We start from the raw sequence: 72,089 nt of genomic DNA on the forward strand, positions 1-72,089 counted from the left end.
CTTGTCCATTGCATTAATCTGGAGGCGAAATTGAGTTGGAGTGGCCATGGAAATACTAAGGCTTTTATAAACACAGGTGGTCCCACCTAGCATGTCAGATTTAGCTTGTGAAATAATATAGTTTTTCATTGTACTATAAAATAAGCTCATAATGGTAACACAATGCATCACTATACATGGAGCCATGTCACATCAGCAGCTAAGCATTATACGGGTGCTTTATGCCTTCTGTAGCTGTAGTGCACTTATGCACCCTAGTCAGTATTATACAATATCTTTTCATACCCTATACTGGCTAAACTGTGTGTTCAGTGCATAGATGCATCTTCATATCAGTATCAGTTACTTATCATGACTAATTCTGGTACATTGTACCACAACACCTGGTATTTGGTACTTAATTAAAAAGCTAGGATAAATATTACCTACATTTCAGCATTACTGGTATGCTTTGTCTGTGGTCTGTGCTGTGCATAGTCTACTACCTGAATGTACCTTCTGCATTGTGATGTTGCTCTAAAGTAAATCTTTTATGCTTATTGACTCTACTAGAGGACCAGGCGAGTCGGGAACGATGTAAATCAGGGACGATGCGAGTTGCATAACCCACCCAGTTATGCAATAGGCCTACATTACCTTTTGTACCTGTTGTCAGAGTACTCGCTGTACCCGTTGTTAGAGTACCCAGTGTACAGGTGCACCGGCCTACTTGGGGACCACCAAGTCAAATGGTCAGAGTTATGGCTGTCCTGTCTGTAGTCTCACACATTAGTTAGTACATGTGTAACTCTGATTATTTGTTAAATTTGTACAGTACTTAATCTTTTCATCATCCTTTGCCAGTTATGAAAGTTGGAGGTGTTCATTAGTTTCAGTAGTTCAGCAGCCTATGCAACAGATTCTATATAATAACACAACCTAGATTCTGAGTTGTGATCAAGGGGCCAGCTAGAGTTGTGCATTGAGTCTAATAAGGAAGTGAGTTCAAGTGACAGTTCATATGAATGGCCTGTAGTTTGGCTGTGTTACCCCTGCTGGTGTCAGAAAGATTTTTTTTACCAATGCAAGTGGATGGGTTTTTGACAAACTTTAGACTTGATTTTCTTACCTTAATAAACATTGTCATAAATACCATATGCTTCCAGTCGCTATAGTTTAAAGTCTTCTTTCAATCATCAAGATATGCGTTTTGGTAAATTATGGCCCCATTTATTTTAAAACTGACGATAAAGTAGGGTATACTCTAGGAGGGGCGGGATGATTTGATTGACAAGCTACACAACCAATAGCATTCATATCCCGCCCCCCCCCCCCCCCCCCCCCTCTTTGATTGACAAGCTACCCAACCAATAGCATTCATTTAGGGGTTGATTTCCGGTTCCCATTGCCGGATGCTTTTTTGTATATATTAAAGATGGCGGATTTCAATTTTTGCAGGTTTGATTTTGCACGTCAAATAGCTGAACAATCTGCTTCATTTATGGTCTGTAGAAACCAGAGGTGTGGCTTTGTTCACTTCTTTTATACAGTCTATGGTTGTGATTCATTTGTACACATAACATGCATCACATAACGTGAAACTCTTCTGTCCTCTACATGTCCTCCTTGAAACACACTCTATATATTTTCTGTCAGTTAATTGGTAGGCTTACCTGTAGTACTGTAGATGAGTCATCCTCCTCTCTGCAGTTAGTAAGCACATCATGCCTTCACAGAAAAAGACACAAGACATCTCATCAGTGATTGCAAGTAAAGTGAACTGAAGGACAACCAGAATAGGAGTGTGACACACTCCAACTCAACCCCCCCCCCCCCCACCCCCCAATACTCCTCATTCCTTATCACTTCTTGTTGCCTACTTTTTGATAGATGCTGGCTGCAGGTCAGACATATGTTTGTTAATTGTTCACATCACATGCTATTTTTATATATATTACTGCTTGTTTACTAAGAACGTTATTTTTGATACTGTTGTTTGGACAGATGCAGGTTTGCCTACCTGGTATCCTATAGTTGGGCCTACCTACTTATTAGCACTTAAACATGTTTTTCTTTGACTTATTATCTCCAATGACCTTTCAGATGACAAGGACATTTAGAGACAGCGGCGGTCGGCGGAAGCTGTGTGCCCATAAGTGAACATGCTGTGTCTTTTTAGCATGTGCTCAGTACCTGTGAACATCTCTCTCTTTAGATCCTTTTGTACACCTCTGTACTGCCCACCTTTGGTGTCGCTAGAGACAAGGCAGCATCAGACGACTCACAGCGGCTTTTAATGACAGCATGAGGCTGCTGCTGAGAGCTCCAAGAAGCTCCAATGCAAGCCAGATGTTTATTAGTGTCGAGGTACCTGCACCTGCTCTGCTGTGCAACGTAACTTTATGTACAGGTTTATGTGTAGGGCAGGGGTCTTCAGCGTTTTCAGGCCAAGGACCCCCCTAGCCGAGAGAGAGATGAAGCAGGGACCCCCTCTATATTGTATAAAATTGTGTTTCAGATCAAACTTTTTAGCCGCATGCTGAAAGCAGCGCGGCTCTATAAACAGCACTAGTCCTAGTCGACACCCGAGTGACATTTAGTGACACCTAAGTGTCATTGGCTGTCCTGGCTGTCCTTCACACTTCCCCCCTTTTAAGCGCCCCTTTTAAGCCAATGGGGAGACGAAAATGTAATGGACACGTTAGTCAACGAATTAGACGAGACGAAAATGTTAGGGCGGGACGAATGGAGAAGAGATCCAATCAGAATTACTCTTTTTGTGGGACTAGTTGGGAAGGGATCCAATCAGAACGATCCTCATTGTTAGTTAGGTTGATCCACCCGGAAGCAGACCATATTAGGGGCCAGCATGGACGAACACAAATCACAACAAGCCAACACACGGAGTTACACGTCAGGCCGGAGGGTTAGCCTAAATGCTAGCGTGCTTCATTAGACCTAGTTTGGCTATTACGTTATTATTTGGCCATGTTCACACTGACTTCAATCTTAGCTATTGTTGGGATGGGGAGGCATGCGATAATCCGACAGACCTTTTCTCCGACTATGTGGCATCCGCGTGCGGTTAGGGTTAGGGTACGGGTTTGGTTCGGGTTTAGTATTGAAACGTCGGAGCGCTGTACTGCACCCGTTGGGAAGACCCGTGTGGTGTCACAAAATGTTGCCACCACTTATATAAAAAACATTAGAGCCTTAATCTGCGACGCTATGTTGCCAGGTTTGGCGAGAGAAACAAGCAATCCAAAAAACAAGTAATCAGGTCTATGAAAAGATTGGGGCAAAAAAAGCCTGCCGCATGCGGCTTTATTATGACTTTGGTCATTCTTGTTTTTTTTACTTGGTCTGCACTTTTTTTCCCTCTAGACCTGTACCTCTTTGCCAAAAATAGCCGATCTACAAGCTCACAACGCCTCGCAGCGCGAGGCGTTGTGAGCTTGTGAGTAAAACAAAAAATCCCATCACACTAATATTTGGAGGCCCCCCTGTAGTAACTCTGAGGACCCCCTAGGGGTCCCGGACCCCCTGTTGAAGACCCCTGGTGTAGGGTATCTGAGTCAGTAAATGACATCATCGCTGTCATAACGGACCCTACACGCGGTTCTGTCAGGTTCTCCTCTAGACTGTGGAACCATTGCCGCACAGCACATGTTTGTAACTGAACAATGTGGGCTATTTGCATTTTTGTTTTTTATTTTCCTTTCTGTTACTTTATTGTGTTGTGTTGTTAAATTTAAATATGGATATCCCTGGGTCTGAAATAAAGATTGAATTGAACTATTCTGATTTTGTTGAATTTGTCAATTGTTTTCTATGCAACCCATCCCCAACTATGTGTCATTAAGTTTAAAAGAAGACTGAACCAAGCCAAGAGGTAGCTAAGTTAAGGAGTGTGCTGCCATCTGCTGTTGATATTTCTAAGCATTATAGGCCTGTTCAAGAAGATGAATGAGGTTAGTGGAGGTTTTCCAGTCCATTATGTATTTGAATGAAAAGCTAAGCTATATTGCTTTTAGGCCTATATTATACTGTATATTACAGATGTGGCTCTCTTTGGCTGAAGTCAGAAGTGTGATTAAATAGACTGAGAGGGCACGGTGGCGCAGTCGGTAGCGCTGTCGCCTCACAGCTAGAAGGTCTTGGGTTCAATTCCCGCCGGGGACGCTGTGGGCGTGTCTCCTCCTCCGCGTCATCAGCGCCCATACCCTAGGTGGGGTTGGCGAAAGGGCCCACTCTGTGTGGAGTTTGCATGTTCTCCCCTTGTCTCTCAGGGTAGTTGATACCCTCACAAAAACATGTAGTAATCCTGGTCACTAAACTCCTCCCCCATGACAGCCGGGGCGCCTGATGGAGGGGAAGGGAACTGGTTGGAATAACGTGTTCCTTCCACGCGCTACGTCCAACCAGGGAAACTCCCTCCTGTCAGGTGACAAGAAGGTCAGTTGGCTCTCATGCATTGAAGGAGGCATGAGCTCGGCCCTGGCCTCCCTAGGCTGGTAGGGGAGTGTAGTGCCCAGGATCACTTAGAAAATTGGCACCGGGTGAAAAATAAGGGTTACAAAATCGTGGGATAAAAAAAAAAAAAAAAAAAAATAGACTGAGTGGCATATTACAATGCCATTTCAGGCATTATACATAAATGAATGAATGAATGAATGAATGAATGAATGAATGAATTAATAAATAAATAAATACATAAATAAATTCATTCATTCATATAATTACATTAATAAATAAACAAACAGAAGGCAAAACTGCCTTCTAATTATTAATATGATTTGGCAACAAAGGCCTGTTTGAAATTGACTTGAAATGTTCTGTATCTTTTCTGTATCTTTTTTTATTCTGTGAATGTATTGATTATACAACATAACATTAAAGAAACAGTAAGCTCTTTAGTAAAAGAAAAATACATTTTCAGGAGGGCTTCAAAATGTCAGCCATTCAGGAGAGAGTACCCATTTATCAGCTTCAGTTTTACCGTTCCAATTTTGTCATTTATTTGTGTCATCACTTCTAATATCACTTCATCTTGTATTCTGTGTGATTTCTCTCTCCTGATTGGATAAAATTAGTATCCTGACCTGAAAATGGGTGTTCTGTTTAATAAAGAGCTGGAGACGAGACATGGGACTCCTGTTACTGAACAAACAGTCTATAGCAGACGTTCTCAACCTTTTCAGACGCCCCCAAAATAATCATATTTTAACTGGGGAACCCTCAAAATAATCATATTTGAACTTCAACTGTGGACCCCCCACACTGACAAGCACTTGGAATTGTAGGAGTTGAGGCATTAGGCTACATTTAGTTTGACTTGGTTCCACAGATAAATAGGCCTACACAACGCCTCACGTTGCGAGGCTTATTTTCACAATTCGTGCCTCAATTTGTCCAATGTTTGACAAGTTTGTATACTGTAGTATAGTTTTTTTTATTCTTTTTTTTATTTTAATTTTAATTGTCTCTTAACTGTTATCTGTTCCTCAATTTGCCATGTATTGTTGTACTTTAATATATTTTGATGTGAAATATTTTGTTATGGAATTTATTATATTGGGTAAATATACCCAACGTTAGTGTGACAATTTTCAACGTTAGTGTTCTAGGGTTTCACAACAAAATATCTACCTTTAAATAACAACACAAATATTGTATGCTTGAACAACAAATGTTTTTATTAAAATCAGATGGGGGTCCGCGGTCAAATACGTGTTAATTTGGGGGTAGGTTTTGGTTTGATAACCACTAATCTACAAGCTCACAAGGACGCAGTTGTGACGTGAGCCAACTCTATGGTTGTGTTGTGAGCTTGTAGATCGGCTATTTTAGATGCGTCTGTGCCATAGAGGTATGTCTGTACACTTACATATATCGCCCCTCCCATAGTCCTCCTCTACGTCTACGAAGTGTGCCAACGTGACAACGTGATGACGCACAGACGTACGGACAACAAACAGTTGTGTTGTAGTGTTGCCATGTCAGCTTATTATAAGCGACTTTGGGCTTCTTTTTCTGTAAAGTTAAAGTTGCTTGTAATATAGACCAATTAAATATTTGTTTACCAACATTGACATTGGACGCACAGGTGATTGTTTCATGCAATCAATTCCCAACATATAGTTTCGGGGTGCGCTGGTTTCAGTAGTTCCGGGCCGGCCTGCGGTTATTTGGGGCTTGTTTCTAAAGTGTACTTGCTTTTTTTAGGCTTGCTTCCAATTTTTTAATGTATTATTTAAACCAGTGGTTCTCAAATATTTTCATGAAAATGTTTTGTGCCCAGGGGAGCATATTTGTGTTAGAATGTTTAAAAAAATATTCAAAATATTCCACAAGTTATTGTAAGAGTTTTTGAAAATAGCAGATCTAGCTTGTAGACCGGCTATTTTCAAATAGCTTTAAGTTTAAAGTGCTCATGTCGTCATGTGGCCTAAGTCAGGGGTCTTCAACCTTTTCAGGCCAAGGACCCCCTAGCTTAGAGAGAGATGAAGCAGGGACCCCCTCTATATTGTGTATAAAAATTGTGTTTCAGATTTAACTTTTTTTGTTTACTTGGTCTGCTCTTTTTTTTTCCCTCTACACCAAACACCTCTTTGCCAAAAAATAGCCGATCTACAAGCTCACAACGCCTCGCAGCGCTAGGCGTTGTGAGCTTGTATCTGCTATTTTTTGGCTAAAGTTCTCCTAATGAACCCTAGCATTCTCCTCATGCTAGGGTTCAAGTGGTAAAGGCAAAACAAAAAAATCACATCACACAAAGATTTAGCGGACCCCCTGTAGTAACTCTGAGGACCCCCTAGGGGTCCCGGTCTCCCGGACCCCCTGTTGAAGACCCCTGGCCTAAGTTGCTTCTTTTGGCCTCGTTTTCCTAGGCCCCATTGCTTATTTCTCTCACAAAACACGGCAACACTGTTGTGTTGGACTTGGGGGCTAACAGCTACAGTAGCATAAGGTAACGTTAGACCAACACACAAAAAAACACACACTACTTCTCCTCCTCCTCCTCCTCAGGACTCTAATGATAGCAACGACACGCACGAACCGGAAGATTTAATCTTTATTTGGTCTTATTTTATTAAGCAAAACAATAGTTTGTAGTTATTTGAAGTGTTGTTGAGACAAACCCAGTGAAACATGCTCATATAGTGCTCGGGAGTATGACGCCTGTTTTTTTCCCCTGCTAGCCGAGGAGGCTCGAGCGATGCGAGCCGACAACAGCCGTTTCCTTTCCACAGGAGGATGGACGTTGAGGAAAGCGTTGCTATTTGAGCTTACATAAGTCATATTATTATTATTAATAATAGCCAGGCATGCAACATCATCATCGCCTGGCCCCGGGTGTTCTTATTATTATTATTATTATTACAGAGAACAACTTTAGCTAGCTAGCTCGAGCTCGTTCAAGTTCACGCCAATGAAACGGTCTAATAGTCTTGAGCTAGCTGACTTTCTGCTGCTAGCGTAATGGAGGCACCCTGAGAGAGGGTTTGTTGTTATTCATTTGAAAAACCGACTCGGCCTGCTTGTCCAAACACACTGACAGTACTAATGTGTTAATGATGATGAGGACATTTGCATCACAGTTGTAGATTTTGCACACGTTTGTGACATGAAATTATATTGACGCTAGCTAGCTCCTGCCACCATCTGACTGTGTCGGAGTTATAGCAAAGTTATATAATTTGGCAAACAAAAGGATTATAGAAATTGTTGCAGCTGCATATCCACGAGTATCATCAGACGCTCGGAAATGTTTTGAATTTCGCATAATTGTTGGCGGGGGGATTTCCCTTTTAATTACGTTGCGTTTGTGGAGGATGTGATGGTATCAGGTAGAGTTCACATCTTGTGTATAGAATAAGGGGTTAGGGGTAGCCCATCGTCAAAACAAACTAAAGCAATTGTGATTATATGATATAGACTAATACATTTCCAAAGCAATTATAGATGATATTGAATTAATATTAGCAATAAAGGATCAGGGCAGTTGCACAACACAAAGCAATCAGCAGACCATCAGTAGATACCAGACAGGCTTAAACCCAAGTTTAGCATTCAGGCTTAAGCCAAATAGCCAGCCTGACTGATACTTGTTGAGGACTTGAGATGAAAACATGAATATCGAGGAGCAGTCTTTAGATTTGTGCAATGTCAAGACAAAGAGCAATGTGGATGATGATGAACACAACACCACCAACAACACAGAGGGGGTCACATTCCGGATCACAGAACTGATGGACAGGGATGTGGGTAAACTAAACATTGTTACCTCTGAGGTCCCTGACACACACCGACTCACTGATAGTCTGCCAGATGCAGAGAAAGACGAGCACCAGTCACATGATGCACTGGGAATTGACGAGGTCAATGGGAATAAAAATACCAGTGTCCAGAATGCCCCTGCTGTGGCGAATCCAATCCAGGCTTCTGTTGAACAGAACAAGGGGAATGCCATTGTGGAAGTTATCAAGGAAGATAAGGACACTGGACCTGCAAAGTTTGTTCTGGGAGAAGGAGACGATGGTGGGGACATGGACATAGGTGTGGACCTAAGTCTGGATGAGAGTGGTGTTTTGGAGGCTGAACCAGCAAGCCTCGGACCCTCTCAGTCAGATAATGCATCAGTCTCTCAAAGTACCAAGTCGGAGCACACAACCCAGGGTGTCTTAACGAATAGTAAGGCAAAGACTCCTTCAGAACAGACCCAGGAGGAGAGTGTAACAACAGTTTCTCTCCAAGACCAGGCCGTGCTGTCCCCCACTGCAGAAGAAGATGACGAAAAACACAAACAAGGTGGCAAGAGGGTGACGTTCCCCTCTGATGAGGATATTGTCTCTGGAGCAGTGGAACCTAAGGACCCCTGGAGACATGGTAATAATGTGTGTGTCCGTGTGTCTAGTTCTGGTCCATTGCGTTAAAAGGAGTTCTCCTTCTAACACTATGGACCAGAGCTACTGTCCATCTACTGTCCTGATTTGTTTCATCTGTGCCTGTCTGAATATGCAGATTTGGAAAATATACATATTTCAATCTGAAGGCCCATTAACACATATGTATTTAGCCCAAGTCCCGTTCATTCCCCAAACATGAAAACAGTTATTCATTAAACTATGACCTGTGTTCAACGTGGCATGTATAGCCATTGGCAACATTCAGCTTGTGGAATGTCAACTCTTGACACTTGAGAGGTGTGTTGATGAACCAGTGTTCCAGTGGAATGTTGTACTGTATCATGTCTCTCCTTAATGCCCCTCAGGCTTCAATGGCTTTGTTCAGATTGCAGACGAATCCGATTTGCTTCTCAAATATGATCTGTACGACTCACTGTCCACTCTGTTATTTGTAAGTGACCAGTTTGGATTTGCGTATTCAGGCTTTGTCAACCTATCCTAGGCATTATACTCTTATCGTATGACTGTAACTCGCAGAAAACAGTAGATCTACAAGCCTACAGGTATTTTCTGCAAGCAACACCGTTTTACGAAGTATAGCGCTTCAGTGTCAGAGGATCCAGACTGAAATCAGATTTTAATCACATTTCAAGCCATCTAGAAATATGGCTCAAATCTGAATTGTAAAAATCTGATTCCATCATTTTTTTTGTTGTTCAGACTTGATAACACAATCTGATTCCATTCTGGATAGGCCAAGAATCCAGTCTGAACATAGCCATAGACTGTCTTTGAACCAAGGCCAACCAGGACTGAGCTCTGGTACTTGAGACCTAACTAGAATCTGTTTTGACCCCAAGCAGAGCTGTTGCCACGGCCCCTTTGCCTAACACTAAAGTTTCCCGCTGGATGTTGTAGGGTAATGTGATAATAATAATTGGTCTGTGTTTTGTTTTGTGCTGGAAGGGCTCAAGTGAGCCTGAGTATAAAGGGAAAGACAACAGGTAGCGGATTTCTTGTTTGTTGTTGTAGCTTTTCTTCATATAGGCCCAGGCCTGTGCTCTGTACACGTGTACAGTATGTGTGTGTATGTACCTACCTGCATGTCCCGTCACTCCTCGAGTTTCTTCGTTTTAGTAGAGTAGGGTACTGTTTGTTCACTGACAACCATCCGGTAAGGAGGCTTATGTTGGATATGGCACTGCCTTTACCTTTGATATAAGCTACGTCTCTTTAATATTTAGCCAACTGTTTGTATGCATTAATCTTGTGAGTGTAGTTTTCACGAACTGTGTCGTGGGATGATCAAATTGAAATGGATTAGGCTATTCAAAAGTCTCAAAAGTGAGTTAATGTAGTCTACATATGAGGGTTTTCATTTGTAGTTATTTCTTAATTCCTCTGTTCTTTTTGCATATTATTTCAATGTGATCTTCCTTGTAACCTTGTTTGCTTTATTTCCGTGTGTACAAAAGCACAAATGTAGGCCACTTCAAAGCAAAAGCCTGAGTTATACTTAATTGTGCATGGCACACCGAAAAGTGCAGATCTACAAGCTTGCATTGTGCTGCGACTCGGTGTGAGCTTGTAGATCTGCTAATCTTGGTGTATGTCACTGGCGTGAAATAAGTATAAATCAGGCAAAGGTCACTGATGCAGCATGGTCAGGTGGGGGATGGTGATTAACAAGCTTCACTCACACAAAAGCAGTAAGCACAAATGTTCATGTCTTGATTTCTAGCTCAGGATTTGAATCTTGCTTATTTGTGACCGCTTATCTGTAGCAAATACGAAACATTCCTGGGATGAGTCTAGTGGAGACAAGTAATAGGCTATTACACCTCATAATTACATTTGTATTCGTCCATTGGCTAATCTTCCAAGAGTCCACATTATAAACATAAATAAGAAAACACATACCCTAATTGTTGACATATCTTATTCACCCATGTGTACATACACATGTATAACATATGTACAGTACATTAGCATATATACTGTATGTACCTACATGCACATTAATTTACATGTTTTCACATAATACCAATATTGTATAAACCTACTGAGACTGCAATACTATAGTGTGATGATACTGTAGCTACATTTGAAACTTTAAATCTTGCAATCAACTGTTTCACTGCCATACTGTTCTTGTGTGAATTATTGTAATAAGTACATTTATTTATCTTTCATCTTAATATGTCAATTTGTTAGGGTTTGGTCGAGATGAGTCGGTGATAGCAAGCACATGCAGATTCTTCTTCTGAACAACATTATCTCATCCAACTTTATTTACCAAATAGTTAACATTCATATGAGTGATATTTACACACTTGACAAGTGTAAAATGAATAGTCAATAAAGTCAATATAGCGGCTAGGTTGCATTGGATCGAGTTGCTTGATTCATTCTAAAAGATAAAACGGACAGGCAAGGTAGTCAAGTTTAGGAAAGATCTAAACTTTGATCCTATGCTCCCCAAGGATGGGAATTTGTTTTAGCTGCCTCTCTTTAATCTCTATCGACAATTGATCATTCATCCAAATGTATGTACCCTTAAGAGCCTTGCCTTGGGTCTTCACTCTAGTCTTCACCAACTCCTTTTGTTGAAAATGCTTGAACTGAGTGATGTCGAGTGATGAAGTGTTATTCCTCTCCTTCTATCCCAGTCTATGGACCCTTGAGAAAGAAATGTCCTCTACTGATTTTGATTGATTGAATACTTTATTTGTCAGAAATGTAAACAGCACGTGGTACAGTCAGACATTAAGGCTAAAAGGATAACACAAAAAAAGTCCTGGGACAATTTTAATTGCTGACATGTAAAATCCTGTATGGTTTGCTTTGTTTTGTGATTGTCCCTCTCAGGAATCCCTGAAAAAAGAAAATCGAATCATGTGTGGATCTCGGGATCCACATGGAAATGGTGAATATCCAGAACAAAAACATGCCGACATTCAGTGACAGTGTCTTTTCCAGGTTAGCCTACATACTAAAGAGTACAGACTAACCTGAAATAGAATATATGTTGATTTGATCATAACAGTGGCTTGAGTATATATTATCTAGCTTATTTAGGTGTCATAGTTACAGCTGATAATGCCATGGGTAACAGAGGAGTGTGACAGAGAGGGAGAGATGGTGTCTGGTAAATCAATCATAAGGCATTGCAGGCACAGATATGACTCTCTGATAACATAAAGAGAAATCCTTTTCAGCCTGGGGAATAGGCGGACAATGCTATCAGCTAGATACAAAAACCTAAGATACCATAGAAATTGGATAACATTGATCCAGATTGATGACTTGCTTTCTTAAGGTGTGTGTGTGTGTGTGTGTGTGTGTGTGTGTGTGTGTGTGTGTGTGTGTGTGTGTGCGCCTGCTTAAAATGTTGAAGTGACATTGTTTTACTTTAATGACCTGCACTATTTTACTATTACTGTAGAAAATTCTATTTTGATTTTGCGCTATCATCAAGCACGATGTCAACTTTAGAGGGCTTTGTCATCTAAGAGCAATATTGAATCGTTCTATTGTGAGGAGGATGTCAAAATCTCACATAACACTTCCAGTGCATGCTCTGAATTCCACTGAAAAATCTCTGCTAGCCTACATAAAACAACACTTTTCTACATTTCACATCGGTCTATGTCAGCCTCACAGTAGAAATATAGGATTCAGATAAAAATTGCCAAAGCTGCCTTCTATAACAAGGCAACTACCAATGTCATCATGTAATTAATCTAGATTTTCCCCATGATCCTACACTCAAAAAAAGTTGGCTAAAAATATAACAGCCTTTGTATTAATCTCAGTCCACGGAGCGGGAATTATTCTAAATGGCAAAGTGCATGGCAAAATAAAGCTCCTAGTTATGTCATACAAACATATCCCACATCTTTATTTTTGCTCTTAGCTGCACCCTCTCTGTCTTCTCTCTCTCTCTCGTTCGTTCGTTCGTTCGTTCGTTCATTCGTTCTTGCTCGCTATCCTCTACTTTTCTTTGGCACTCATCCTTTCCCTTTCCTCCAGGCCTGGGCAAACTTGTTACCTCATATCCTGAGATTGCTGAACTTCCTGAAAATGCTGCTTTGGTTCCTCACCTCCCTCCTTCTTTTCCTGTTTCACTCTTCCTCCTCCTCTTCCTCCTCCCTCTGTGCACAGTTCAGTGTGTAGTAGTCACAGTCCAGGCCCACATGAGCAGAGCTTTACTATCCACACACACACCATCATTGCATCATACAGCAAGCATGCACTAGCCAGGTCATCTATTGTCATAGAGCTATCTGTGTGTTTTAGCCCACCACTCAGTGCAAATATTCTGACACGACTGATGTTTGTACACTGGTGTACACACACACACACACACACGCACACGCACGCACGCGCACGCACGCACGCACACACACACACACACACACACACACACACACACACACACACACAATAACCTGGTCCAGTAAATGCATTGTCGTGAAGAGTGCTGGACTGGAGATGCTGCAGTAATGACCAGTTATTGCACCTAATGACAAAGAAGAGCTTCTTGATGGCAACAGCCATTATTTGTCAAGCTACATGCAGTGAATGACTCTGGGCTCTGTCCTGTTAAATCCCCAATCTGTTAATATTAGTTTTTAACCATATCAATGTGGGGTGTATCTTGGAGAGTTTAGTCTCTATGGAAAGTAGCTTTTTGGATACCATTACCATTCATTATTTTTGGTGGTGTTTTTTACATTGTGCCATTAAGGTGAATGTTTTGACTAACATTTAACTAGTACAGTATTTGTTTTGTATAGCTTTGTGTAAGGATAACGCTCAAATCTAATTGTAGTGTCAAACATTGTTTGACTCTTCGAAGAGCAACAGGCGTTTACTGTGGCCAACAGGCAGTCAGGCTGTTTGCTGGCCTACGTGCAATACAGTCTCGTGTCAACAGACCCAAGGCCCACTTGGCAGCGGGTCTTTAGTGGTTCACTGACCCATGAGATGTTGTGTGATGTGGCTGCGGACCAGTGTACGACCTGAAAGGCCAAACTGGGTGCAGAGCATGTCTACAGTGCTTCAATATCCTGTGTGTGTGTGTGTGCGTGTGTGTGATTGCCTGTGTCTCAGTGTCCGAGCCTGTGCACCTGTAGCTCTGGTCTGTGTGTCATGATGATGTGGCTGCACTCACACTGTGTTCATCTGAACGCTCCAGTAATGTGACCTTTGGACCTTAGCCAGTGACACCCACAGAGGAGGGAGTTATCTTGGCCAGTAGTTTGGAGCGTTCACTCTCTGTGGGAATGAAGCTGCTATTCCCCATCACAGAAAAATAGATAAGCCATTTTACAGCTCTGATATGTGAGCACTAGTGCTTAAAACCAGGAAAGCATCTGTGTCATTTTAGGTTTTCAAATTTTTGCATTAAAAATTTAAGATATACAAGCTCACAGCGCGTCACTTCGTGCCACACCGCAAGCTTGTACATCTGCTATTTTTTAAACATTACTTAAAAAACTTAAAAGTGTTAGAACTACTGATAGAAGGCATTTGTAGAATCGGCCTCAGGTCTTTATGGGTTATGGCTTGAGTGTTACAACCGCCTCATCCCACTCAAAGAAACACAGAAATGATTTAGTCTCGATCACATGACAAAGACAAACCTGGGTTCTTATCGTGGGTATGAATTGCTTTGTGATCTTTGTGATAAAGTTAACACTGTATCATCCAGTGATTTTCTCCTCTCTGCTTAGGACTATAGTATGTTTACTTCTGTCACATAGGACTTCCTTGTCCCCTACCCGCTCTTATCAGCCGTGACGATTCTGTTAGTGGCCAGCATTATTCTCTTCACAAATGGTCCCTTATTTATAAATAGAATAGAACATCCATTTATTAGCCACAATAGCCAGTGATTTCACCCTCTCTCTGTTTGTCTCTCAGTTACAGGCCTGCCATTATTATTTTGACTAATGGGTAATCTTGAAATGTCTGCTGTTATTTTTACCCATCAGTTCAGTTTGTCATGTTTTAAAGGAGAATTCCGGTCATTTTAAGTGTTATGTTTGATGTGTGTCAAATCACTTACCAACGTAGAAATGAAAATCGCGTTACTCGACAGATCCCCCTGTCAACCCCCACCGTTGCCATGATACTCCTATCGTGGATAGCCCAAATTCGCCTATTTTAACAAATGTAAAGTCTGTTTTTTTCTCCTAGTACTCATTGTGGAGTCCCATGATAACGTAACAGGCGCTAAAACTCCCGACAAGCTAACGGCTAATAACAGAACGAGCTAACGCTGGGGCTGCTTATCTCTCTGCATGGCAGCCCCAGGTTGCCAGGTCGGGAGAGAAACCAGCAACCAGCATTAGCTCGTTCTGTTATTAGCCGTTAGCTTGTCGGGAGTTTTAGCGCCTGTTACATTATCATGGGACTCAACAATGAGTACTAGAAGCAAAAAAACAGACTTTGCATTTGTTAAAATAGGCGAATTTGGGCTATCCACGATAGGAGTATCATGCCAACGGTGGGGGTTGACAGGGGGATCTGTCGAGTAACGCGATTTTCATTTCTACGTTGGTAAGTGATTTGACACACATCAAACATAACACTTAAAATGACCGGAATTCTCCTTTAATAACAAACACACTTTAAAAAAAGTTGTCGGTGGTGGGGGGGGGGGGGGGGGGGGGGTTGATAATTGAGAACCAAATGGACTCTCACTGGGTTTGTTGTTTTGGTACACGTACAGCCTTGGGGCATTGGACAAAACTTTTAGCCAGACTAACGTTAACTTAGAAACACATTTTCATACTTGGTGCAGTCGCTGGGATGTACACCATGTACATATACCTGCTACTACATTTGATTATTTGACCTTTTTCCTGCGTTTGTGTTTTTTTCTTTTCTTTCCTGCTCTCCTTTATCGTCTCTCTTTATCTTATCCTCTCCTCTCACGAAAACTACATAATGATGGAACAGGCACGGTAGAAAAATATTACACCTGTAAACCTGTGATGTGACAACAAAGCATTTGTTGTGTTGCTCATCTTGGCTTGCACCGACCGATGGCAAATTTTGCAGACGCTTTACTGTGCTGTGTAGATTTTTAGAAATCCAATCCACTTTCATACTAATTTCATGTCGATATACTGTAGCTCTATTCAACTCTTTTTTTCACCCCTTTCTGCTGGTAGCCCAATGTAAACAATGTGTCTCAGTCAGTAGGAAATTAGTGTGTAGCCTACTTTGACATGCAAGCCAGAAACGGCAGTCTGACTGGTAGTTGTGTTTATTTCTGCAAGTTGGATAAGCTTTTAGATCTATCCATCTATTGAGTATTAAATAATGTCCGACTCCGATCTTTCTCAACGTAAATTTTATCACGATCCACTATCGAGATCATTTATCTCTCAGCCCTATGTCTCCATTAGGGTGAATGCATCTGAAGGGCATAATTCTGGTACTGATATTCTTGTAATGAGTGCAGGCTGTTTTGTGGTGGTGGTGAGTGGAAAGGCTGATCTATACAGAGATAGAGATATGCTAATGGCAATTTCCTCAGCATTTGTCTAGGTTGGTGCAGACTGTTGTCTGTTAATTATTGACCAGCAAGCTGCTAGCTAGCTCCAAATTATCCCTCTGTGTTTGCATAATCACATTCCTCTCTGGCTGTGGATTTAATAGTTCCGACTTCCAAGCACTGTCTATTCTTGAGCCTCCTCACCGCTAGTCGATAAAGTGCAGGCCTGCAGGGTGTTAATTTGACTCTTGACAGAGATTTAAGTTATGTTTTACACACAGAGTTTATTGACTCCATACGTCATTTTTACTGTGTAGTCACCAAAGTCACCAAATACCCGTTTTAAACCTATGACCCTGTATAGACCAGTGCATGAGACTATGCTAAAGAGGCTTACGTTCCCCCAGGTGGTTCTTTAAACAGATTGGGCCATCTCTTTGGAACACTCCCATGCCTGGCCATTTAACCACTGTCCCTCTTCATTAATCTGGGCCTCCTTCATTGAAGAATCCACAGGCAGTGAAAAGGAAGGATCCAGTGATGAGTAGTACGCCCTCTGCCTGGCATAGATCTTACTCTCTGCCTGGCCTAGACCTTAACCATCTGTTCTTCTCCGACTAGCTGGGTAACAAGTCAAACTCCACTGTGTTTTAATTAACAGTCTGAACAATTCAATATGGGGACATTCAATACATTTTTTGATATGTAGGGAAAAAGACTTATCTCTGTCTTCTTGAGTAAGCTGTGTGTAGATTGTGGGAGTCTGATTCCAGAGATTTCAGACAGTGCTGAAAAGTCAACCAGCTGTTTATGTGTTACTGATGTTGCTGTCACTCTCCAAAGCACAGCAGTGTGAAATGGCAGGGATGCGAACCAGGGGCTAGGAGACAGGCTATTTTAGACATTGGCACTTAGATGCTAAGTAGGAGTTGGCTACAGTCCTTCTATGCAGCCCCCCCCCCCCACCACCACACCATCCACAACCCCATCTCTGGAGAATTGTCTGAATGTGGTCTCCTCCCATGTCATTCCATACATGCAGTGGCCTTTCTGTGTGCGAGACAACTTGTACCATACCACACCCTTTTGTCCTGTTGCCCTGTTCTGACCCTAGTCTGAAATCTGTGTTGATCGTCAAGGGCATAAATGAAGATGTGCTTAATTTGACTAATCTGTGTGATTTAGTTATGTAATCTAAATCTAAGGGCTCAGACCCAGGACTCTACACAAATGCTTGTCAGTGGATCAAGTGAATGTTCGGGCCAACTATGAATGAAAACGGAAACGATTGGTGACGTCAATTGATGCAAGAAATTGGCTCGCTCAGACTTGTCCAATGCTACGGAAATGGGGAGGCTTATGTATATGACAGACAAGTACAGCAGTGAAAGGAAACAGTTGAAGATACCTCTACATACTTTTGGACAACAGAGCAACTAGTATGGTACAACCCGCTTTGCACCTAACCATGATCATCAGCAGTACGGCTGTCTCCTTCACTTCTTTAGCCTACTCATCAGGACCATGCATCCAGTGAGAGAGACTTTGAAATTTGAGTTGTGCACCCATCCTAATGACCAGGTTGTACAACAACAAGCAGGATAATGTTACGCTAGTACCTGCATGGTGCTTGTAACATCGGGTATTGTCGGGAATAACACTTTAGTTTAGAAATGTCTGTATTGTTGGTCAAGGTCATTTAAAGGTAAAGGTTGTTATCTAATCAACTGACAGCCAGCTGAAATTACTAAATAAAGTAGTCAGATAAGATTATGAGTACCTGAATGTACTTTGATACAGTGCATCAGAATTTTTGTTTAGGAACAACAGAGAAGCTCTTTCTTTTTTATATTATGAGTCTAATATTAAAACGACAACAGACTTGCAAATATTGGAGATACAGTGAGAAATATTTTTGAGGCATGGCCATTGTCCAGGCTCAGGCATATCAACAATAAAAGAAACAAGTTGTCACTCGCTGTTTTTAATACATGTGGTTTATTATACAGAAAGTGCTTTAAAATATGGTAAGGACATTAATGCTCATCAATCAGAGAATGAGAGACGGTGAGATAAAAAAAGAAAATACTCGAGTGGATTCCATCATCAAACCGATTATTGCTTTATAACAATATAGCAACAATTGCTTTACAGTGTGTGTATGTTCAGTAACATGGGTCCTCCGTCTCTTTAATAAACAGAAAATACATATTCAGGCCACCAGATGCCAATTTCAGCCAATCAGGAAAGACTGAGGGCACCCATTTATCAGCTTCCATTTTATTATATTTAGTGTTCCAGTTCCACTTTTATCTGCTCACTTCTTTGTGTCATTACTTCCAATTTCACTTTATCCAAACCAAACCTGAAAATGCTCTATAGCAGTTATTGCTATAGAATTATTGCTATATTGTTAATATTATAGGTTTACTTTGATGGAATTCACTCTTGGGTATTTTTATGTTTTTATTTTACCTGTGTGTCTCATTCTCAGATTCTACAGTGTGTAAGTGGGTCAGGCTGCTCTTGAGCCCATTTTGAGGAACACAGTGAACTTTTCCTTCGATGCTCCTCTCCTTGGCTGTGTGCAGCAAACTGTCTGAAAAGACGGACTGCCGTGATGGTATGAATGTGGAGTCTGGAGCTGCCATATGAGGAGTTCATTTTGTTCTTTTTTGAGATGAAGATTTAGGCAACATTCTCTCAACACCCGTGGTATCATGACAGAGGTTTACACACAAAGGCGCTAGACTCGCTTCAGGCACTGCGGGACACTACAAGTACTGTTTGTGTGTTTTGGTGTGTTTACATTTTGAGCATCATAAGCAAGAGCAAATAAGTGAAGGCAAACTGAGGGAAGGCATGTTGATTGGAGTGATCAGTCAAATACTTGAATATAAGGTTATGTTAGGCCTGCCATCATGATGATCCAGTCCTGTCCTCTGTCCCACCCTCAACCCCAGACTGGCACTTAAAGTACAAAGCACCACTCTCAGTCTGTTTCACAGGGGATCACTGTAACGGTCTTGGATTACTGTCCCAAGTCCACCTCACACCAACATGTGGGATTAAACGTAGTTAAGCTGCACCTCAGTGTCCCTGTGTGTGTGTTTGCCGCATATGTCTGTGTATGTGCCTGACGATGTCTCATACAACAAGCCTTCATTTGTTCTTTTATGTGCTCAGATCAGTGACTCATAGGATGGCCTTTGAGAGAAGGAGACAGAAGGGGGGGTGTATGGTTGTATTGTCCCTGTTGTGGCGATTGCTGCTTTGCTGCATCATAGACACACGCGCTAAGAACAGCCTCTGCAATATCTGGCTCGCCTGCGCTTTAAGTTTTCATTGTCAAACCTTGACCCAGCTATCGTGCTTTTAATAGTGCCTTAGGATGTATTTTTCTTTCTTCCTCATCCTCAGTAAAACAAAACTTAAATAACCATATGTACCCGTGCGTATCTCCCCTCAACCAATGTGCCTGTACTTGTTGCCTGATACTTTGATATTTTCTTTGAGGGATACTCCCTTTTAGACGGTTTGTCTCTCCTGAAGCTACCAAACCAGCCAAACTGTGTAATAACAACACCTCCTAGGCATGTCTCATGTAAGAATATTTTCCATGTTCTCTTCCTCATCTCTCACCATTATTACTCACATACGTGTGTATCTATCAGTCTGTCGGTCCATGCACAGTTACAGGTATGCATGTTCACAATGTTAGTCTGTGTTTTCATCATTGGGTCTGGCTCAGTTATGGACCAGTGTGTGTGGCAGTAGGAATCATTTGTGGCCTTGTAATCCAACGGGAACAGCTCTCACAGTAGATTGATCAGTGCAAGGTAAAGGGGCACACAGTGTGCACTAATTTATGCCTAATTTATACTCCACCACACAACTGGCTTGCTGACAAGAACTGATCTTGTCCGCTAGCAACATTGTGTGATGGATTATAATTTGAGTTTAAGTTTCCTACCAGTACTTTTGCATTTTCCTTGACTCACTCTCCTATTTACTGATCAGGTAAGTGCTTGCTAAATGGCAAGATTACCTGACATGGATCTCTGCCAGCCAGACTTACTGTACTGGTTATCCTCATCACCTGCTGTTAAATGTGTGACGGCAAGTGTGCAAGAGTACAGTACAATCTGAGTAAAATCTACAGTGGTAATTTAACCGCTTGAACTCTAAATACTTTGTCATACAATAGATAGTGAAAATAGCTGATCTACAAGCTTGTAGATGTGCTAATTTCACTATTTTTTTTTAAAATAAAGTGGTCATAAAATGGATCGTCCCGATTCTGTGTAGGTTGCCAATTTCTGTGCGGCCCACAAGGGTCCATTTGGGTCAATGTTTCACACTTTATTGTGTGGGAAAACAAAGAGATTTGGTGTTAGGGTTGTTTTTGGCACACGATCAAACTCGTATGGCTTTAATACAAATCCATTTGTTTTTTTTTTGTTATTTCTGCCTTTTTATATGCTTTACCCTTAAGTTGCGTGGTGGTACCTGTTAAGGGGGTCTCATCTGATCACCTTGGTATATCAAAAAGAGCTGGTTGCCCACCCCTGTGCTACAGTAACTAGTATAGCTATAAACATCAAACTAAGTCATAGAATTCCTGTCAGGTCCAGTGGAGATATTACCACAATTTTCTTTCTTTTTTTCCACTCTCTTTTTTTTGTGGTCGATTAGAGCAGGTAATCCAATGGTTATTTTCAAATATTCTCTTTCTTTTCCCTTTCCATAAACAGTCAATGGAATGTTGTCACTGACACAGTTGGTGCCTGTTGACGTTCCATTCAGTTATTGTCTATTAAAAGCTATAGCTGATCTGATCCATCCAACTATACATTTGGTGCGCGCATCACAGAGAATCTGAACATCAGGGGTCTTGCTCCATCTTGTTGTTTGCCATTATTTGAAGCATTTACTTCACTTAAAACCTAAATGCTTGTTTACTTCACTACCAGCAGGATAATGACCAAACAGCCCTTGCCTCTTGCTCATTCATAGCCATTAGTAATTAATTTGCCTCTATTGATCGGAGGCAGCAAGCTCAAGGCTCTAGCAGCCTGCTACTTACTGAGCTCTGGAGCTATGCTATGACTGCAGGGCTCGTTTAAGCTTTTGTGTTCGTGAGCTCTTCCACTACAAGGACGGCTAACGGCAATGATAAGGGGACAAGGGGGGTGCAGCTGTCATGCATGTCATTTCATATATCCACTGAATGAGTCTAGACCAGGGTTCTTCAACAGGCGGTCCTCAGAAATACTGCAAGGGGCTGCCAAATCTTTGTGTGATAGGGACTTTATTTTTTTACTTCAACCACTTGAACCCTCACATCCCTGTTGTGGGGGGAACATTAGCCGAAAATAGCAGATCTATAAGCTCACACACGGTGTGAGCTTGTAGATAGGCTATTTTCGACGAAGAGGTTTGGTGTACAGGGGGAAAAAAGAGCAGAACTAGTACAGAGCCAAAGGTCAAGTTTACAAAGTATTGAGGGTTTAAGTGGTTAAATGTCTGAAAACTCACATTTAACATGAGCCCAGTATGTAGTGGGGGGGGGGGTCCCTGCTTTATCTCTCTCTCGCCTAAGGGGTCCTTTCCTTGGTCTGAAAAGCGTTGAAGACCCCTGGTCTAGACAAAGAAACAACAACACACTCCTCTTCTGTCCACCGCCTCATCAGCATCACTATAAATAATGTGTTGTCACACTATGGGTTGGTTTAATTTAGGATGGATCAGCTGAGCACACCAAATAGGCTCTATGCACAGCAGCCATATTATCACTTCCTTCACATGTGTTACCAATGATACTAATGAAGGCTCTGTTCCGTCTAGCACAGTGGTTTCCACGACCCCCATAACTCTGACAGTACGTTTTAACAGCGGGCGACTCTCGGGCGATCGCCGGGCGACATCGTCCAAAAGATAAAGAAAATCCATCTTTTCATCGCCCCCCCGCCCACTTCGCCCTATCGCCAGTAGTTGCCGGCTCTCATAGACATATAATGCACTTCCGGAAAATACTATCCTGATCGCCCGCTGTTAAAACGCACCGTGAGAGTGTACAAATGGAACCAAATGGACCCGTAAGGGTCCATTTGGTTCCATTTGTACACTCTCAGAGTTACACACCTGTAAGGGGCCATTTGGAAGCCCATGAGGGTCCCTGGACCCCAGCTGTAGACCCACTGGTGTAACAGAGTGTTTCCAGTGAGCCAACATGCACAATATCAGCACCCTGACTCTGTTTGACCAGAATGGAACAGAGCCTTCATTAGTATCATTGGTAACACCTGTGAATGTCTTCATAATATGGCTGCTGTGAATAGAGCCTATTACAAAGTCCTTCAATCAGAATCATTCATTCATTCAAGATTGACTTGTTCTCGAAATGACATCACTATGTTACTAACATACAGTGATTCTGACTGAAGGACTTTGTCATTTGGTGCACTGATCCATGTTAGTCAGACTTGTCATTACATAGCCGTCCAATCAAGATTGTGTTGCAAAGCTGTCCAGTCTGGATCAACGTTACAAACCCATCCACCCATCCATTGAGACTAGAACAACGCTGTCCAATCGTAATCATGTTACAAAGCTGTCCAATCAGAATCTGCAAATTAGGTTTAAAATAACTTATGCTAGATTCTGTTATTTATATATATATATATAATATATATTTTGAACTTTTGAAGGATATGAAACATTACTGACCCATGTACTGTATAAAGACCGTTTTGGTCACAAATGCGCCTGAACGTAAGCATTTAAGTTCAGAAACGATCTGAGCTGCGATCCGCTACACAGACCCTTCTCTCACTGTGAAAGAGAAGGAGGCAGACGTGTGTGTGTGTGTCTGTGTGTGTCGGAGCTAAACAGAGATCAAGTTATAGGAACAGACAGCTGGTGGTACATTTCGGCAAATGAGTGTTGAAACTGTTGTAAATATTCAGAATCAATGTGTAGCCTAGACAATGTGTAGAACACAAAAAAAACCTGATCAATGTGCTCATTAGAAGTGAGAAGGCTTTACGCGAATGCCTAATGTAATGACAAATACCATGTTATATTTTACATTGCAATTATATCATAACTTAGACATTCTAATTATATTATCCAATAGGCTATGAAGGTGAACAAAAAAATAAAACCGATGACGATGTGATTGGCCGGAATCAGTGTCTGTAGACTAGGGTTCTCATCTGGACATGTTTGATACCTCAGTCTCTTTGAAGAGATGGATGGATGAGGGACAGACAGTCAGAACACTGCATTTAAATTCCTGGCTCCAGTATATTACTAAAGTCCCAGTGGTGGGCTGGTGGCCTACAACAGTATGCATTTTTCAGACTTTTAGAATTTTATGTTATTTGTAAACCGCACTGCTATAATATTGTTTTTATTAATTAAAAAGAGAGGGACATATTGGTGCTCCGTAAATTTTGGTGGGTGCTCCTAAATGTTTTCTGGTGCTCCTTAATTTTTAAATTGGTAGCACCAGTGCTAGCAAGTAAAACAAGTTAATTTCGAGCCCTGAGACTGCACATTTGTTAATGAACTGGATAAACAGTGAATCTAAACTAATTCAGAGTGCCGATATTCTGACGAACCCCAGTGTGTCCTTCAATAAAACAATAATCAAACTGGCACCACACCCTGATGTATCAGCTAGGTAGGTATCTTTACAGCTTTCTTGAGTTTGTCTGTGTATGAATGAACACGCAAAGTGTGTGTGTGTGTGTGTGTGTGTGTGTGTGTGTGTGAGAAAGAGACGGAGACTGGCTACGGAGGATTATTCCAGCAATCATCAGGGGTTTGCTCTACCAGTTAATTGTCTAGTGTTTTAGGAATCTTTATATTTTCTCTCTCTCGCTCTTTCTCCTGACAAAGTAGTTTGTGCACACACACACACACACACACACACACACACACACACACACACACACACACACACACATCCAGCAGTGCTGTATGGAGTGCAATAAAACCAGGAGTGATTAGAGAGCAGTCAGCAGCTGTAGCTCAGGTCTTTACGATCCTGCAGGGCTCACATCTCCTGACTGCTGTTTAACACCTACTGTAGCTCTGCCAAGCCAGTACAGGGTACACGGTGTACCAATGGTTCTCAACAGCTCTCTCTTTATCTCTTTCTCTCTATCCTAGTTTATTATCACTAAGGTGTGCAAGTTGAGCCGTTCTGTCTCTCCTACCCAGCTGTCTTTGTTGCTGAGCACGTAGAAGGGATATATTATTATTCATTAAATCAGATGGGTTCATGTTTTTCCATCTCTATCGCTTTCCTTCTTGTGAGACACACACACACACACACACACACACACACACACACACACACACACACACACACACACACACACACACACCCCTTCTCTGTATGTTGAGTGTAATGTTTTTAAATTCTCCACAGCCCCGCTTTGGGCTATTAGTTTTCCAAGGACATTGTGTTCGCGGGAACAGGCTTGCTACCGCAGCAAAATCACATGCCATGTATGCACACGTACACGGTGATCGCACAGGCGTGGACCGTGGGCACTAAACACACACAAAGCTTCTAAAACACTGGTTTACAAGGTTAACGCACCCAGGTACAGTGTTGACAGGAGCAGACGTGTACCTGGTACAGGGAGAATTGAGCCACTGAACCCCCCCCCATCCCGAACAGTAACGAGTATTGCCTCAAGAGATTTGGAGGTCTTCCCAAACAAATCAAAGGTTGTCTTGTGAGCAAACATTAAAGATGATGACAGTCAGTCCTTGAACCCGTTACTGAGTGAATTGAGGGCAATTAATTGAGGGCTCGATGCTGGAAGGCCTTGAGACCTCAATCACAGACAGGATTATTGAGCTGCATTCAGTGTATGTTTTTGGGCGGTGCAACCGCCCCTGTATGTGAGGTTTGGACATCGACCCAATTGCACCCCCCCAACCCTGCGCTGTGATTGGCCACCAGTGTACCCCCCTAACCCTGCACCGTGATTGGCCACCATGACTCTATTCAGGACTGTGATTGGCTAGAAACACATGACACATGTGCATATCCCTATAAATAGGACTATGCACAAAAAGTAAGTGAATCACTTCCATCACTGTGATGACCACTGAGTCTGTGACCACACCGCCCACTTCACACTGGGTGTGATTTTTTTCTGATCATGGATGTTTTGGTGTCGAAGACGGTTGAGGGAAGGGAAAACATTTACACTCAATGATTAGATGACTACTTTCAGTTTCTACCTTTTTCCACATCTCTTGAGACATTAAGTTTGTGTGTGTGTGTGTGTGTGTGTGTGTGTGGACTTGCCTGTGTCTCAGTGTCAGAGCCTGTGTGTCATGATGATGCCGCTGCACTTATAACTGTGTCCACCTGAACGCTCCAGTAATATGACCATTGGACCTTAGCCAGTGACACCCACAGAGGAGGGAGTCATCTTGGCCAGTAGTTTGGAGGGTTCACTCGCTGGTTGTGTAGAGCTCAGGGGTTTCGGTCTGAAAACAGGTAAACAATTGATCTGGGAGTCTTGCCTGAGAACTAGTCTTGCCGGAGAACTAGTCTCACATAATCTCATATTTCACGGCTCTGCCTACTCCCCCCCCCCCCCCCCCCCCCCCCCCCGAGTTCCCTTGTGTGTGTGTGTGTGTGTGTGTGTGTGCTCCAGCCATGGGATATCCCATGATGACACATGACTAGGGATCACAATATTATTTGGTGAAGAGGTTGAGTCAAGAAAACCGCTTTTAGGTTTCCTTGAACTCATGTGTGTCATGAGGTTCAATGCTGACTTGAAGCTTGTTGAGTGCACGATACTGCTGCTGAATGAGGTCGCTGCCCTTGTTTCTAATCTGTTTAACGACACCGGGCAGACAGACAGACAGACAGACAGACAGACCTTTTGGGCCTTTGACAGAGGTGAAAGGATGAATGGATGGATAGAGGAGGGAGGGGAAGAGAGATGGAGAGAAATGAAAAGGGACAAATTGTCACCTTGTGTCTATATCAGCAGTAAAAGTGCTGAGGGCAGCACAAAGACAAATCCCCTTATGCTTGTCGTATAGTAGTGTGTGTGTGTGTGTGTGTGTGTGTGTGTGTGTGTGTGTGTGTGTGTGTGTGTGTGTGTGTGTGTGTGTGTGTGTGTGTGTGTGTGTGTGTGTGTGTGTGTGTGTGTGTGTGTGTGTGTGTGTGTGTGTGTGTGTGTGTGTGTGTGTGTGTGTGCGTGCTACACATACCCAAACACACAACATAGTATCTTGGGGATGTGGCTCACTGCAACTGATGCCTGCTATGGACACAATTCTCTCTCTCTCGCTCTTTCTCGCTCTTTCTCGCTCTCTCTCATATCTAGGGACTTGCTTTTTCTTGTCTCTGCAGCCCTATGCCTCCTTCAGACATTCTGTTGAAACTTGGAATAATGGGTATAAATGTATTGTAGTCATGTGGCTGGAGTTAGTGCTGCAATAGTCTGGAGTGGCAGCAGTGGGTCTCGCACACACACACACACACTGAGAACAATACTTTCTTTTTAGGCAACTCAAGTAGAGCTGCCTTTGGAGGGGCTACAGTTTCTGTTTTGATTAAAGAGTGCAGTGTAGACACACGTGTGAATTATGTGAATGAGATAGAGACTGGTGTTGAGTCGAGAGCAATTCTAACCTGTTTGTCTGTGTTTTTCAGCCCAGAATGTGACCGTTGAGGAGATTGTGTCTGCCTACAGACAGGCCTGCCAGAAGCTTAACTGTAAACCCATCGCCAAAGTGCTCAAACAAATACAGGTATGGCCCAACTACACACACACACACACACACACACACACACACACACACACACTCACACTCACACACACACACCACTCTCTCTCTCTCTCTCTCTCAGTTAAACTTTGAGCCTAGAGTACAACTTGCACTTCTCAACCTGGTACGTGTAAAACCAAGTGAAAACCTAGTGATGATACTGGCACAAATCGATATCAGTGTTGGTTTTACAGGAATACCTTGAGATTGGAACAGTTCCAACAGCCTGGATCCTTCTACCCTGACATTATTTGAGTTTAAGTGTTATGTGACATTTCATTTAGCACAACTGTATGTACGACTTTATGAGAACGCCAGCTTTGGGAAATGAAAGTCTTAGTTTTGGTTTGAACTGATGTCATTTGCCCTACTCAGGTAAAATGTCACAATCCACGGGCAATCCTTCTGAACTCGCAATTTACAATGTGTAGCATTGTACCAAGTAGGCCTACAGGGTTTATTTTGTCAGCTAGGGCTGTTTCTGACTTCCAGCAGGCCTATTAGTCATTGTTTCCTGTAATGTTTTATTTTTTTGGTGTAACATTTTTGTGAAGGGTGAGGGGACTCCTCTCATATGAATTTATTTCCTTTATTAATATCACCTCAAAATTCTGCTTTAGGTCAACCCGATAGAGGTGAGGATTGACAAGATAATAATGACAATTGATATACAGTATTTCTTCTTTATAGTTGTCCCGTAATTAGTTACAGTCAGCTAGATGATGATGGAAGCCTGATGCCAGATGAAAGTTTAACCTTTAAAGCTAGGACAGAGAAGTTACTGTCATGGTAACTGTGTGTGTGTGTGGCTGAGTGAGAGTGTGTGTGTCTGAGTGAGTGTGCTGTAAACTGGGTCAACTATAGGCTGATTGTTGATTGAGGTTGTGTGGCTTGTAGGCCAAGTGGCCACAGCCTCCTGCACCATACCCTTAAAATGTGCCTCACTGCTGTGTTAATGGAAAATTTGGCATATTCATTCCACCCCTCACCAAACAAGCATGCAACCTTGTTTACATGCAGTTGGTGAAAATAAAACACCTACAAGTCTCTACTCAGACCAGGGGTGCACATAACTGGTGCGCAGGTGCGCATGCGCACCCAAAATAAATAATGCGCACCACATCAGACGACGCGAGGCGCTTTTGCGTACCAACAGCTGGGACAGGAATTTCCAAGCTTTTATTTTTTAGCAAAACTAAAAAATAAAAGCCTGGAGATCGAGGCTAGGAATTTACTTCCTGAAGCCACACTGACACACTCTCGCTAAATCACGCGTCGGCCCCATGTACAGCCATTAGGCGCAGGGGAAGGGGACGCATGCTGCACGTGCTTGTGTGATTGTTGCTTCGCGTCGCCTCGCATCGCCTCGCTGCGTGCATGCAGCCAGCAGCGGCTGTTAGAGGCACTCTTCACCGATGATGAACGCACCATAACGGTGCAAAATATGCCGTGAACGGCCAAATCTGGCGGATAAAAGCAGTGCAGCACAGGGCACCAACCTTGGGGGCTTCTCCTAACGGCGTGTGAGAAAAAAAAAAGGCGAAAAAAAGGTAGGGCTGATAAGTGCAGCCCTACCAAACCAAATGGCAGAGATGCTAATCTGGCACACACACACACACACACACACACACACACACACACACACACACACACACACACACACTCATGCAAAATGAGGGCTTACCAGCTCTGTGGCTGTGGAGGGAAGCATGTTTCCCGATTTTTCCTGAGTTGAAGCAGGCTGCAATTTGAGCAACTCTCAGCCATCCTGCTGAACACTAACTCAGACAACAACTGTTTCTGCTCTCAACAATCTAAACAAAGGTCATGTGGTGCTTTGAGGAAGCGCTGTTATGAGTCGATAACTCTGTTTCCCTTTGTGTTTGTCACAGAGAGGATGATTCCAGATTCAGTATTTGTATTTGTTGCATCCCATATGCAGGTATGCAAGAGTAACGTTATTGGGTTTCAGCTCCTCATCATTGCAGCAACAAGCAAAAGAGAAAAGAAAAAGTCACCAGTCCTGAGTCACACACCCAGTGAGAGTGACAGGCCACTGGGTACAGACAGCAAACTGCCTTTGCAACAGAGACAAATTATGTATTATTGTTGTTCTGTCCAACTCATTTGTAACCCCCCCCACACACACACACACACACACACACACACACACACACACACACACACACACACACACACACACACACACACACACACACACACACACACACACACACACACACACAATCTTTGCCTTTCACTGGGGTCTCTACAACAGAGCTTTTGGCCATACAAAGTTGCATGCATGTTTCCGAGGCTCGACGCAAGAGGCGAGCCTCCAGCGGCATCACGCTTGCTGACGCATGTTGACAATCACCTCACCCACGTTCTCTCCACCCCACGCCCTGGATCAGCAGGCTGAAAGGAGTCCCTGTAACATCACAGCCACTTGTGGAAAGACACATGCATGTGCTAAACTGCTGCTGTGGATGGGCCTCATTGAGAGCTACAGACTAGGTGTATTTTCAGGGATACACCATATCGTTTCTGTCGGGCAGAAACCTTTTATCTCCATACTCTTTACTTTTTGTGCTTTATGTAAATGAATGCCCTACTTGCCCTACCAAAGTAGCAGATCTGCAAGCACGAAGCGCGGCACGAAGCGACACATTTTGAGCTTGTAGATCTGCTACTTTTGAATTTGAATTCTGAAAAGTAACACTTTTGGACATGTGAGGTTTCCACCCGACAGACGATATATTGGTCAGCTACTCAGCTTATGGGTATTCAGTCTATTCACCAACAATTGCTTTAAAATGTTCGGTTCAAATCAGTGATGCCCGATGTAGTAGTTCCAATATAATAATGTTGATGATGGTGACACGTTTGAAATTTTTTACATGTTTTATACATTTAAATTGAAGTCATGTATGCTCTTTGCCTTCAGTGAATGTAGACATTTGGAAAATCCAAAAAATGTTTCTCTATCTCTTTTCACAGCTTTCACTTCCTGTCTCTTTGCACACCCTCAGGCTGCTATCACTCCTGTCCCTCCTGTCTGTCTGTCTGTCTGTCTGTCTGTCTGTCTGTCTGTCTGTCTGTCTGTCTGTCTGTCTGTCTGTCTGTCTGTCTGTCTCTCTCTCGGACACTCTCCCCCCCCTCTTTCCCCCTCTGTCTCTCTCTCTATCTCTGTCTTTTCGTCAAAATCGTTTCTGTCTCTTCATGTTGTAACATACACCGTTAAGCCTTTATCACACAATCTTTCCCCACTCTCTATCTCTCTCTATCCTGCAGTCAGTCGTCCACTACACACTATGGCCCCCTGTCATTTCTGCTTAGTCATCCTTGGAATAAACTGGATATATAAACATGGGAGTCTAACCGAATGGCGGGCCAAAGAGAGGGAGAGAGTAGGAGGAGGGGGGAGGGAAGAATTTAGCCAGTTACAGTTTTTTTTTCTCCCTCTGTCCTATAAATGCTTTCTTTATTTACCGTACACGTGGCAAGCAGCCAGGGCGGTGGGGGTGGGGAGGCTAACAGCTAATGTACTGTACATTTGAAGGGAAGTTGTTTGTACGAGTGTGTGTTTAGCAGCTGTGTGTTGAATGCACGCTCCTCAGTAGCACCTTTCCACAGCGCCTTGGGACCTGGACACTTGGCAGCTTTGTGTCACATTGCTGCCGCTGCAGGTCCCTAAAGCCTCATTTTATACTTTGTTAGGACTACCGCATCAATGGCCTGAAATGGTTTTCAACACAGCACCAACTGAAAATCAGTCATCACGGCTGGAGACACTGTCGTTACGATAAATTGATGAATTAGGCGTTAAGTGGGCTTTGAGGACAGTTGGTTTTGCTGTTACACAATTGCTAACACAGCTCATACATGCAGCACAGACTATTTTCAGAATGTACAGTACAGAAATACAGTGTTGCTTTAGAGTGACTACATGGTATCTGTAGTCAGCATGCCAGTAATGTAAAAGCCTCGCAAGTGATGCTACATAACTGTATTCAGACTTCCACACACACACATATCCATCCACCTGCTATACTGACAAGCACTTCTATTGTAAGTAACATGAAAGCCAGTGTGCTGAGCACAGGCATATCATGTTCCTCATTCATAAACAACCGTCACACACACAAGCCCATAGATGCAAACAAAGGCTTGGTAGCGAAGGAAGCGATTTCAAGGACAAACGATCTTGGAAGGCTGTTCAGGAGCAAGTAGTCCAATAAGATCGGGTAGCTTTTCTGTTCAGGAGGTAGTTTTCTGTTCCTCTTACACCCTCACCCAAACCACATGCCTGTAACGCAGAGTCCACCCTCACCCAAACCACATGCCTGTAACGCAGGGTCCACCCTCACCCAAACCACATGCCTGTAACGCAGGGTCCACCCTCACCCAAACCACATGCCTGTAACGCAGGGTCCACCCTCACCCAAACCACATGCCTGTAACGCAGGGTCCACCCTCACCCAAACCACATGCCTGTAACGCAGGGTCCACCCTCACCCAAACCACATGCCTGTAACGCAGAGTCCACCCTCACCCAAACCACATGCCTGTAACGCAGGTTCCACCCTCACCCAAACCACATGCCTGTAACGCAGGGTCCACCCTCACCCAAACCACATGCGTGTAACGCAGGGTCCACCCTCACCCAAACCACATGCCCCTGATGCAGTGGTTCCTAACATAGATATAGAAACCTAGATACCTCATTGGCCCAAAGTGACTACTGGTAAATCACAGCGCTCACAGGGCATTGACTACTGGCCAATCACAGTGCGTCTTTTCCGGGACTTGTCAGTGCAATGGTTCTCAACCAGTGGTCCGGGGACCACCAGTGGTCCTTGAGGGGGTTCCAGGTGGTCCCCAGCTAAATGATGGAGAGTTGATAACCAAATGGACCCTTATAGATCTTTAAATCTTGAGTATAACATTTCACACTGTCAATCAATCAATCAATCAAATTGTTAAACATCTCATCAAACGCTGTTCCGTGGCTCAAATGGCGGATAAATAATGGACCTTGATATGAAAAAGGTTGAAAACCACTGTATCTAATGCATTTATGTCCATTGAAGCAGACGGTCTCTCCACAATTAAAATCATCACAACTCCCTGAATTTTCAACCTATTTTCAAGCGGTTAAGTTTGTCACAAATGCGAGACATGGAGTTATGGATGGATCCAGTAGGCGTAGGCCTATGTATGGTTACATCTAAATTGCATATTTTCATACCAAAATACTTTCAAGTAACAGTAATAGTCACAAAATATTTTTGTCTCCATTCACTGACAGACTACATGAAATATGCTACTATATGTCTACCGTTATATGTCTATGGTTCCTAACCTGAAGTCCAGGGCAACCTCGGGGTTGCCAAAGATCAGGCCTTGTCTGTTTGGAGTTAGTCCAAAATTGTTGCACAAAATCACAACTTGTTTTCATCCACTTTCAACCTGGCATCCCTATTTTGGGCAGTCATTAATTATATTGTCAAAAAAGGAAATTATCGAAATTATTCAAAAAGTTGTAAAAATGGAAAACATAATCATAATGCGCCATGATGCGACGCGTTGTGAGCTTGCAGATCTGATATTTTCGGCAATCATCGTACGAGAAATAGTGTGTCCATGCCTGCGTGCTTGCATGGACCACAATGGAAACTGAAACTGATGATTTTATGAAATTAATAAATGGGAATTTTAAGAGTTGTAAAGACCAAAATCTTTGCAGTTCCTCCCTACTATTATCTCTGAAATTATCAATGAGCTAGTTATTGTTATCATGTAATCCCAAAGTTCGGCCACACAGCTCAAGCTATGACTTCATTAGTTATACTTTTTTGTTTGTTTGTTTTTTGGCAACAAACACCTGTTTCTTCTGGTGCCTGGCAACAAAATTGAATGCCGTGTAATGGCAACTGTCAAAAGCCATGCAGGCGGTCATGAACCCTAGTGTTCTATCCAGCTAGATTCACCCTGCTGGGCTCAAACATAGATAAATGTGAGTGGAGGTCATCGAGTGCACGGTGAAAGGGCTGGGCAGTGCACTGGAGAGGGATTTGCTGGTGCATATTTTGGAGTGGCAGCATTGTGTGTGTGTGTGTGTGTGTTTCTATGCAGGAATAGGACAGAATACCCCTCCCTCCGATTTTAACTAGCGGTGCACTGGTGTCAGGCTACAATACAAGAAGGAAGATTTTCACACTGTGGAATGAACACACACACACACACACACACACACACACACACACACACACACACACACACACACACACACACACACACACACACACACACACACACACACACACACACACACACACACACACACACACACACACACACACACACACACACAGAGAGAGAGAGAGCGGTGAGTGGACTATCCGGTGCATTTTTTATGGCACAATTCTGCCGTTGATATCTAAACTGCCATCCTTGCCTCACTCACTGTCCACTACAGTAGGTTTCAAAATGGCTGCAGCAGTACTTCACCCCAGAAGACCTCACCATTAATACAGTACCAGATGTGCACAGTAACATCCTCAGTGTTTTGATTCTAAGAGGATGGACCCCAATAGGCTGTAAAACAAAATGTATGCTCAGTCACACCGACGGTGTAGCGCGCAAAAAATAACAATGTACAAGCTCACAAGGTGACGCAAGCTTCCACATCGGGGATATAAATCAGGCTTTATGGGCCTTTACACTATTTTTTTTATATGAACATTTTTAATTTTGTACAATATAAATTATACCATTGAGATGGTTGTATTTTGTCTACCTGCTCTTCTATAGACTTATTGTTTTCTTGACTTTTATGCAATGTAGCACTTTGAGATTTGTGTCAAATATAAAGTGCGTTACAAATAAAATGTATTATTATTATTATTACTTTTAAAGAGAATTCCCTGAGCAAGCAGGCAGGCTCTATTAACTCAATGGTAAAAATGTCACTTGCGCAGGAAACCGTGTTCGAGTTCAGTGTAGAAGAGGAAAGCTTTAAATGAACACTGAGGATTTATTTTAATTTGTACCAGGGCAGAGAGAGAGACACACACACTAAGAATTCTTCAAACAGCATATTACAGTGCCATAGTGGTATATTTTTTTCTGCTGTTTAGTCTCGGTGCTGACCAATTCAGTCTCGTGGTGCTCCTAGACTGAACTGGTCTGGTGGAATCCCTGTTGTACATGTGACACTGATAAACCTTTTTTTTCTATCTGCCTCACTCTGTCTGTTGTCTCTTTATTTCCTTAGGAACTGAAGGACCTGACCCAGCGAAACGAATGCCTCGATCTCAAAGGTACAAACACGCATGAAACGTGACTCCCATGATACGAATATATGACTTTGTTTATAATCAACAGGCTTTTCACCAGGAACATCATCAACAAGTGGGGCAGTACTAGGCTCACAATGTAACATTATGAATGCAAAATGCTTCTGCTCCCAAAAAAACTATACATTTTATAAAATAAATACTTTTATCTCCTGTCTATTTTGCTCTGTCTCTTTCTAAAATCTCTCCTCTGTCACTCTGTTCCTGCTGAATTGTGTGTGTGCGTGCATTTCTAGGTGAGAAGCTGGACTATAAGGCATGTGAGTCCCTGGAGGAGGTTCTGAAGAGGGTCCAGTTTAAAGTGGTTGACCTGGAGCAGACAAACCTGGATGAAGATGTAAGTCCATTGGATCTCTTTCTCTGGCTCTTTTTCTCTTTCTGACTGTTCCTCCCTTGTTTTCTGTTCCCCTCTCTTTGCTATACTGCACTGACAGGATATGGAGTGTTTCCCATGGTTTGACTGATAACTGCAGATGTCTGCGCGTGTGTAAACACCATTAGAGAGTTTTGGGTCTCGTAGACACGCACAGATGGAGACAGCATTGCCCCAGTAGAGTGCTGGGACACTGGGCCTGACTACTTCCTGTCACGCAGCGTTCCTAATGCACAAAGACTCAGCCTTGAGGCTGTGCCTCTCACACATAAAGGATATAAAACCAAACTCTGTTTGCGTGCGCGACTCTGTCAGTTGCTATTCGTACAAACACACTAGGGCATTATCCCATCGAAGACCACATTGGAAACAAGTTTTGAACACTTCAATGCGTTATCATCTGGGCTGAATGTAGATTCACAACTCTGTCTCTAAGCACTATGCTCAACTAGAGACTGGGGAAACTTGGAGGAAATAATTGCAGAGTTAAAAGAAATTGCAATTGCATTGATGTCCATAGCAGTAGGCATAGGTTTGTTAGCGACCGTCCTTGCTGCTGTTCTAGTAACCTTGTATTAAGAAGTCCCCAGACATATTGGTAGGCAAATAAAATCAGTCATGCTGCCCTGTTGATCCATTAACACAGAGCAGCACCTGAAGCAGGCCCTGGGCTCATCCTGGGCTGGCCTTGAGCCAGCCCTGCATAAATCCTGGGTTGGCCTTACGTCATCTGGCATACGGAATGTATCTCATGAAACGTATTTGACGTCAACATTTCGCTGAGAAATATACAGAAGACTGTATTTTTTTGCCACTCTATATTATTTGTCTCCTCACGTCAGAAGAATGGGATTTAGGTTGAAAATCTGAAATTTCCCTTAAAGAATGTTGTTTGACTCCCGATCCCGGTGACTTTTGCAGCATGCCACCCTATCGTATCAATAAAGGGATAAAAGCCACAAAAAAAAGAAGAAAAACTAGAAAATGTGCTCCTCGGAGCAAAGGTCTCCGCCAGTACTGTTCTTGATTAATCCTGTCTTACCTCACTTCAAAAGATATAAATGATCTTTTGAAGTGACACTCTATTTCATCATGCGTCTCGCTAGCCAATCAAAGCACACCCTTTCAACATATTGTCACGTGTCACGTGAAGCTTGACCAATGTTAGCTTGGTGGACACACGGAAGGACGAGAACGAAAACATAGTCTCCTGGCGGAGACAAAAAGAATGATGTCAGAACGGTAAACGTGGGGAACATGGTAGTGTCAAGGGCATGGGAAAATGAAAGAAAACGTCTGCCAAGCCTGGCTGGCTTGTTGTCACTGTTCTGGCTGTGACTCATCTCCCCACGCTACAGCCAGACTGACACACACACACACACACACACACACACACACTTATGCACACTTACATTTCCCAATACACAACCATGCGCTCACGGTGAGGGGCGTTTAAGAGAGAGAGAGCCACAGCCCGTCCGTCTCTTTCCTGTCATCTCTTCTCGTTAGCCTCGGTGTTAATGAACGACGCGCTCCGCTCGGCTGCCCCCCCACACTCCATTTTCTTCGGCACTGTCACAAATTTGCAGCTACAGCTACAGCACAGCCATCCATCTTAGGCTTGTTGTTATTTTAGATATCGCTGAGTCACCGAGGAGGTAGGGACGGACCTATTCCACTGGAGAGCTGACGAGCCTATTACTCTTCATGCATGATAATGTATGTGAAATGATGCTTATACGAGCCGTTCGGATAAGCGGTTGTCCAGAACCGCCGATCCAACCAATATGCCCATATATGGGCATGCCAATATACTGACGGGCATAAAAGGGACACAGGTAGACAGACAGATACAGAGATCTCCATATATGGGCACAAAAGGGACACAGACAGATGTCCTTATGGAGTGCTGATTTCCTTTTCCAGCAGCACTTGCCACCTGCCCACAGTGCCAAAACTTCTAGTAACTAATTGTAACGTGTATATGAGGGTGTAAGTCTGTCAATATATTGGCCATATATATTAGCCTACTCACTTTTAATGTGTGCAACGACCATTTTGTGTTTCTCATTTCTCAATAGGCTACACTGCATATTTACAAATGAGTTTCAAAAGAAACTCATTTGCTGAAATATACCAGCCATGAGTGTTCCTGTGACTCGATCTCTGCCTCCGACAGAGAGACACACACACACACACACACACACACACACACACGTAGCCGCTAAAGGTCCGCCTTCTCTCACACTTCACAGACACCGTTTCTCTTTCTCTCCTTAGCGGCTCGGATCCTTTTTCAAAATACCTGAAATAAAGAACTTTATGACAGATTTCGCATAAATCGCTGAAATGTTGGAGCAGCAGCGCACAGTAGTGCTCAGCAACACTCCGCACAGTAGTGCTCAGCAACGCTCCGCACAGTAGTGCTCAGCAACGCTCCGCACAGTAGTGCTCAGCAACACTCCGCACAGTAGTGCTCAGCAACGCTCCGCACAGTAGTGCTCAGCAACGCTCCGCACAGTAGTGCTCAGCAACACTCCGCTCCTTTGTGTCAATGAGTAAACAATCTATTCTACACACTAACGCTATTAGCATCGCAGTGGCAGCTCAGCCTCAGAGGGGAATGGATGGCAATGACTGCTGGTTTTGGTTCACTCGGCGTGCCGTTTTGGTCGCACAGGTGCTCCCAATTATATTTTTAGGTTGCACAGATTATATTTCAGGCGCATTTGCGCCCAAAATGGTCACAATTTCGAGCCCTGATACATACATGCATACATGTCAGATGAACATGAAATGGTACAGTAGAACATAATACACGTAATTACATAGAACATCAATGTGTGAATGGGGGATTGCTGTCCATGTAATTGGTTCGTTGAGGAGGGAAATGCTGTATAGTATGAATGATGTACCGACTCAATCTGTGTTATGGAAGTGAGCTCTGCACCTGCTACTGAGCAGTAAGGTTCATATTGATTGTGTAGAGGTTGAGTGGAGTTACTGAGGATGGAGTGTGTTCTCTTTATGGACGGATGAGACGGTGCAAAGTGGTCTCCACTGATGTTGCTTGCTTGTTGTGGTGAGTGATGAGTTCCATCCAGTTAAACAGTAGGCCAGGATGTTCTCAGTGAAGAGTTGCATGAGGGTTTGCGTGCCGTGAGATAGTATTTGGTTTTTACGCATCCAGTATTTTTATACAATATTACTTTAAGTGTCATGTGTGCCATAGACTGGGGTCTAGACAAGAGAAGCTCTCTTTATTCAGTTAATCTCTTCATCTTTACCCGAAGGCCCTTCTTGCAATGTCCTAGCAGGACTCGCGTACCCTGAGGGAGCGTTGCCACAGCAACCTAAACTCCTCTCTCCAGTTATCACAACTGTCTCCCCTCATATCGTTTTCTCTCTTACAATTCTCAGAAAGACACTGCACTTTATGCTTTGGAAAATAAAGTCAGGTCATGTGTTAAAAAGCAGTAAACTCTACAGTGTTTCGTTTATGGCTGTCTCCTACCTCGTTTATTCATTCAGGGTTTCCGTGGAGCACGGACCCTTAAAAGTCTTACATTTATGCTTCAACGCTCTTAAAAATGCAACAGACAGGGAAAATAGGATTCTTTCCTATGTATGCTTTTTTGTTATTGATAAATTGGTCTTACAGTAAATACAATTCTGAGTGGTATTAAAATGTCTTAAATCTAACTTGCCTAAACCTGCAGAAACCCTGTTGTTTACTCTGTCTCTCCCTCCTTCCTTCTCTCCCCTTCAAACAGGGTGCATCGGCTCTATTTGACATGATAGAGTACTACGAATCGGCCACCCACCTCAACATATCGTTCAATAAGCACATTGGCACCCGAGGATGGCAGGCAGCTGCTCACATGATGAGAAAGGTGAGAATGGGCGTATGCACACACACACACACACACACGCACTAACACACACGTCTCCACAACATGCACTGAGTTCAGTGGTTCAGTCAGTGCTCCTCTTACTGGATAACTTACTGAACCTGTCACTATGCAACACGTTGTGAGCTTATAGATCGGCTATTTTCACTAAGTCCCGTATTGTAGCTTTAGCGTCAGCTTTCTCCTCTGGAAGGATCACAGAAGAGCTCCCTCTAGTATCTAATGCTGCATGAGCCTGTCTCTCTGTCTCATTCAGTACTCTTGACACAATAGGCTCTATGCACAGCAGCCATATTGGGAATGAATTGGGCCCCTTCTTACTTCCTTCACGGGTGTTGCCAATGATACTAATTAAGGCTCTGTTCCATTTAGTGTAGCACAGTGGTTGTCTTATTTTCAAGGACCCCTATAACTCTGAGAACCAAATGGACCCGTAAGGGTCCATTTGGTTCCATTTGTACACTCTCAGACTTACACACCCACCATAAGGGGCCATTTGGGAACCAAAATGGAGTGTTTCTAGTGAGCCAACATGCACGATATCAGCACCCTGACCAGAATGGAACAGAGCCATCATTAGTATCATTGGTAACGCCTGTGAAGGAAGTAAGAGGAGGCCCAATTTCTTTCCAATATGACTGCTGTGCATAGAGCCTATCTATGTCTATGTCCTGTCTCACCATGCTCATTATTCTGCCCTTTTATTTACACTACAGGTTCTTTCTTCCATATCCTGAAAAGCAGTGGTTTTGGACGTGTAAGCTTTCCGCAGACAGTGACGATATGCAAGGCATACAGCTACATTTGCAGCCCCCTTACATGATTTAGTGGCTACACGTGTTGATGAGTGTTATGTATTGCCCGGAGCGACTCCGCTCTCATGTTCTGGGTTGCAAAGTGTGCGTATCTGAGCTTGTCAATAATACACTGCAGCTCAGCTCGGCTTGTATGCACAGACACCGTGGCAGCTGTCCATCCTTGAACCCCTGTCATGCACCAGATAAGGATCATAGTGTTTTATTGCCTCCCACCAGGCCCTGCGTGAAGGGCTGTAAACGTTGTCATTATGCACATGACACCCATGTTTGCATTTAACCGTTTTCTGAAAACCTTATGTTGCTATATATCAGTGGTGCTCAAACCTTTTCGTGTCAAGGACCCCCAATATTATGTTTAATTGGCCTCGGACCCCCATCTCTAAAATATTTTGTTCACCACAGCAGCTCAGATGACAGATTATTGGAGGTTCCCGCCCAGATCATAGTGAAGAGCAGGGCTAGTGGCTCCGTTCCAGGTAGAGGAGACGAAGCAAGGAAGTAGATTAGGGCTTGTGTGTTTGTGTGCCATTCAGTGGTCTTATCTATAAGACAGTAACTTTCTTCTCATTTAACACATTGTGTGGCAAAAACGGTCCGGACCGTTTTTGAGAATGCATGCGTCATGTGCCATAAACGGTCCGGACCGTTTTTTTGACCCTTTTTTTTTATACGTGGGGCGCTCTAACGAAACTTTGGGATCATCCAAGGAGTCTCTGAGAAGGAGAGGCCGGATGTGGATCCATGTAAAAAATCCTTCCGGTCGGCCACTCCAATGTTAACTCCTTGACTAAAAGCTTAATATCTCCATTTCTTTTTAACGTGGTGGAAGTGAGCTGTTTTCGATCGGCGATCACTCTGCAATGGAGGATCGCGTTAGAAATATTATTGTTCCAGGCGTTAGTCGGGACCCTCCGCCGTCTCGCACGCACGCTCTGTTTACATGCACTTCCGCGTCGGGGCTTCTACAGCACGAAACGTATCAACGTAAGTGGATGGAAGATATGCAGGCACTGAATGTATAATATTTTAATAAACCTCTGGCACCTCTGGCACTCTGATTTGTCCTACCACCTACTACTAGTACTTAGTTTCAACCTCGCGTCCTATGTCATTATAGACCCCCCCACCAAACATTTTAGCTTTTAGATTTGCCATTTTCTCTGTCCGTCGTACAACAAAGTATACAAGGCTTAAGAGGTACATTTCTTTTTACATATTCCACCTGTTACTAACTGTGTGTGTGTGTGTGTGTGTGTGTGTGTGTGTGTGTGTGTGTGTGTGTGTGTGTGCGTGTGTGTGTGTTCCTGTTCATTTGTGTCTCTACGCTCGGCGTCTCTCCTCGCCTCCTCAGACCAGCTCTCTGCAGTACCTGGATGCCCGTAACACCCCCTTGCTGGACCATTCAGCCCCCTTTGTGGCACGGGCCCTCCGGATCAGCGGCAGCCTGTCAGTCCTCCACCTGGAGAATGCCGGTCTGTCTGGGAGACCTCTCATGTTACTGGGTAAGAGGAAGACAAGTAGCCTGGTTCCAGACCTTAGACCCCGCCCACTCTCTGAGTGGACTGCCCCTCGTGGTCTGGTGTTCAAATGTGAACCTTAATTTATTCGGTGCAAAAAGTACCGTCCAATGAGAGTCAGAGGTGGGGGTGGGTCTTAAAGACGAGCCAATCAGCGAATATCTGCTAATTAAGCTGTGCGATGACGTCAGATGTAGGCGGATCCGTAGATCTCTTGTGATTGGTTTAGGGAAATTCGAATCCCCTCCCCCTTGTAATCGCCAACACTGGAGACAATTTTAGACTGAAGCTCCACGCAGCTTCAGGCTGATACTCAGGCTAGAAGACAAGTGCGAGAGAGAGGAGGGTGGGGGACCTGTTTCAAGCAGTGGTGTAAAGTAATTAAGTACATGTACTTAAAAAAAGTACAATTTTGATATTCTTTTACTTTACTGGAGTATTTCCAATTGTCTACACTTTTTCTAAAATAAAAAACATTCTGCCTAATGAGTTTTTTTTGCAAGCTAATGACTTTCACTCTGCTACATTTCAAACAGAGATATTGACTCTTTTGACTCCACTACATTTCTAGGGAGGGACTCTTGGCACCCAAACAAAAAGATATATTATGAATTAACCACGTAAGCCTTATTTCAAATATAGTGAAATTTGCTGATCTACAAACTGTAGATCGTCATTGTGCAACGTTTTGCACGATGACAATCACTGGTTCTCAACCTGTTTATCGGGACCCAGGAGGGTCCCCAAATGATTTTGGGGGGTCCCCGGATAATTAGCTTAACCCATTAAGACCTGAGGCCGCGTCTAAAAAAAATCTAAATCCTAACATTTTTTTGGAAAACAATATGAAAAAATAATTTTCACGATTTTTCAAAAATAGCAGATCTAGAAGCTCATAGCGCGGCACTCGGTGCCGCGCTATGAGCTTGTATAGCTGCTATTTTTGAATAGCCAAAGAAACCTAAAGTGACACAGATGCGTTCCAGGTGTAAATGGGATAATGTGCAACATTGTTTTCTCACTCAACAATAAACAAACGACATACAGTATAAGTGTATACAGAGTATCTGCACATAACTGACAATTTAGGACTTTTAACCTTTTTGATACCTCTAAAATGAAGAAGTAACATATATTAAGACCATTAGGCTACTGCGTTAAAGTAACCAACAACAACATCTACAAGCTCACAACAACGCCTCGAGTTGTGAGCTTGTAAATCTGCTATTTTCACAATATTTATCTGTGGAAATCAGACCAACAAAATGTAATGCCTCAACTCTTACAATTCAGTCAGGGTGGGGGTCCCCAGTTCAAATATGATTATTTTGGGAGGTTAATTTGTGTCCTTAAAAGGTTGTGAAGCAATGCATTGACATTGATAAAGAAAACGTACTTTGTCATTTGTACTTTTGAATGCTGTTTATTTTATAGCTTATAGTGTCAATACTACTAATAGTATTTACTTGAGTATATACTTTGTCCACCACTGCGTATTTTCTTCCTGTTGTTAGTTCCCACTTTCCCGTGTCCTTTCCTCGTCATCCATTCTCCCGGACCCACTAATGTATCTGTTTTATCGTCTAGCGACGGCTCTGAAGATGAACATGAACCTGCGAGAGTTGTACTTGGCTGACAACAAGCTGAACGGTCTGCAGGATTCTGCCCAGCTAGGCAACCTGCTGAAGTTTAACTACAACATCCAGATCTTAGACCTGCGGAACAATCACATCCTAGACTCAGGTACGCTCCCACAACCCTGCACTTCTACCTCTTTTTCTCTTGCAAAAGTCACAGTTGTCGGTTAGGCGAGTTACCAGACCACAGAAGATGTTTTTCTGGTGAAAAGTGTACGCAGTTGTTGTCTCCGCCAGAGGTGGAGAGTATGTTTTCGTTCTTGTCCTTCCGTGTGTCCGTCCGTCTCAGCCAAGCTAACATTGGTCAAGCTTCACGTGACACGTGACAATATGTTGTCACCAATGCTTTTGATTGGCTAGCGAGACGCATGACGAAACCCTAACCTATAAATAGGTGTGTCACTTCAAAAAATGATTTATATTTTTTGAAGTGAGCTTCCATCAGCCAAGCTGACATTGGTCAAGTGACACGTGACAATATGTAATATAAATAGGTAAGACAGGATTAATCAGGAACAGTACTGGCGGAGACCTGTGCTCCGAGGAGCACATTGTCTAGTTGAAGATTGTTTTTGACTTGTGGTACATTTCCAACAAGGGTAGTCAAGCCCAGTTCAGACGGTGAGGAACATTCTGTCAGAAAGCGAAACCTATGTCCTTCTTGGACCCTCTTTACATGCAGGTTCCACAAGATAGACCCCCCCAAATGGAAACAGTACATACTGTACAGTTATTGTATTGAGTCAAGAGGTTATTACTTATTGAATTACATTATTATATAGTCTGCTGGAGCCATGTCAACTACAGTGGGTTTTAAGATGTGTGACCAGTGTGGAACGTTTCCTGCCATGCTGTTTGACAGTTGACTGAAACCTGAATGCGTTTGATAGCCGTTCTGAAACTGGGAGGCTTTGAACACAGAAGGGAACGTTTGGGGATAATGGAATTGCATACATATCCGTGCTGACCTGGGTCAGAATTGAAACCACAACACGGAGATGAGGTACCTGCACATCCCTGGCTGTTTGCACACACCATGAGGGAGTGATTGTCACGCATGCATGTCTCAACAATGTGTAGCCAGTCAGGCAGTCAGTCAGTCAGTAATGGTCGGGACATTGGCTATTACAGGCTGGACCCAGAGTGCTGTAAAAAGCAACACTAGCAGGCCATGTGGCTTTTCCATGACCTCTTTATGCTACAGCATGCGGTTGTATTAATGGAGTATGTCTAACATTAGTTAAGCCTGCAATTAAAATCCATGAAAAGATAGATTGTCCACAAACATGCATACTAAAAGTAAAAAAAAAAAAAGTTCCCTTGCCAAAGCAACAGTTAGTTAATACAGTTTGGGCTCATTCCATTTGTCAGCTATGTGTCTCTGCCATTAGAGCCAAGTGCCCCGATTAAATGTTCAGTTAGGTGCCAGACCTTGTCACTTGACTACTTTATCCCTCTGTTGCTGTCACTTTTGTCTCTCTCTGTCTCTCTCACGATCTGGTCTGATGTCTCTTTACAGGTCTAGCCTACGTGTGTGAAGGGCTGAAAGAACAGAGGAAAGGCCTGGTCACCTTGGTGCTATGGAACAACCAGCTCACACATAACGGCATGGGTTACCTCGCTGCTGCACTGGTACACTGATAACCCGCTCTGTGTGTGTGTGTGTGTGTGTGTGTGTGTGTGTGTGTGTGTGTGTGTGTGTGTGTGTGTGTGTGTGTGTGTGTAAATAGACGAGTCTTACACTAGACATCAGCTCTGGCTGAGTTAATTAGTCTATTAGTTAATCCTCATTAACACCTAGTATAATTCTATCAATAGATTTAAATAAAATAAACATATTTCTAATTCATGACACTACTCCACCTCATATGTAGTGACACCTGGTGGCAAAAATATGTTACTGTAGCTACGTGAAATGAGACTGAGAGGCTTTGGAGACTTATATTTTGGGCACATAATTTGGCAGTCAGTTATGAGCAAATAATCATTAGCTACTGTAAAATCAACAGACAAGGTTTGATAGATAACATGCATACAGAATTTCACTTCCTTTCTTAAAGCAAATGATACTGTATGATGAAGATGACACCAATAACCAACACAGGTGTGAACTGTACGTCGTTACAGGACATCTTAATAATGGACAGCTAATTAAAACACTTTCATTTATCTTGTTATCTTCCTTCTTTTAACTGTATGAAAGTAATGAGTACAAACACCTTTATATTTCATGCAGCAGACTGGGTTTATTTAAGCAGGGTTTTTCTCTCTCCACAATACACTACAAGAAGGGCCACTTTAAGTTACATGACCTCTTGGATTTTCTTTTTTCTTTTTTTTGTCATCCTTGAAGGACACAATGAACATTGTGCATGTGCAAAATAGAAATGAGAACATTACAGCCTAATATAGCCACTTAAAGGGGTATTTCCACTTTATTTCACTCTAAAACACAGACTCCTTGAAAATACACATCCCTGGATCTGGTGACTGATATCGTCAAACATTGTTAACATGGCATTTGAGTTGAATTGGCTTATATACTGTAGGAGGGGTGTATGTCTGATCAAATGAATGTCAAATATCCAAATATTGAATCGGGCAACTTAAAAACTGTCTGGGGTGGCCACACAAGACATGACCCCAGAAGTGTTTAAAAGTGAAATAACCCTTTAAAGTTAGTTTATGTCAGAAACTGACACTGGAAAAAAAAAAGAAACCTTGAACATTACTGAAAATAAACTGCACCCCTGAACTTACCAGCAAAAAAGGTGGAATCTATGAATAAAGAAAAAGGTTGTGTTCTCTTTGAAAACCATTTATATGAGCATTGTACAAGTTCATAACTCTACTCTATCACTATCACTGCTATCATTTAGCTGCTCACAACTGACTCCATATTGTCTCATAATAGTGCTTTTGATTTTCCAAGTCAACAGACATTAATTTTAGACCAGACTTTAAAAAGATCCCACATATTTGTCTATGTTTAAAGTCTTATTTATTACAAGGGTGATGGTATCCCCCATGTAGGCACAAACTTCCAAGTTGTTCTGGACAGAACAGTGGTTTCGTCCCCCCTCAGTCCCCCTCAAATTCCCTAAATCCTCTGATCTGTGAGCTATAACAATAGAATATTCCAAACCTCTCACCTCCCATGTGGAAATTGGAAGGCATAGCATTCCATTACTTTACAGCAGCTGGTAACTGTTTTTACGTTTGTTTTTTGAGTGAAGAAACAAATAGATATAGCTTTGATTTATCATAGAGTGGATCTGGAAGTGGTTATGCTGAGACATTAAAGGGGTCTTCTAAGACACTGGTTTTCAGCACCAGGCCCGGGGATCACCAGGGTTCCAAATGGACCCTAATGGACTCTCAAATTAACACTGAGGATTTTACAATGTAGATTGGGGTCCTAGAGATAAAAAAAAAACGGTATCAAACTGGGGGCCTTGAAATTCAAAAGGTTTAGAATGACTGTTCTAAGAAGTCTGTTAGTGTTCCCATTACTGGAGCTTAGGGCAGTAGCGCAGAACACACACACATGGCTGGAACATTCCTCTTCAGTGATATGACACATCCCATGACTGGCATGGCTGCTGTTTCGTAACCGTAACCTCAGAGATAACCACAGGATGCACCAATGCATTAAGCTGGTTTTATGTCATATTTGATGCTCATTGTCATTATGTTTTCCTGTAGCGAGTCAATTACTTCAACTTGCCTTTGTTTAGCATCTGCCAGATGGCAGCTGTAATAACGTTTCCCTCATACATTCTAATAAAAAATATATTATGCATTTATCAGTGTTAAGACTTTCCTATAAACTTTTTTATATTTGAATTATTGATATTTTGTATAACACTTTGCCTCTATACACTAGTGGTGGGAAAAAAAGTTCATTTCAGTGAACGAACGATTTCGTTCATGTTCACGGCGACGATTCGTTCAAATGATTCGTTCTCGTTCAGTAGCGCTATTTTCTAGTGTTCAAAATGTACTCGAGTAAAAGTACAAAAGTATTGGCATCAAAATATACTTAAAGTACCAAAAGTAAAAGTACTAACATGGTTAATGTACGTTTTACAATGTGTGTAAAACACCATCGCGGGAGCGGGTTTTTTTTACGTCGCGCGTGAACTTAACAGTTTCAGAAAGTGAACGAGCTTGTTCATGTTCACGGCAAATGAACTAGTTCTTTTGAACGAATCGATCATGAACGACACATCACTACTATACACAATTGTTACAGTTTGGTTTTATTTCTTCCCTGCAGCCATGCACCCAGAGCCTGGAGACTCTGAACCTGGGTCATAACTCTATAGGGAATGAAGGGGTCCACAAGTTGAAGGATGGACTTATTGGTAACCGCTCCGTACTCAGGCTGGGCCTAGCCTCCACTAAACTGTCCTGCGAAGGTGGGTACAAATTTGTGTAGGAACTTGTATTTGTCTTTTCTCCCGACTACAGCAGTAGTAATGCCTGATTTTATATTTGGATGTGCACACCAAAAAATAGCAGATCTACAAGAGCTATGATGTGTTGTGAACTAGATCAGCTATTTTCCGCAGTGCGACACAGCATGTAACTGATCATAAATCACCCTTAACTGTCACTAACCCTGTCACGCTATCATCCGTATGTGCTGTAGGCGCTGTGGCCGTGGCTGAATTCATCGCAGAGAGCCCCAGGCTGCTGCGCCTTGACCTGCGAGAGAATGAGATCAAGACGGGCGGCCTGATGGCGCTGTCTCTGGCCCTGAAGGTCAACACCTCTCTGCTCCGCCTTGACCTGGACCGTGAGCCCAAGAAAGAGACTGTAAGGAGAACAAGTAGAGGGGACGAGGGGGGGATAAGGACATAAACAAAATGTCATGTGTAGATGTCAGTGACAAACAATAGTGTGGACATTGCATGCAGGTATGATGCGTTTCCTCTTTGATTGGATCTGACTTACTCTCTGTTTACCCTCAGGTGAAAAGCTTCCTTGAGACACAGCGCGCCCTGCTGGCGGAGATCCAGAACGGCTGCAAGAGGAACTTCATCCTGGCCAAGGAGAAGGAGGAGACCGACGAGAAGATGAGGCAGTCGGCCTCCATGGCCGAGATCGCCACAGAGGACGGCACAAGGGAGGAGGAAGGAGCCGTGTCAGAAGAGCAGGTGGAGGCGGGGAGAAAAGACGGCGAGGAAGGAGGAAGCGGCACTAATGAAGGACAGACCAGCAGCCAGACAGGTGTGGGTTCTGAGACGGCAGCTCCGCCGCTGATCCTAGAGTCGGACTCTGACACCGAGGACGAGAACGAAGAAGAGGCAGTTCTCTCCAAGGCCCCGTCCTTGTCCGACTCCTCTCCCTCCCCGAAACAGAATGGCCCCCCAGCCCAGCCAGAGGTTGCAACCCCACCTCTCAGTGCCTCACCGTTGACCCTCGTTGTGCCCCCCTCCCCTGCCCCCGCCGTGGGTCAAAGTGTCATTTCAGGGATCACTGTGACAGAGACGCCTGTTCCGCCTGGCACGCCTCCCTCCCCTGGAAGATGTATATCTGTGTCCAGCCCAGGGAGGGGCCACAAGATCTTCATGGTGACTCGGGTGGAGAGTCCCCCCGACCAGCAGCAGTTGCAGCTACAGCTCCAGATGAGCTCTGCTACAGTGTCCGGCCAGGAAACGGCGACCAAGAACACCATAACAAGCAAGCCTGCGGTGGTGTCCCCAGCGCCCAGTGCACAGCAGACCAGGCAGGAGGCGTCCGCATCACATCCTGTCCAAGTCACGACCCACAGCCTGGCAGAGCAGTCTCCAGCTCAGGCGGCCACACAAACGCAACTGGCAGAGGAGGGAGGGAGGTCAAGATCACCCACGCTGTTGAAAGACTGTGACCCAAAAGACTGTGACCCAACAGAGCGGAGCCCCGTGGCACCCTCACAGCCATCTTACGCGCCCTCCCTCCATACAGAGTCTGCACTTGATGTCACACTGGCCCAGGCACAGGGTACTGAACAAAGCCAGCCCACAGACGCCATACTGGCCAGCGTTTTACAAACGGAGCGGGCCGAGCAGAATCCACAAGCACTTGCACCAGCCCAGCCTTCCCATTCCTTACCCGTGGAGGATGTAGCGCTCACAGATCCACTACAGACGCAGCCCCGAGTGACAGAGGACACCAAGGACATTCCATCAGAAGCTTCAGCTGTGAAACCACAGTCTGCCAGCGAAGGAGAGGAAGCAGAGGAGAACGGAGGTGTTCTGACAGAGGAAATACAAGCAATGCCATGCCCAGACAGCACAGAAAAGTGCAAGCAGTCAGGGGACAGAGATCTGTGTCAGGCTGGTGCCCCTCTGTCTCAAACAGACACAGCACAGCAGTGTGCAGGTGACTCTACGCAGGGACCGACGGAGCAAGCCTTCACTTCAAAAATCCCAACACAGGAACAGACAGAGGCACCTGTGCAACAAACGCTACAGGGGGTGCCAGAAACCCTGTTGGAGCTGCCGAGCTCCACAGAGAACGTAGCAGAGAAACTAGACAGTCAGCAAAGCCAAGAAGCAGACCAGATGCCAAAGTTGACCACAATAGAGCAGCAAGCAGAACTGCAACCATGTGACGCAGTAGAGCGACAAGCAGAAATGCAATTATGTGACACAGTAGAGCGGCAAGCGGAAATGCAACAATGTGGCACGGTAGAGCGAGAAGCAGAACTGCAACCATGTGATGCAGTGGAGCGACAGGCAGAACTGCAACCATGTGATGCAGTGGAGCGACAGGCAGAACTGCAACCATGTGATGCAGTGGAGCGACAAGCAGAACTGCAACCATGTGATGCAGTGGAGCGACAGGCAGAACTGCAACCATGTGATGCAGCGGAGCGACAAGCAGAATTGCAAGAACTGCAACAGCGTGATGCTTCACAGGCAGCCTTCTCTGTTTGCGTAGGTCAGAGGGAACTTCCTGTGGCCCAAGGAGAAACCCCGAAGCCAAGTCCAAGTCAGCTGGAGGAGACTTCACCAAGTCCCCACACTTGCACAGAATCGCCTGACGAGAGCTCCGCAGATGGGGACGAGGGCCTCGGTGCAGTGGACGAGGAGGTCAGAGGAGGGGGTGGAAGTTCAGCTCTGCCCAACGGCCTGAAGCCAGAGTTCTCACTTCATCTCCTGGACTCCGAAGGCCCTAAGCCTGGCAGCTGTGTGATGGAGCATGGTGAGTCAGGCCTACAGCATATATACGTACAGTGTCTAGTGCACGACACACAATACATGCGTACCGCAGTAAATGCACATGCCATATTTCTTGAAAGTGGCAAACCCCAATTTGATCGTTTGTTCCTTGTTCCTTGTGTGTGTGTGTGTGTGTGTGTGTGTGTGTGTGTGTGTGTGTGTGTGTGTGTGTGTAGTGAGTTTGACTGCAGAGCTGAGCTGTGGACAGGATCTGGAGGAGCTGCTGCTAGATGCCAGTTTGGAGACAGGGAGAGATGCACCATGAAGTTAGGAGGTAACCCCCTTGTCTACACACACACACACACACACACACACACACACACACACACACACACACACACACACACACACACACACACACACACACACACACACTTTTTACACAGATACCATCATATATCTTATACCTCAGTGAAATGCCAGGGAGGTATGAAAATATATCTCTGCTGTCCAGCGCGAAACTGCTAACTCCAAAACGCTCATTGTTCAGGAAACGAAAAAACAAAATATACGTTTTTCAGGAAATGAAGAAAACCTTATATTTTTAAAACAAAGCAATACTGCCTCATCAAAGTTGGTATAGTGACTGTATATATTGTCAGATACTTGCATGTGTCATTATATTATCAACACTTTACCCAAATCGCGGGTAAATCAACACTTTACCCAGCGCAAGTGGAGGTTTCAAAGGGGTACAACTTCTCAAAAGCTAACAATGGATCTCCAAGCTCACAATGCATCACAACGTGTGAATTAATGCCCTGATGCTTCATGCCACTTATTATACAGGCCTACAATAATAAACAGGACTTTAAATAGTACAATAACTTCTGCAAAGAGGTAGTAGAAGCCCAACAGAAATGCTATGAACGCCTTTCTTCTTGTCACAATGCTCTCCTCATTAAACACTTCATAGATTTTAGAAATATAATTACTTGTTTTCATAACATTAGCGTCAGTGCTAAGTTTGATAAACAGGTACACTGCATAGTTTTAACAGACTACGGGGAGTTAATGTTTACGTATTCCTCCTCCTCGCTCACTGCGCTCTACTCATGCTGTTAAAAAGCAGCGCTGTAGAGGAGAGGGGGAGTTGTTTGTTTTTGACGGACAGTTTGAGGATCCAATGGAGTTGGGAGTTTTCGTCGGAGGCGCCTTTTAATACTTTTCATTGGTTCAAATGTTTTGATTTTTTACGCAGACCTAAAGGGTGTTCAATAGCATTGATTTATGAAAAAAAAAAGAAAAAAAGATGAAAATGGAGTTAGCTGGTTCGTCCTGGACACCGACGATATATACTGTACCACCCAAGCCTAGATCCCTTTGCCATGGTTCTCATGGTATCTCATCTACAGGCATTATAAAGTCAATGATGACTTATTTTGTTGGACATGGATTTTTGTTCATGAAAAGTCAGGGAATTTCACTTTGCATTTAGAGTGGGAGCCCTGCTTTGGAAAAAAAAAGTTGACTATTAATTGCTAATTGACATCCTCTTTTCCACTTCAACAGGAAATGGAGGTCAGGATAAAGAGAGCAGTCAGATGGTTTGTCTGGCTCTACAATACAACCGGTCGCCCCACCATGTTTCTTTCTTTTTGTTGTTGTTCCCATGATCAAAAACACTTCCTTTCTGTGAAGATCTGAAGACCCGGTGTCATTGTCTAAGTACTATAAAATATACCAGAAAAGAAAAAGAACTATTCAAATGACACACAAAAACAAACTGTGGTCATCAGGCTTGGTCATGCCATTAGAAATTCCCTGCACTCACACTACGTTCACTACTGAAACAAAACACACACAAGAAGAAAGAGTATGTTAGAAGAAAAGAGGATGAGAAATCACACAGTTATCACTACATCCTGTCAGTCTGGAAACACTTCAGCAGGTAGCAGGGAGCCAGAAATGTAAAAGATAACAGAGAGATGGAGAGGGGGGGGGGTACAGCATAACACTAACCAAAGACAGACCTTGCTCATGCCCTGGCTTGTTCTACAATATGGGTGTTTCTGTAGGTTCCATTGAGATTTACACTGTAGTGCGGGGGGAATTGAGTTGGAGCTAAGCTTTCTTCGTTATGTCACAGACACACAAACTTACTGTCGCTCCACTTGTAAGAAAAGAGGGCCCTGGTAACAAGTGCATCATGAACCTAAGTGAAGAGGCCCCGGTATAGAATCATGAACCCTGCTGAGAGGACCTGTTGGTTTTAAATGTACAGAAGACTTCTTGGAGAGGGTAACGTATAGGTCCTACACAAAGGCTTTTATACCCAAGGGTGGCAATGGTGTAAATGTGTGTGTGTGCGTGTGTCTGCGTGCGTATGTGTTAACTTTTCCGTCTGCGCATCCCAAACTCTGTAAGGGACCTCTGCCAAAGTGACCTCCCTCTTTTAGCGTTCCCCCCCTCCTCTGTTCACTTCGGCCCCTCAGGAATCGGCATCCCTTCCAGTCAGTCTCCATGGATCTGATGCGGAGAAACCGGAATCTTTTTCTTTTCTCCTCGCCTGCCAAACTGCTCTGTCTCGGTAACAAAACGGCTCTGGGTTGGGTTTGCTTTGCGAAAAACAATGTCATTCATTAACTCTCCAAACTGAAGCCTTTAGAAAGAAAAAGAAAGAAAGAAATACCTTCTGTGAATGTTGGAATACAAGAGATCTGCCTTTGTTTAAGTTGTGTTGCTCGTTACAGAGAAAGTCTCATTACTTTTCCTCTCTTCTTCCCAAAACTCTTTTTTTGGGGGCTTACATTTACCGTTGAATTGTTCCTTGTCCAGCCAGTCACTGTTCTTTGAAACTCGTTAGGAGTATAAAAAGTAATTCTGTGTATTCTCCCCTTTTGCCCCCCCCCCCCCCCCCCCCCCCGGTTCAACATTCATGTTGCCTTCAGTTCAACACTTAAGTAGAATCTCATCTCTGTTTTTGCTGCTTTGAGAAATCAGTTGTTTTTGTATTTATTTTATAGCTATATGAGCCTTCTTTCTGTGTGATTAATTTTTCTCCCTTCATCCCCCTTTTTATCTTTTCTTTTCCATTGGGGTTTTGCTTTTAAAGACTTACCCTTTTTTGGTGTATATTTCTGATTCATATTAGAGCAAATATTTAGTTTTCCTTTTTTTTTATTTTTTGGCTGGAGGGGGGGGGGGGGGGTATTTGGGATAAACATTACAATGTTGGGTGGAGGGATGAATAAAATATTGAGGGTTATGGCAATAGTGGGGGAGGGGATTGTGGGTTCAGATATGAATACAAACTTGGTGAACTGAGGGGCAGCGTACTTGATGACTAATTAAAACCCACATCATTGTTAAAACACCATTCTGCTATGTTGAGCTATGACCACAAGGGGGTGCTGGGGTTTTATTGTGCTCACCTACCACAAGAATTATGGCCAATGGAGTGTTAAATGCAGGAGCTCCTCCTAAAAGAAAAAAGACTTTGATACCATACATTAAGTACAACAAGCCCTGGCTGCAATGCATTCTGAGACTGCCCCACAATTTAAACCTACTGTGTGTCAGATACTGTGGACTGCATTCAAACAGCTTTTTTTTCTATAGCAAGACGATGAAACTACAAATGAAAGGCGGCTATTTCACTCTTGCATTGTATTTTGGGAGGGGGGGGCACTTCACCCCACCCCATCCCATCATTTGAATCCTCCTGTTTGGTGTCCCTCATTCTCATCCGATTGTTCTGGAGTTCAAATCCACATTGCTGTGCTGCCCCACTGTTTGTAATGCTTTCTTTTTTTTTTCCTTTTCTTTTTTTTTTTAGTAATTTTTAGTTATTTGTTAACTTAATCAAAATGTGCTGGTAATCACAAAATATATGTATGGCAAAATTTGTTCCTCAAATAAATGCATGTAATGACTAATGATGTGATTGTGAATGTTTCACTGAAATTACTGAGTTTGGGATTTCTGCTAGAATCGTTTGCAGAAGTTTGCATGATAAATGGAGATAATTTAATGATGAGTAAAAATCAACTGGCTGGAGATGGCCGGTCAATAATTATACAACTTAATCTGCTGTATTTTACACAGCAAGCATAACAAAAATATTTAAGAAAGAAAGCTCATCTTGACTTAAACAGACAGTGCTATGGAGGGTGGAGTCGATACAAACACTGGTACACAGACTTGGACCAGCGTAAAGTACCACACTCCTATATGTCCTCCTAAATAGACCCCTGGTCCCACACGGGACCACATTGTTGGTAAGGAAACATTATTGTTTCCTTGTCATTGTCTTGACCTCGTTTTATAAAGACTTTGATAATGACCAGGAAAGGACTAGCTGTCTGGGCTAAATGACAATCACATTTTGTTGCCGTTGAACATTTGGTGGATGTGGCCTGGATGCAATTTGCTGATGTGTTTGAATTGGATGGGTTTCAGGATTCCTCCTCTTTCTCAAAAGACTGTAAAAACAGGACTGATAAGTTATATAAAAATGGGGAGCTTGATGTCTCAACATTTTTGCATTGCATTATGTGGCAAAAATTTAAGCAGCCTTTGACAGTTATTCTGTGTAATGTTTAGCTCATGGAAAGTAAGCTGACATTTTCAGGCCCAACACTTTATTAGTCCCTCTAGGCAGGCAGGGACTTGACCTTTTTAATTAGGTGAACTCCAAGACATTCATGCATTGACCAAACTATATAATGTGGTGAGAGGTGAGGGGGTTCACTTATCCTGAAGCCAAGGTATAGAGCAGGGGGTAGACCAGAGCGCAAGAGCTCTATTCTGTATGTATTACTGTAATTCTCTCCTGAAGGAATTCCAGACTGTACTAATCCACTCCTCCCCTCCTCTAATAATAGGGGGTGAGGGTGGGGAAATAGTCAGAAGATATCATGGTGTGATTTTAATAAAACTCCATGACTTTACGAGGGTCCAGCATTTCAAACGCTCCTAATACTGTATATGATGTGGGTTTTGTTTTTAATTGAAACTGAACTTTAAAAAAAAACTAAAGTAGCAATTGCCAGTGTAATTGTACTTGCATGTGATCGTGTTGCTGATTTGATGAGATGAACAAGAGTGCAGGACATTGTAACATAAGCGTTAGATTCTGACCGTGGTTTCTTTAGCGAGACAATTGTAAAATAACCTGTCTAAATAGGCCAATAGGGACTTCAATCTGCTCCCCACCCCTGTCCAAATAAACCAACAACCTTGTTAATAGGAAAACTAAAAAATCCTCTTATTTGCAGCATGTGGGTTCATACTTTTAGGCTGCTGTGCCTTATTTCCAAAGTCACTGAGGTTTGTCTGGTCATGTGATCCAACCAGTGAGCCCATATCAGCATTGAAATTCTTTTGAATTTAATTTGTGCACAAAATGTACACGGCACGCCCCCACGAGCTCTCACCCCACCCCTGACCTTCCCCTTCCTTTCCTATCTATGCAACTGCTGTATGTTCACCCATGTAATACATCCCAGGTACCCCCTCTTTCCAAGATTCTATTCCAGGAGATAGGCACAGCTTAAAAGCTAATTTAAAGTGGCCTTCGGTCCTTAGTTGACTATCCTCAGCTTCTCCCTCAGTAGCCTTGATTTCACTTCGTTATTGGATCTGAAGTGTGGCTCAACTTTACAATCTGGTGGGATATCTTGAACAAAGTTTAATGTGAGTTGAATTAAATAATTGGATAGCAAGTAGGCCTACATTGTGCAATATTGCATTCAGTGTTTATGTGAATTTCTGCTTATAACATCCATTCTGTAAAAGTGAATTCTGTCTTGCATTTTGAGTTTGTTTATTAGGGTGACTTAAGTCATGTCTGTCATTTCCTCAGCCTTCATACAAACCTGCCATATTGTAAATGTACTTTGGTAAAACTGTTTATTCACTGCAGTTGTATGGGACTTAAACTGTAGTCTACCCACTCAGAGTCGTTCTGTTGTGATGTGTCCAAAATGCAAATACTATTTTATGATAGAAAATATGTTGTTAATTGTCAATTAAGCACACCATCACATCATGGAAGTTCTGAGAAAATCAAGTCAGCAGAACAGGGTTATGGTGGTTTTATTGCATACAGTACTACATTGGTTTCTTGTATATTCTTGGTTCAAATAAAAGGTTTCTTAGTGCTCTACTAGTGATGGTTTTGTGTTTGCATGTTTGTTGTTGCTAATACATATTTAAGTTGCTTTTGTTGACAGGAAAGCCAATTCAAACAGTATTAACATGATCAATACGTTTCTGTTGACGTTCCAGAGTAAACTGTGATGTTCCCGCATTTCAGACATTCTATTTGAAAGCAAGAAGTCTGTTTTGATGGTGATGGCATTCAGAGAGTAGTTGACAATGAATGTCAAGAAGCTGTTAAGGCATTACATTATTTTGGTGCTACTGGAGAGGTGTTACTCCTCACACACTCATATCCATATTCTGGTAAATTATGAACACTATAGAGTCTAGTGTTCTACTTTCGCCTGCGCACTTCACCGCGTATGGTCTAGTGACTAGACCAAAGTAACTAAGTACATTTACTTAAGTACTGTACTTAAGTACAATTTTGAGGTATTTGTACTTTACTTGAGTATTTCCAATTTCCAATACTTTTACTTCTACTCCACTACATCTCAGAGGAAAATATTGTGCTTTTACTCCACAACATTTACTTGAAAACTTTAGTTAGGCCTACTAGTTTACTTTTCAGATATAAATTATGATATAATGAAACATACATTAACCACTTTAGCACACATTAGCCCTATTTTATACACAGGCTATTTGAAAATAGCCGATCAACAAGCTCACAACGCGTTGCGGTGAGACGCTTTGTGAGCTTGTAGATCTGCTATTTTCAAATATTTAGTACTTTTACTTTTGGTACTTTAAGTACATTTTGATGGCATGCCAATACTTTTGTACTTTTACTCAAGTACATTTTTTATTCTGGACTTTTACTTGTAACAGAGTATTTTTATATTGCAGTATTGATACTTTTACTTAAGTAAAGAATTTGACTATTTGGGTACTTTTTCCACCACTGGACTACACCATAGGCCTACCCGGTGAAGTGCGCAGGCGAAAGTAGTTCAAACGTGGGATTAAATTGCGCGTCCTGTCGCGCGTTCCCCCCGCGCGTCCCGTCGTGCCTCAGATCAATTGCTCCAGCAACTGAGGAGAACCAGGCACACAGTTATGCTGACACGACGGTTACAGAGGTTTGTCAAATTATAGGAGGATTAGCAGAAAAGCAGAATCTCAAACATCATTATGAATGAGCAAATGTCCTAATTTAACTATATAATAATAATAATAATAACTAGAAAAAGTGCTCCTCGGAGCACAACTCTCCGCTGTTGGGAATGTTGGGAATGTTCTATCTGTATAAGTGTCCTATCCGTCCTGTCTGTATAAGTGTCCTATCCCTCCTGTCTGTATAAGTGTCCTATCCGTCCTGTCTATGTAAGTGTCCTATCCGTCCTGTCTGTGTAAGTGTCCTATCCGTCCTGTCTGTGTAAGTGTCCTATCCAATTGTTACAGTATCCGCCATTTCTCAACCATTTCGTGATTGTTCCTGTCTTACCTCACTCTTACCAGACTTGTGTTGGGAATGTTGGGAATGTTCTAATTCTTATGTTCTAACTGTCCTATCCATCCTGTCTGTATAAGTGTCCTATCCGTCTTGTCTGTATAAGTGTCCTATCCGTCCTGTCTATGTAAGTGTCCTATCCCTCCTGTCTGTGTAAGTGTCCTATCCCTCCTGTCTTTATAAGTGTCCTATCCGTCCTGTCTGTATACTGTAAGTGTCCTATCCGTCCTGTCTGTATACTGTAAGTGTCCTATCCGTCCTGTCTGTGTAAGTGTCCTATCCGTCCTGTCTGTGTAAGTGTCATATCCCTCCTGTCTATGTAAGTGTCCTATCCGTCCTGTCTGTGTAAGTGTTCTATCCGTCCTGTCTGTATAAGTGTCCTATCCGTCCTGTCTGTATAAGTGTCCTATCCGTCCTGTCTGTATAAGTGTCCTATCCGTCCTGTCTGTGTACTGTAAGTGTCCTATCCGTCTGTGTAAGTGTCATATCCCTCCTGTCTATATAAGTGTCCTATCTGTCCTATCTGCCAATTATGTATCAGCCATGCAGCCATTTCGTGATGGTTCCTGTCTTACCTCACTTTGACAGTGGCACAGACACTGTCAAAGTGACGCCATGTATTTATACAGTATTTCACCGTATTGTCACGTGTCACGTGAGGCTTGACCAATCGGTGTGTCATATTTAGAAAGTGAAAACAATACTCTCCTGCGGAGAGTAATAATAATAATAATATAACAACTTTATTTATATAGCGCCTTTCAAAAACAAGTTACAGAGTGCTTTAAAATAACAACTCTTAAAATATACAATACAAATCAGACATTAATTGTATAAATCAGGGGTCTTCAACAGGGGGTCCGGGACCCCTAGGGGGTCCTCAGAGCTACTATAGGGGGTCCGCCAAATATTTGTCTGATAGGATTTCGTTTTTTTTACATTAACTTGAACCCTAGAATTCCTTTTTGAGGGGAACATTAGCCAAAAATAGCAGATCTACAAGCTCTCAACGCCTAGCGCTGCGAGGCGTTGAGAGCTTGTATATTACTTGACCTTATAAGTCATTATAGAATGCTTTATAAAGACAAGTGTTATGATTATTGTTATAAGTAATTAGGAATATTTATGAGTTCTTATAACTATAATTATACAGTGTAATAATACAGATTATAATGTATTATAAGCATGTTTATAAGGCATTATAGACATGGTATGCATGGTATGCACAGCAAGTGTTACCGTTGCAGTCTTTGAATATTTCGAATATTTTCGCTGAATTGAATATATCCCTGAATTGCATTTGCAATAGTCAAGTCTGGAGGAGATAAAAGCGCGGATGACCTTTTCTAGGTCTGCAGCTGTAAGGAAAGGCCTGACCTTTGCTAGTTGTCTCTCAGCTGGACAAAGCAGGACTGAACTACTTTTGTTACCAGAGTCCTGTTCCTCAAAAGGTGAATTAGAGCTAAAGCCTGGCTTTACCACCTATCCTGGCTTAATTTAGCCAGGATTAGGGCTGAATCGGTTCCTCGAAAGCTGAATTATCTTGAAGATTAGTTTAGCCAGTTCACCCTGGCTAAGTTTAGCCATGACCCGATTCCACAAAAGAGAATTGAAGCAAGCCTACCTTAGTTACCATGGCAATTTAGCTGTGAAGTTAGCCTGGTCAGGAGCAGGCTAACAGCCAAGCTTACTTAATCCAGTGCCTTTGTTCTTCAAGTTTTTCCACAGTAAATTCAACACATGTGTTTGTATATGGACTCATTTGAATGACCCTGCATTCAAATAAAATGAAATCAATACAATAAGATATAATCAAATTAATGATATTACTGAAATAGTGTGTGACCATGAATCATAATTGTTTCACAATGACTCATGTGATATGTCATTGTCACTCTGTTAACACTACTGTACCAACGTCGCGTCACCAAAAGTTAGCCACGCCCCTTTTCCAACGCTACAGCCCTTTGGGGGTCAAACTGTACATAGAGATGCGCTTAAGACTAGAGAGTGACGGTGGTTTGTGTTTGTAAACATTAACTTCTTTGCCGACTACATAGTGATCAGTGCACACTGTACATGTGTGGCTGGTCTATGAGAAAGCTGTTCACATGTCGCAGCTCTCCTCTTCAAGATTGAATACAGTGTGAGGCTAACAATGTATTCAAGAGAAGAGACTAGTATGGCTTGGATCTCAGCTGTAGCCTACCACACAAAGATTTAACGTTCAACAACCTGCCCAAATACAGCCGTGTTTGTTCACGTAATTTTCTCAAAGGTACATTTTTTACCAAAAACATGAAACTGCTATTTTGTCTCTGCTAACTAAAAGCAACTAGGTAACTAGACTAGGATAGCCTAGGGCAGAGTGTTAGTGACTTTTTTTCTCTCTCTAACGCTCTGACAGGCGCGCTGCTACTACCAACTTTAATAAAAAAAATAAACAAAACTATTTCACTATTCACCGAAACAAAGGCAGTTTTGTGTTATTGAAAGTTGCGGTGAGTAGCAAAATAGCTTTGTTTATTTTTATTAAAGTTGGAGACCTCGCACGGTAGTGGAATGTTCGGTCTATGAGCAGAGCAGCGCGCCTGTCAGTGCATAACATCCTAGTTACATTACCTACAGTAGTTACTTTCAGTTAGCAGAGACAAAATAGCAGTTTCATATCTCCAACTTTAATAAAAAACAAAACAAAACTATTTCACTATTCACCGAAACAAAGGCAGTTTTGTGTTGTTGAAAGTTTCGGTGAGTAGCAAAATAGCTTTGTTTATTTTTATTAAAGTTGGAGACCTCGCACGGTAGTGGAATGTTCGGTCTGTGAGCAGAGCAGCGCTCCTGTCAGTGCTTAACATCCTAGTTACATTACCTAGTTACTTTCAGTTAGCAGAGACAACATAGCAGTTTCATATTTTTGGTTAAAAAAAATACCTTTGAGAAAGTGAAGTGAACAAACACGGCTGTACTTGGGCAGGTTGTTGAACATTAATTCTGTGCGTCGTACAGCTGAGATCCAAGCAATATGTGACGGTGGCCAGGTTGTCACATGTAACTTGCCACTTCTTTTTAGAATGCTGACACTCTTTACTTTGTCTCAATAGTAAATAAATAACAATACACATTAAACTCACAACAATAAAATATCAGTTGCACGGTAAAGTGCGGGGTGCGTAATTACTGTGAGAATAATACTGTTTGTTAGGTACTGCAAGACTACGCCACCTTTTTATTTAAGAGGTAGGGTCCTCTGTAACACTCTTTCTTAGGCTATTCACAGGTTCGAGTTTACCCAGGTAAGTACAATACTTTTAAATGAGAACAACACTTCAACACATATCCCTTGGAGAAAGCTGGACGGAAACAGGTTTGTATAAAAAGGTAATCTATTTTATTAAGCTAATACAGTGGCGTCTATAAGCCATAAAATATTGAAAAGCATAAACAAAATATAACACTAATTCTAAAACCTCAACCTCCTAATGCGCCCACTAACTAACTAAAATACAGGAATACAGACAATCACCAAACACTAAAAACAGACAGGGCTTGTGCAAACTATAGCAAATAAATAATGAATTTAGCGTTAAAGTGCCAACTATTACTGAAGCAGTAAAGTGCCAAGTGCCAATTCAATTGCTATATGTCATATACTCATCACGGTTCAATGCAAAAGGTGGGAATGTCCTTATATGGGGTTTAACTGGAGCGGGGGTTTAGGCCAGGAATCACTGTCTCTTCTTGTCTTCGTGCGTATTGCCTGCAATCATAGAAACTAGAACCAGTTCATCTGTTCAGGTATATTTCACATATGAGGTTTAGGACCGTGGGTTTATAAAGGTAACGTTGCATAGAAGGACACTTACTCGCCCGCCAGACTGTACGTCTGGCTTTGAGGGTGTGAAGCGCGCAACGTTATCGCCACTGGACCTCTCCTCCGTTCCTTGGTTCGTCTGTCTGTCCTCCCCGTCTCTGCTGCTACTGCGCCGTCTGCTCACCGTCCGCTGCTGGTGGCTTGGTACGTGCCGCGATCACTGTATTCCCCACCTCTGCTCCGTGGTATGTCTGCTCCTCCTGTGCACAACCGTCCCTTCTGGCTGTCACTTCCACACTGCCCTGTATGCCTGTCTCTCTGCTGTCCAAGTGGCTCGCGCTCACTTTTGAATAAGGTGGGCCACACCCTACTCCGCCCTCATTCGCTCTGCCACCAGCGTGACCTGGGGACATTGGCCGTCCGCTGTCACAAGGCCAATGTCACACAGCCTATAGGGGAGTCCAATGTCAAGTGGCTCGGGGACCGGGGGGAAATACATTGTCAACCATAAAACATGCAGTGCAGAAATATAGTTAAGAGAAAGATGTTTTTAAGTGCGTAATACAGGTTTTTCATCATCAATAAAAAATGTTACAATTTGGTTTCACCCCCCTGCTTTGACCCTGTCACATCCCCCCCCACTTTTCCGTTGCCAGTCCCTGCAACTGTCCCTAATCATGTCCATACCTCTGGGGTGGCTGGCCTATATTTGCTCTTCCCGAGCGCCGTGGCTCATCTGGTGCTCTCGGGACGGAGAGAAACCCATAATACTGCGGCGTTGTTGCTTCTACCTGCTCGGGCTGCACTACAGCTGGGGGGTCCTCGTGGGGTGACCTGGGGGCTACACACACTTTCAACGCATTTCTATGTATGGTCTTTTCTCGCCCCCCCTTCTCGGGTCTGACTCGGTACACCAACCCCGTAGCTCCCACCTGTTCCATCACTGCGTAAGGCTCGGGGTCCCACCACGTACTCAATTTCCCCTGGCCATCTCTCTTCCTATTTCGAATCCACACTCTCTCTCCTGGTAATAGGGGTGTAATACCGGCCCTACGGTCATAAACCTGCTTTCTCCTCTTGGCCGTTTCTCCCATCCTCTCCCCTGCGGTCCTATAAGCTGTCGCCATTCTCTGTTGGTGGTCCTGTACCCAGCCACCCACTCCCATGCGCTCTTGCGCTGACTGCACTCCTAACTGGACATCTATAGGGCGCCTCAAATGTCGGCCAAACATTAAGTAGGCGGGGGCATAACCCGTAGCACTATGGATCATGTTGTTATAAGCATGAACTAACTCGGGTAAGTGCTCATTCCATCTTCCTTGTTTATCAGTGTCTAGTGATCGCAACATGTTCAGTAATGTCTGATTAAATCGTTCCACTCCACCGTTCCCAGCCGGGTGGTACGGAGTGGTGCGACTTTTTGCAATACCATAAGTCTGACATAAATGGTGCATTAACTCGGACTCGAAGTTGGGGCCTCGATCTGAGTGGAACCGGGCCGGACAGCCGAACGGCTGGATAATATGCGTCCATAACGCACGGACAGTGGTGTGCGCAGTCTGGTCTCGGGTGGCAATAGCCCAACTATAACGGGTGAATAAGTCAGTAGCTACCAGAATGTTTTGCCACGCATCAGCAGGCCTACCTAATGTGAGGAAATCAATGGCTATTACTTCTAGTGGATATGAGACTTCAAAGGGTTGTAAGGGGGCCCGAGGCTCTGACCTGTTCCTCTGCAGGCTGCAGGCGACACAACCCTGTTGTAACTGACGCACCGCTCCCTCCATGCCTGGCCAATAGAACCGACGTCGCAGCTGGGCCAAGGTCCTCTCCAACCCAGCATGCGCCGCGGCCGTGTGGATTCCTCTCCATACCTCCTCTCTGCGTGAACCTGGACAAATGATCTGTGAGTATTGTTCTTTGGTATAAGGATCGGTCACCTTCCTATATAACACATGATTTCGTATAATCAGTTTGTTCCACTGGCGTAACAGTTGCCGCGCTCCCCGAGTCCAATTCTTCCTCTCCACCATATTAGGGGCTCTCCCCCGTTCCACGCACCTCTTCACCACCTGCACATCTGGATCCCGATCCTGCGTCTCTCTCCACTCATCCTCCCGGGCTGCTGGCGTCGATTGTACAGCCGCCACATCTACAGGCTGCACTGGGAACCGCGATAGGGCATCAGCGTTGGCGTTGTTTTTGCCCGGTCGATACTTGATGTCGAAAGTAAACGACGCAAGTTGAGCAGCCCACCGTTGTTCCACAGCTCCCAATCTAGCCGTTTGGAGATGCGCAACAGGGTTATTGTCCGTGAATATTGTGAATCGAGCGCCAGTGAGATAATCTTTAAACTTCTCGGTCACGGCCCATTTAAGGGCCAAAAGCTCCAATTTGAACGAGCTATAATTTGCGTCATTCTGCTCGGTCGGGTGGAGACTGCGGCTTGCATAAGCTATTACACGTTCGTGACCGTCTTGGACCTGGGCTAGAACCGCTCCCAACCCACGGCCACTCGCATCAGTGTAAACCACAAAAGGCTGTGTATAATCCGCATACGCTAACACCGGGGCTTGTGTGAGGGCACTCTTTAACGCATCAAACGCCCGCTGGCACTCCGAAGTCCACTCGACTTTACACTGGTGGGATTTTACGTCATTTGGGATTCCTATCAATAAGTTGTTTAAGGGTCGTGCTATAGCAGCAAAAGAGGACACGAAACGCCTATAGTAACCCGCTAGACCTAGAAACGCGCGGACCTCGCGGACCGTTGAGGGTGGTGTCCAGTCCCGCACTGCCACCACTTTCTCCGGATCGGGCCGCACTCCCTCTTTGTCCACGACATGGCCCAGAAATTGCACTTCCCTCCGCAGAAGTTTGCATTTGTCTAACCGCAGCTTCAGTCCATGTCTCCACAGGCGTTGGAAGACGAGCTCGAGGTGCTGTAGATGAGAGGAGAAGTCAGGTGAATATACTATAATGTCATCAAGATATACCAGCAAGGATTCTGTCACCTGACCACTCAGACACTGCTGCATCAGCCTCTGGAACGTCGCGGGCGCATTACAAAGCCCGAACGGCATGCGTTGAAACTCGAACAGGCCCAGCGGGGTCGTAAAGGCGGTCTTCTCCCGGTCCCGGGGATCCATTCCTACTTGCCAATACCCGCTGGCCAGGTCTAACGTGGAGAACCATTGCGCCTTCGTCAGGCTGGTGAGCGTCTCTTCTATCCTGGGTAGGGGGAAGGCGTCCTTGTGCGTCACGGCGTTAAGTTTCCTGTAGTCGACGCAGAACCTCCAGCTGCCATCTTTCTTCTTGACCAGTACGATAGGTGCCGCCCACGGACTGCAACTCTCCTTGATGACTCCCTTCTCCAGCATCTCATTCAGGAGGGTCTTCATCTCCCGGTACATGGAGGGCGGCAACGGCCGGTGTCGCTCTCGTATGGGTGCCGCGTCTCCGGTCGGTATCTGGTGTTGCACGACGTCCGTCCGTCCGAAATCCTCGTCATGGATGGCGAACACCTTCTTCCACCGACACAACATCTCGTGTAACTCTCTCTTCTGCGCCTCCGGCAGGTCATCACGCTCCGTCAACACTTCCATCTCTTCGGGCAGGGTCTTCAGTGGTCCATCATCTTCCACACTGATTACGGCCACTTCCACCTCTCCGTCGGTCCCCAGGGACAGGCTCAGGTCCCTGCCGCCTCGGACATCCGCTTCTTCCACCGGGTACAGCCTCCCCAGCTTCTGGTGGCGGTCCAGGACCAGACTATATGCGTGTGGGTTGCACACTCGTATGGGAACACGTCCGTGGCGCACCGTGACGAGGGCACGGGCCACTCCCAAATCTTTTCCATCCGGCAAGGCTTCCATCAAGGCCTCGTAGTCCGCTCCATTTGGTCCTCTCCAAGCGCGGCCCCAGATCATCACTTCACTCTGCGCGGGGATTCGAATCTTCCGCCGGCCGACCGGCCACACATAACCGATGGACCCATCTTCGTTCGTCACTGCCTCCACCCTCCTACAGGTGGCGAATGCGTCCTTCCACAGCGTCCTTCCCTGCTGACATGGAAACACAGGCCTCCCAGGCCATTTAAAGAGGGCATGCCATACAGCGTTCACGACATTCATCCCAATAATCAGCGGTTGAGTACAATGTTCATCTTTCACGATTACAACTCCTCTCCCTGGGATCTTCATTCCCTCCAGCTCTAGGTCCAATATGGCATAGCCAGTGTACGGTAAGTCAAGACCATTAGCGGCGCGTAATTTAAAAACAAGGGGCCCATTTCCCAACGTTAGGTGTGAGAATTTTTCCTCAAATAAGCTTTGCTGCATTAATGTGACTTGTGACCCAGTATCCAGTAACCCCCTTAAGTGGACTCCTCCCATAGTGATCCCAATAGTCGGACAGTCCCCAATAAACACTTCATTAGCCCTTGATCTGGCGAGTGCGCGCTGCACCCCTGTCTCCCGGACCTCGGCGACAGGGCGTACTAGTTTAAATGATTGGGGTCAGATTTACAAAAGCGAGCAATGTGCCCAGACTGCCTACAGCTCCTACAGATCGGCCTACCTCCCTCATCCCACTCGTTGCGTTGGTACGGCTCCCGAAGTCGTTCAGATGGAGGCGAACCGCGAGGTCGTGTATCGGTGGTGTTGGGTCGAAGGAGCGGTCTGATCTCTTTCATGAGCTCCTGCGTAAACCCCTGCATTTGCGATTTGACGTCTTCCATAATCTCCTGTTTCAGTTTCTCTCTCCATTCAGATTCCTGTGAGGGTGTTGGGATAGAGACAGGTTTAACAGCATGGCACAAGATTTCAGCAGTCCCTTCTCTTCTATGTTCAGTGTCTAGTAGGAAGGCCTCATTTTTTAGGGCGGCGAAGTCTTCTGTGGGGTTTCGACGGGCATATATTCTTAAGGCTTGACCCAGAGGGCCTTCAGACAGTCCTACAAGTAACTGCTCTCGCAGAATGGCATCGGAGGGAGCGGTGTCTGGGTCGAGCCGCCGCAGCCCGCAGAACAACTCTCTAAGCCTCAAAATATAAGCCTGCACACTTTCGCCTGCGCGTTGCGCACAGCCATAGAACAAGGCACGAGCTTGGGAAGCAGAAACAGATGTTTTATACAACGTGTCTAAACATTTAAAGACTTTGGCCACTGTATTGCGATCTTCCTTGTCAATTACACTAATTTGTCGCTTAGCTTCCTCAGTAAGGGTCTGTACTACAAAAGCAACTTTTTTCTCCTCTGTTAAATCCTGAGTGCCCAATAATCCTTTAATCTGTTCTCTCCATTCCCTGTATTTCTCCTCACCTTCTATGCCCGAAAACTTAGGTAGCCACGGTGCCCCTGGATACACTGGCATCATCATCATTACTTTCTTGATTCAACCAAACAAAACAAAACAAAAAGCAGCAAAACAGCAAAATTTCAATACAGTTTCTCTTAGGGATTTTGTGTTGTTCTCTACCCAGTCCTGCCGCGCTACGCCAAATATGTGACGGTGGCCAGGTTGTCACATGTAACTTGCCACTTCTTTTTAGAATGCTGACACTCTTTACTTTGTCTCAATAGTAAATAAATAACAATACACATTAAACTCACAACAATAAAATATCAGTTGCACGGTAAAGTGCGGGGTGCGTAATTACTGTGAGAATAATACTGTTTGTTAGGTACTGCAAGACTACGCCACCTTTTTATTTAAGAGGTAGGGTCCTCTGTAACACTCTTTCTTAGGCTATTCACAGGTTCGAGTTTACCCAGGTAAGTACAATACTTTTAAATGAGAACAACACTTCAACACATATCCCTTGGAGAAAGCTGGACGGAAACAGGTTTGTATAAAAAGGTAATCTATTTTATTAAGCTAATACAGTGGCGTCTATAAGCCATAAAATATTGAAAAGCATAAACAAAATATAACACTAATTCTAAAACCTCAACCTCCTAATGCGCCCACTAACTAACTAAAATACAGGAATACAGACAATCACCAAACACTAAAAACAGACAGGGCTTGTGCAAACTATAGCAAATAAATAATGAATTTAGCGTTAAAGTGCCAACTATTACTGAAGCAGTAAAGTGCCAAGTGCCAATTCAATTGCTATATGTCATATACTCATCACGGTTCAATGCAAAAGGTGGGAATGTCCTTATATGGGGTTTAACTGGAGCGGGGGTTTAGGCCAGGAATCACTGTCTCTTCTTGTCTTCGTGCGTATTGCCTGCAATCATAGAAACTAGAACCAGTTCATCTGTTCAGGTATATTTCACATATGAGGTTTAGGACCGTGGGTTTATAAAGGTAACGTTGCATAGAAGGACACTTACTCGCCCGCCAGACTGTACGTCTGGCTTTGAGGGTGTGAAGCGCGCAACGTTATCGCCACTGGACCTCTCCTCCGTTCCTTGGTTCGTCTGTCTGTCCTCCCCGTCTCTGCTGCTACTGCGCCGTCTGCTCACCGTCCGCTGCTGGTGGCTTGGTACGTGCCGCGATCACTGTATTCCCCACCTCTGCTCCGTGGTATGTCTGCTCCTCCTGTGCACAACCGTCCCTTCTGGCTGTCACTTCCACACTGCCCTGTATGCCTGTCTCTCTGCTGTCCAAGTGGCTCGCGCTCACTTTTGAATAAGGTGGGCCACACCCTACTCCGCCCTCATTCGCTCTGCCACCAGCGTGACCTGGGGACATTGGCCGTCCGCTGTCACAAGGCCAATGTCACACAGCCTATAGGGGAGTCCAATGTCAAGTGGCTCGGGGACCGGGGGGAAATACATTGTCAACCATAAAACATGCAGTGCAGAAATATAGTTAAGAGAATGATGTTTTTAAGTGCGTAATACAGGTTTTTCATCATCAATAAAAAATGTTACAATTTGGTTTCACCCCCCTGCTTTGACCCTGTCACACATACTACATCTATTTGAGCTCCGTGATGTTCCATGCTGGAAAGCTGACAAATTGTACTGCTTTATCTACCACATTACCTCGACCCGTCCACCACATTACCTCGACCCGTCCTGGGCATGACAATAAACTGCAACCGCAGGCTGCAGAGAGGTAGCCTCTTACCTCAGCAAGGGCCCTTTGGCAAAGGAAATGTCCCTACTGACAGACCTGGTCCTTCTGCATGCTTGTATGGTACGTCCGATGGTACCCAGTCTAGCCAACACATCGGATAGGAGAGGGAAACTCTGATTCCAAACCACCTGCTGCCTGGCAGGGCATTCCTCATAGGAACAGGCTAGGAGAAGGCAACTCTGACCCCAAAATCCACCTGCTGCCTTGTAGGCTATGTCTTTTTAGGCAAAGGCTAGGAGATGCCCACTCCGAATAACAAAGCTGCACCTTCGTGGGCCGCCCTACACGTGGCAGTTTCTGCACCTGTTGGGCAATGACCCTCTGAAGGCAAGAGGGTGGTGAGAGGACTGCACGACCGCTCAACACCTAAAACAATCTTTGTGCTGGTAAGACATGCAGGTATCCTGCCCAAGGCACCTGACATCCACACCAGCCCATACCCCCCCCAAGTCCTGCGGCGATGGAGAAGTGGCGACGGGAGCAGGCAGAGGATGTTGCTCGGAGCTTCTAGCCATGACTCTGCACGTAGGCGGTTGTAGGGTGATGGCCGTCCACCGTACATCGGGACAGATACGGTACCCGTGTCCTCCTACAGCGACAGAGCAGCCCTATCTAGGGATGGCACTGCTCTCCCCATATGGGAAGGGGATATAAAAGGTTCCCTAAAAAAAGCCTGCCCCAGTTTAGCCTGGTAGGCAACCGCACCTACCTGGCCATCCAATTTCAGCGGTCGAAAACAAAAGAAACAGAGAAACCCCCTAATCATCGGAGCATGGAATGTACGGACTCTGCTCGACAGAGTCGATCGACCAATGCGCCGCTCAGCCCTCATTGCCAGGATGCTTGACCGCTACCGGATTGACATAGCTGCCCTGAGCGAGACCAGAATCGCGGGTGAGACTCAGTTTGAGGAAGTCGGAGGAGGCTACACCTTCTATTGCATAGGGAAGCCTGAAGACGACGTGAGAACTTCAGGAGTTGGCTTTGCTATTCGCACAAACTTAGCAAGACAACTTGACAGCCTGCCTCGGGGCATCAGTGACCGTCTCATGACACTGCGCATCAGGATAGGAAAAGATCAATATGCAACCATCATCAGTGCCTATGCTCCCACCATGACCAATCCTGAGGATGCCAAAGAAGCCTTCTATGAAGAACTCAGCAGCCTCATCACTAAGGTTAGCCACAAGGACAAGCTCTTCTTACTCGGGGACTTCAATGCCCGAGTGGGATCAGACCATGTTACCTGGCCAAACATCCTTGGTCGCCATGGCACCGGCAGTTGCAATTCCAATGGCTTACGTCTGCTGTCTCTATGTGCGCAGTATGAGCTGTCTATCACAAATACTCTCTTCCAACAAGCCCACAGATACAAGAACACCTGGATGCACCCCCGCTCCAAACAGTGGCACATGCTAGACTACGTCATAGTCCGCCAGAGAGACAGAGGTGACGTGCACATCACACGCTGCATGAGAGGTGCGGAATGCTGGTCAGACCATCGTTTACTCAGGAGCAAGATAAACATCCAGCTTGCCCAGAGGAGGAAGACAGCCCGAGACAAGCCCATTCGTAAGCTCAATGTTGGACGATTAGTTCATGACAACAATGCGCTAGAAGAAAACATCAATGAAGCGCTGCGCAGTCTTGACCCAGAGAATGAAGAAATGGAAGAACAGTGGAAGATCCTTAAGGAGAGTGTCTACACTGCTGCTGCTCACACTCTCCGTTTCGTCAAAAGGAAGCACAGAGACTGGTTTGACGAGAATGATACCGTGATTGACATCCTCATCAACAGGCTCCATGAAGCCCCCAAACAACATCTTGATGATAAGGCTTGCAGCCAGAAGAAGCAGCAATACCAACAAGCCAAACAAAAGCTGCAGCAGAGGACTCGGCAGATGGAAAATAACTGGTGGGATAAGATTGCAGAAGACCTTCAGCTTGCTGCTGACATGAAGGACTTTGGGTCTTTCCATGCAGGCCTGCGTGCTGTCTATGGGCCCAAAACCACTGGTTCAATCCCAGTCCGCTCCTCTGACAAGTCTGCCTTGCTCACTGACAAGAGCGACATCCTGGCACGCTGGGCAGAGCACTTCAGCGAGCTCTTAAACAGAGAGTCTTCAATTTCTGAAGAAGCAATTGCCATAATACCTCAGCTGCCAGTGAAAGTCGAACTGGCTGACCCCCCTACCAGTGCAGAGACAGTGAAAGCTATCCAACAGACCACTTCTGGAAAGGCACCGGGAGGTGATGGGTTGCCCGCAGACATCTACAAGAGAGGAGGTATGGCACTAGTAGAGAAGCTAACGTCCCTGTACCAGGTAATCTGGAAGAAGGGTGAAGTCCCTCAAGACTTCAAGGACGCATCCATAGTGCATATCTACAAGAGGAAAGGGGACAGGGCATCTTGCGATAACCATCGCGGTATAGCCCTCCTGAGCATCGCAGGAAAGACCTTGGCGAGAATCATCCTCAACCGGCTCATCAGCCATGTAGCTGAGAATGCTGTCCCTGAATCCCAATGTGGTTTCCGCGCAGGCAGAGGTACTTGTGACATGATCTTTGCCATCCGCCAGTTGCAAGAAAAGTGCAGAGAGCAGAACAAAGGCCTTTATATGGTGTTCGTCGACCTCACCAAGGCCTTTGACACAGTCAATCGTGAGGGCCTGTGGAAGATCCTTGGCAAGTTTGGCTGTCCAGTTATGTTGATCGATCTCATTGTTTCCTTTCATGATGCATCCGAGCCGTTCCCAGTCAGGAATGGAGTGAAGCAAGGATGCGTTCTGGCACCAACTCTCTTCTCCATCCTCTTCTCCGCAATGCTGCTAGATGCTTTCACAGACTGTGAAAGAGGTGTTTACATCCAGTTCCGCTTCAGTGGCAAACTATTCAACTTGCGGAGACTCCAGGCAAGGACCAAAGTGTTCGAGGCTCTACTGCGGGAATTCCTCTTTGCTGATGACTGTGCACTGACAGCTATCCTGACGACATCCAGTACATTGTAAACCGCTTCTCAGTATCCTGTAGACGCTTTGGTCTGACTATAAGCTTGGGGAAGACAGAGGCCATGTTTCAACCACCTCCATCAACTCGGAACCCTGCTGTGCTCACCCCACCACCAGTGACCATAGACAATACGGATCTCAAGACCGTAGAGAAGTTTTGCTACCTGGGCAGCACCATCTCTAGCAATGGATCTCTGGACAACGAGATCTCATTGCGCATCTCCAAAGCAAGCTCATCCTTTGGAAGATTGACAAAGAAGCTGTGGAAACATCATGGTATAAAACTGAACACAAAAACTGCTGTCTACAGAGCAGTAGTTTTGAGTGCCCTACTCTACGGTTGTTAAACTTGGACAACCTACCGTCGTCACATCCAGCAACTGGAACGGTTTCACCAGAGGTGCCTACGCTCAATATGCAACATCAAGTGGCAGGACAAGGTGTCAAATCTCAAGGTACTGCAGAAGTGTGGTCTACCCAGCGTTGAAAGCCTGATCATCAAGGCCCAGCTCCGGTGGGCAGGTCATGTTGTCCGAATGCCTGATAGCCGCATACCAAAGATGCTGCTCTAC

At 44.1% G+C, this 72,089-nt stretch overlaps 1 protein-coding gene across 1 annotated transcript; it reads left to right on the plus strand.

Annotated features, from left to right (window-relative positions):
* The first annotated feature begins 6,933 nt into the window (after positions 1-6,933).
* Positions 6,934-53,922, plus strand: ppp1r37 (protein phosphatase 1, regulatory subunit 37). The gene is made up of 13 exons (XM_084064102.1): positions 6,934-8,868; positions 27,101-27,198; positions 34,496-34,541; positions 34,814-34,914; positions 38,724-38,843; positions 41,031-41,181; positions 42,784-42,939; positions 44,353-44,465; positions 47,113-47,254; positions 47,488-47,654; positions 47,810-50,027; positions 50,221-50,318; positions 51,557-53,922. The coding sequence occupies exons 1-12, from the start codon at positions 8,112-8,114 to the stop codon at positions 50,307-50,309; spliced, it is 4,158 nt and encodes a 1,385-aa protein (XP_083920228.1). The 5' UTR covers positions 6,934-8,111; the 3' UTR covers positions 50,310-50,318; positions 51,557-53,922.
* Positions 53,923-72,089: the final 18,167 nt, after the last annotated feature.

Source organism: Gymnoscopelus microlampas (genome assembly GCF_963454915.1).
Source record: "Gymnoscopelus microlampas genome assembly, chromosome: 8".
Taxonomy (NCBI): Eukaryota; Metazoa; Chordata; class Actinopteri; order Myctophiformes; family Myctophidae; genus Gymnoscopelus; species Gymnoscopelus microlampas.

Excerpts from the sequence above, each read along its gene's own strand:
- ppp1r37 (XM_084064102.1), top strand. The coding sequence starts at position 8,112 with ATGAATATCGAGGAGCAGTCTTTAGATTTGTGCAATGTCAAGACAAAG. Across the intron at positions 34,542-34,813 it reads CGAATGCCTCGATCTCAAAG|GTGAGAAGCTGGACTATAAG; the intron begins GTACAAACACGC and ends GTGCATTTCTAG. Across the intron at positions 47,655-47,809 it reads GTGAGCCCAAGAAAGAGACT|GTGAAAAGCTTCCTTGAGAC; the intron begins GTAAGGAGAACA and ends GTTTACCCTCAG.